This window comes from Canis aureus, chromosome 16 (assembly GCF_053574225.1).
Source record: "Canis aureus isolate CA01 chromosome 16, VMU_Caureus_v.1.0, whole genome shotgun sequence".
NCBI lineage: Eukaryota > Metazoa > Chordata > Mammalia > Carnivora > Canidae > Canis > Canis aureus.
The window spans coordinates 6,694,054-6,763,541 of record NC_135626.1 but is presented as its reverse complement, the minus strand read 5'-3'; the positions used below and the strand labels follow the sequence as shown (position 1 = coordinate 6,763,541).

General features: G+C 53.9%; 5 long non-coding RNA genes across 21 annotated transcripts; 3 read left to right on the top strand and 2 right to left on the bottom strand.

Moving 5' to 3' along the window:
- Positions 1-20,006: 20,006 nt before the first annotated feature.
- Positions 20,007-27,946, top strand: LOC144285654 (uncharacterized). The gene is made up of 4 exons (XR_013353905.1): positions 20,007-20,064; positions 20,407-20,539; positions 21,583-21,778; positions 26,575-27,946. It is a non-coding gene; the product is annotated as an uncharacterized LOC144285654 (long non-coding RNA).
- Positions 20,333-35,644, bottom strand: LOC144285652 (uncharacterized). Of its 9 annotated transcripts, XR_013353901.1 has the most exons (8): positions 35,396-35,644; positions 35,029-35,209; positions 34,589-34,690; positions 33,854-33,990; positions 32,123-32,258; positions 28,812-30,156; positions 27,528-28,213; positions 20,333-20,601 (listed from the first exon to the last, which is right to left on the bottom strand). It is a non-coding gene; the product is annotated as an uncharacterized LOC144285652 (long non-coding RNA). The 9 variants fall into 9 exon arrangements; XR_013353898.1 differs by lacking the exon at positions 32,123-32,258 and having other exon boundaries at positions 35,367-35,627; XR_013353897.1 differs by lacking the exon at positions 32,123-32,258 and having other exon boundaries at positions 35,381-35,626.
- On the top strand, positions 28,508-35,154 carry LOC144285655 (uncharacterized). 3 transcript variants are annotated; one of them, XR_013353907.1, is made up of 4 exons: positions 28,508-29,129; positions 29,575-29,829; positions 33,117-34,130; positions 34,759-35,154. It is a non-coding gene; the product is annotated as an uncharacterized LOC144285655 (long non-coding RNA). The 3 variants fall into 3 exon arrangements; XR_013353906.1 differs by having other exon boundaries at positions 28,511-29,129; positions 34,002-34,130; XR_013353908.1 differs by lacking the exon at positions 33,117-34,130 and having other exon boundaries at positions 28,514-29,129.
- A 5,316-nt stretch (positions 35,645-40,960) lies between the features above and the next one.
- Positions 40,961-49,051, bottom strand: LOC144285651 (uncharacterized). The gene is made up of 2 exons (XR_013353895.1): positions 48,464-49,051; positions 40,961-41,842 (listed from the first exon to the last, which is right to left on the bottom strand). It is a non-coding gene; the product is annotated as an uncharacterized LOC144285651 (long non-coding RNA).
- LOC144285650 (uncharacterized) lies at positions 46,150-51,948 on the top strand. 7 transcript variants are annotated; one of them, XR_013353892.1, is made up of 4 exons: positions 46,150-46,640; positions 47,297-47,445; positions 49,748-49,898; positions 51,377-51,948. It is a non-coding gene; the product is annotated as an uncharacterized LOC144285650 (long non-coding RNA). The 7 variants fall into 7 exon arrangements; XR_013353890.1 differs by lacking the exon at positions 47,297-47,445 and adding an exon at positions 47,082-47,296 and having other exon boundaries at positions 46,151-46,640; XR_013353891.1 differs by lacking the exon at positions 46,150-46,640 and adding an exon at positions 46,847-47,296 and having other exon boundaries at positions 47,424-47,445.
- The last annotated feature ends 17,540 nt before the right edge of the window (positions 51,949-69,488 follow it).

Genomic DNA, 69,488 nt, shown 5'->3' with positions numbered 1-69,488 from the left:
TGGAACCTTGAGGGAAGCAGCTCTAGGAAAGGAGTAATGAGAAGAGGAGGGAGCAGAAGCAAGAGGCAGCTCTTCCCGGCTTGTGGAGACAAAGGCCTGAAGGCCTAGGAGGGGAGAGGAGGGGAGAGGAGGGGGAAGAGGAGGGAGGGGGAGGGAGGGCACAATGTGCCTGGGCTCCAAACCAGGCCAAGACCCTGCCCCTCATCCAGCTGAGGCTCTGACCCAGGGGAGAGGGAGAGCGCTCCAAACTTAAGAGGGAAAAAGTCTGCCAGCTGCCCTTGGGGCTGTCACAACAGATAAAACCTCATCCAGGCTTCACCAGGAGCAGCCCTGCACACTAATGCACAGCAGCGAGCTAAAAATACTGGCTTGAGTGGGGAGGAGGGTGACAGAGGGAGGAGGGGGCAGGAGGATGGAGGAAGGAGGGAGGAAGACAGAGAGGAGGTAGGAAGGTGGGGAGGAGGGAGGAGGATGGGGAGGATGGGGAGGATGGGGAGGAGAAGGGAGGAAGAGAGTGGGGAGGAGGGAGAAGGGGAGAGATGAGAAGGACAGAGAAGGATGGGGAGGAGGAAGGAGGGAAGAGAATGGGAAGGAGGGAAGAGGGAGAAGGATGAGGGTGAGGGAAGAGGATGGGGAGGCGGGAGCAGGATGGGGAAGAGAAAAGGGAGGAAGGAGAAAGGAGGAGAGATAAGGATGGGGATGAGGGAAGGGGAAGGGAGGAGGGAGGAGGTGGGGGAGGAGGAAGGATGGAGAGGATAGGGAGGAGGGAGGAAAGCTGGGCTGCCGGTCTGGGCTGGGGCAGCCCCGGTGTTCCAGAGTGTCCTAATGACCCAGATGTGCGGCTGCAGGAGATGGCTGCTTCGGGAGCTGCAAATCACCACCCCCAGCTGCCCTGCCTGGGACAGGGTGAGGCGGAGAGGAGAGCACTGGGGAGAGGCAGGAGCAGGGAAACCTAGGAGACCAGCTCTGAAGGGCAGGGGTGAGGATGGAAAGGGAGGCGGGAGGAGGGGGGCAGAGAAGGAGGGAAAGAGGAGGGAGGGAAGAAGGGGGATGGAATGTCCCTGGGGCTCTGGGGCACGTACCTGCAAGGGTCCATATGCTCCACATCTCCCGCCTGTCCTTCGCCTTGGATACTGGGGAGCTTGGCGCTGGGTATCTGGGTTGATCAGGTGGGCCTGTCCCCAGGCCTGCCTCCAGTAGCGGCCCCTCTTTGGTCGCCTGAAGAATGGGCCTGGTCTGGCTCCTTGAAGAAGACCTGCTGGTGATGTAAGTGGGGCCCGGAGCCCAGCCCCAGCAAAGCCTTGACATCTGGTGCCCAGAACATTCTAGAGAGGGAGGGACCCGTGTCATCTGCATTGGACAGATTCACTCATCCATTCAACAGCATCCATCGAGCACCTTCTCTGGGCTGGCATGTGCAGGGTGCTGGGGGTACGGGGGAAGTGCCTGCCCCACATGGAAAAGAAGCCCTTAGACCCATAACCACGCAAATAAGGGAGAGAGAATATTAGCAGGGCAATGATGGGAGGGTGGTCACGAAGCCCTCCCAGGAGATAACATGGACCTAGACCTGAGTTTTAGGCCACAACCTAGGTCAGAGGATACAGCCTAGCAAATATCCAGAAAGAGGGGCGCCTGGGTGGCTCAGTTGGTTGAGTGTCTGACTCTTGGTTTCAGCTCAGGTCATGATCTTGGGGTTGTGATCTCGGGGTCATGGGATCGAGCCCTGCATCAGGCTCTGGACTGGGTGTGGAATCTGCTTGAGATTCTCTCTCTCCCTCTCCCTTTACCCCTCCCCCTGCTCCTTGTAAGCTCTCTCTCTCTCTCTTTCTCAAATAAAGAAATAAAATCTTTTTTAAAAATCCAGAAGGAAACCAAGGCTGAGAGGCACAGTGAGGTGGCTAGTCCAAGTGGTCAACAGCAAGGCAGGAATCAAACCCAGGCCTAGCTGAACCCCAGCCAGACAGGTGACCCCATCTCTCCTGCCACTCCTGAGCCAGCGTCGCGAAGGGCCAGGTGGGTTGGGAGGCCAAGGGCCCCAGGGCCCTAGAGTTGTGTGAAGCAAGGCCTACTACCTCTCCTTGGTTCCTGAGCAACCTGGAGGCCTCATCCCTGTGCATGAAGCACAGTCCCAGCATGCCACCATCTATGGAGCTGTCCCCGCGGCGGTGGGCAGATGTCCCTGTGCATAGGGACAGCCACCACAGGACTTGAAGGGTTGGGGTACACTGGGAAACCTTAACTCTCTGCAAAGCAAAGCCTCTGCTTTAATTCACTAATCTTTTTTTTCATTCTGAGCTGCCACCCTCGTGCCAGGAACTGTCCCATGGCCTTGTGCGGGCGGGCGACACGGTGGCCTCGGGGAGTAGGAGGAGATTTGGTCTGAGCCCCAAGTTACTCTCCCTGGCTACAGGAATTCAGGCCTGGCTCCCACCATCCATGTGCCTCAGTCTCCTGTTCTCAAAACTGGGCTGTCATGAGGTGTCAATGAGAGATGCCTGCATGTAAAGCTGGGCACCAGCCCAGAGCACACACAGTTGGGGTTTGGGGGTGCAGCTCAGCTCAGACACCCCCTCCCTAGAAATGACCATCTTGACCACCCTCACCCTGCCGCTTTACTTAGTTCCTCAGCAAACCCTCTGGCTGCTATGTTTGCACTCAGGGAGCCTTGGGCAGTTAGTTGACCTAACGGCCTGGGCCTCAGTTTCCCCATATGCAAACAGAGAGGGACCTTGGTAAGAGAGCTGGAGGTGACTAGCCATCAGTCCCATGCCCTCAGGCCCCGGAGCATCCTCAGTCTCCCCGACATCGCCTTCCCCTTCTCTCCCACTGGACCCGAGCCTCCTCTGGGGGTGCCTGCCTCCCCTGCACCCCTGCATCTGGTGCCAGGCCCGCATTCAGCTCCTGCTGAGCTGGCTGGAGCTTCTCCCTCCCATGCCCCCTCTGGTTTCTCCGAATTCACTCCCTATGCTTGGGACAGAGCACAGGGTCCCAACCCTGCCCTGGGACAGGATAGAAGGGCACCAGGCCTCCTGCCCTCTCCTGCTTGCCCAGCGGCACCACCAGAGCTCTTCCTGTCCCCTCGTCTTTCTCTGTATCTTCCATATCTTCCAGATCCCCTCCTCTGCCACTGTCCTGTGCTCTGCCTCCCTCCCCCCTCAGAACCCCCCTGGGTCCCCAGCATGGGGGTTGGGGATGGTGACAGCGGCCACCTGCTGCTGGGGTCTCCTCACACCAAACGCAGAGCCGGAGTGGGCTCTGAAGAGGAGCAGAAAGAAGGAGGAGGAGACAGAGGGTCTGAGAGAGACCCAAAAATGATCACCGGGGAGACTTGGCAGCTGGACTGAAGTTATATTTAAGTTCCATGTCTCTGGCCTTTCCTTATATTTTTATCCTGCTGTCTTGCTAACCATTTAATGCAGCCCCTGATTCTTAGAGTTTTCCCACCCTCCCGGTCCCCCCCAGGCTGCCATGCTCCCTCCTGCAGCTCCAGCTGTGTGCATGTGCATGCATGTGTGTGCACACGCGTATTGTGTATATGTGTGCACACGAGTGCACGTGTGTGCATGTGTATTGTTGCACTGTGTGCATGTGTTTGTTGTTGCATGTGAGTGCATGTGTATGTGTCTACCTGTGTGTGAGACTGAGGCTGGGGAGTCTTCCTCTGGGGACCAGAGGGAAGGAAGTGTTTTCGCCACAGCTGAGCAGACCGGACAAGCGCCCAGGTCCCTGGCACCCGGGGCCCAGCGGGGCTTCGCCGAGGTGCAGAGGCTGGCGAGGCTGTGGCGGCTGTTCCATCTCTCCCTACTTCCAAACTCGTTGGAATTACACACCGAGCATCCATTTAATTAAGTTTTCTGGTGTGTGGCATAATGAGTCAGCCACAGGATGGTACAGGGTGGGCGGTCCCTTCCCTGCTCTCGCCTGTTAGAATCCTCAGCCCTCGGGCCACAAAATATGGCAAGTTTGTGATATGGGGGCTGGAGGCGGCAGGTGAGCCAGCGGAGCTGTCACCTCACCCCCTGTGCGGCCTTCTGCCTCCGTGTGAGGGCAGTGGGGCAGGTGGCCCTGTTATCAGGGAACCCCCCTTCCCTGGTGCCGGAAGCTGAGTGCGGACGAAGCCCTGGGAGACCTGCTCCTTCACGGGGACCTCACAATGGGGCAGGGTGGGGCCGCAGAGCGAGGGATGGGCTGTGCCCTTGCTGTAGAGTCAGTGGCTTAGCCACAGTGGCCCATCTCCAGGACAGTCACCCAGGGCCTGTTAGCCACAGGGCTGCTCAGCCTCTCGGCCCCAGCGGAATCACAGATGTGCAGGGCGGTGGGGTGCTCCCCTCCCGTCCACCCTGACGCCTTCATCTCTCCCACGTGTGCGGGCTGGACCTCGGGAGGACAGGCCAGAGGCCCGGCGGCTGCTTCTCCAGCCCTGCCGGGACAGGGGGGACAGGTCCCCTGTCCGAGGAGGAGAAAGCTCTGCGCTCCTGGTGGCCCACTGAGCGGGCGGGACGCTGTCAGTGCAGCTCCCCTGCTTAAAAGCACCTCGCATGGCCACCTTGTCTGGGCCCCCACTCCCTCAGGCATGGACCTCAGCTGTGCCCCTCACCCCTGCTCCTAGCTTTGCCCCCCACTTCCAGCATTGCACCCCTCAGGGCCGAGTGAGCCTGAGTGGCTGCCGACGCCCTAGCCCTGTCCTGCGTGCCCTGTGACATAGGTCCCAAGCCTGACTCACCACCACGCTCCCTGTTTTCCCCCTTCTCCCTCTCAACTCAGGCCACCCACAGGCCCTGCTCTGTCCTCCCAAGTGGCCCTGGGCAAGATCGATCACCTTGCTCAGGACACTGAGCCCCTGAGGGCAGCCCGGTGTTTAACCGATCACCGTGTAAGGCTGGGTTCAGGACACAGGATGAAATCATAGAGCAAACATTTATTAAGCTCTTACTGTGTGCCAGGCCCCATCCTGCCCACCAGGCTTTGCTTTACATGCGAGTGTCCAGGTTCCGGCTCCCTCCATCCTCATCCCTCCCCAGGCTCCTGTCCGGGGAGGGATTGGAAAGCCGGTGTCTGTCATCAGCGCACACGGGCTTGGCCACCCTCTAACAGCCTCCCACCATCCTGCCAGCCAGCCTCCTGTTCCCTCTGTGATCCAGCTTGTTGATCTTCCTGACCGTCTCCCATCCAGCTTCCTCTAACCTCCCATCACCTTCATGTCCGTCCTCCCTGCTGCTCCCCTAGCCAACCACCCACCTGTATCCCATCCATCCTCACTACCTCCCAAGCCCCAAGCCTTCCCTCAGGCTTTGTCATGTCCCCAAGCCTGCATCTGGGCTGTCCCCTCAGCCAGGCGTGCCCCCCTGCCCTGGAAGGCCTGGCCATAAGCTCTCCTTGATCTGCTGGGCACCCCCATCCCTGAGCCCCGCCCCTGCAGCTCCAGCTACTCTGCCCCTGATCAGGAACCCGCGGGCATCACTGGGCTGCCATCTCGTTGGGCCCCTCTCTCTGCAGTGGCAGGAGCAGTGCTACCTCAGGGGTACTCATGGGGGGATGCGCCTTGGGGGATGCAACTAATTTTAACAACAGCCTCAGGAAAAGACAAATCTGTCCCTTTTTTCTCCCTTGGGGAGAAGAAATGTATGTGTGTGCACACGTGTGTTTATGCACACATGATGCGGAAGCCTCCAACACCAGAAGGCAGTGACTCAGGCACCACCCAGCCACATTGGCTGACTCATGGCACCCAGGGATCTGCGGGTGCTCAGACACCCCAACTCCTGGCAGTGCTTGGACAGGCCTGCCCTGGTGCCCAGCAGTGTTGTGGTGACCTTTGACCTGCCAGGGAGGCAGCTGGGCAGAGAGGGGTGTGGGAGAGCCGGGCCACTGGCAAGCCAGGTGCCCTCGAGCCAGCTAGTGACCCCCGTGGACCTCAGCCGCCTCCCGCAGTCAACTGAGGAGGAGGCCAGATGAGGTAGGGAGTGTGCTGGGCACATTGCAGGTTCCCCGACCCCCATGTCCCTCCTCTCCAGACGCGGGCTGACTCCCCAGGCCAGGCCAGCTGACGGACAGACAAATGAGGGCATGTGGCACGGACTCTGCACGGACCCACCTTGGAGCTTGGGGTCCTTGCGGGGCTATGAAGCATTTGGAACCTCTCCCCCGCATACCTCCCCCCACCCCGCCCCATCCTTTTCCCTTCCAAAGCAGGATCCGGCCTCTTGAAATTCTGCACACTAATAAAATTGTAACTAATTTACATCCGAGATGGGGAGTGAGTGGCAGCGGTTGTCATGGAGACCATCTCCAGGGCCCTGGCTGCCTCCACCTCCTGGTGCAGCCGAGAGATCAAGAGATCCTCGCTCCAGCTCTGCAGCTGGGGCCAGTCCTCCTGCCCCCCGGGCACCCTGCCCTCCTTCCCCCGCCCTGGGCAGGCCCCTAGGGACCGGGACCAGGGCAGGCACCGTCACACACACACCAGAACTGCACACAGTTCTCCTGAGCTAGGGCCGTGCATCTGGCCCACCCTCGCTTCTTGTCACCCGTGGGCCCCACTGGTTTTTCTCACTTTGGCTGGAGGCCCCCAGAGGGACAGAAGGTCCTTTCCCTCAGCATAGTAAACAATGTGGGAACAGTTTCCAGTGATAGGACAGAGCAGCAGGGCCCTGAGCTACCCACACACCCTTCCTCCTGGGGTCCACTCCAGGAGAGGTCCCACCCTGGATCTCCAGGGGTCCAAAGATGCAGAGTTGCACTGCCTGCCAAAGGGAAGATGGAAAAATAATGAAGCACTAACTACACCATGCACTGGGCTAAGCCCCTCATGCATGGGATCTCATTTAAACTTCAAGGTAACCCAGTGCAGAGGACAGTATTTTAACCCTCATCCTATCAATAATGAAAAGTTCTCAGAGAAGTGGGTGGACAACACACAAGTCCAGGCCCCGGTAAGCATGGGAGCCAGAGGCAAAGCCCCATTTTCTGATGGGGATCCCATCAGAAAAACCATCACTAAAACCATCGTAGTGGGGATCCCTGGGTGGTTCAGTGGTTGAGCATCTGCCTTTGGCTCAGGGTGTGATCCTGGGTCCAGGATCAAGTCCCACATCAGGCTCCCTGCCTGGAGCCTGCTTCTCCCTCTGCTTGTGTCTCTGCCTCTCTCTCTCTGTGTCTCTCATGAATAAATAAAATCTTAAAACAAAACAAAACAAAACATCGTAGTGAAGATCATAAACTGCGTCTAAGGAAGCAATTGAACAAAATCATCATGACAAAGCAGGGTGCATGCAACCGGAGAAGGGGTGAAGGCACAGAGGGGCCCTCAGCAATCATGGACTCTAAGTAGGTTTTGAGGGATGAATAGGAGTCCCCAAGGGGATATGAGGAGGAAGAGCATTCCAGGCAGAGGGAACATGTACGAAGGCATGGAAGCAAGAAGTTGCCTGGTACATTCAGAGACTGTAGGCTGGATTCTGGAGGGGTCCAAGAGGGACTTTGAGGGTCCTGAGGGGCTTTGTTCACCCAGCTAGGCCCCCTGGAGTTTATCCTACAGTTGAGAAAATAAAGCGCTGAGGTCAGAGCAGGTCCACCCGGGGGTGGGGGACCCGGGGCAAGAGTACATATGGAGGCATGACTGGCTGGCTCAGTCGGTTAAGGGTCTGACTTTGGCTCAAGTCATGATCTCAGGGTCCTGGGATGAAGCCCTGTGTTGGGCTCTGTGCTCAGTGGGGAGTCTGCTTCTCCCTCTCTTTCTGCCCCTCCCTCTGCTGTGCTCTCTCTGTCTCTCTATCTCAAATAAATAAATAAAATCTTAAAAAAAAATAAAAGACTACAAGTGGAGGTGCACATACCAAATGTCTAGAATTTGACAGATTTAGTGATCTGGCTAAGAAAAGTGCTAACTGGAAACCTGTCCTGGCTACCCTCCTTGACAACACACCTTAGCGCTGCTCTGGAAGGCCTCGTGTCCTGGGAAATGCAGGTTCCTGGGCCCTACTCCAGACCTAGGAAACCATACTCTTTTTTTTTTTTTAAGATTTTATTTATTTATTCATGAGACACACACACACACACACAGAGAGAGAGAGAGAGAGAGAGAGAGGCAGAGACACAGGCAGAGGGAGAAGCAGGCTCCATGCAGGGAGCCCAACGTGGGATTCGATCCCAGGACTCCAGAACCAAGCCCTGGGCCAAAGGCAGGCACCCAACTGCTGAGCTACCCAGGGATCCCCGGAAACCATACTCTTGAGGAATGGGTCCCAATATGGTGACATTTTAACAGATTCCAGGGTGATAATTATATATAAAAAGCTGGAGGGACACCGGGTGGCTCAGAGGTTGAGCATCTACCTTTGGCTCAGGTCATAATCCTGGCATCCTGGGATCAAATCCTACATGGGGCTCCCTGCATGGAGCCTGCTTCTCCCTCTGCCTGTGTCTCTGCCTCTCTCTCTCTCTCTCTCTGTGACTCTCATGAATAAATAAATTTAAAAATCTTAAAAAAAAAAAAAAAAAGGACTGGAGAAGCCCCAGTTGAAGGTAGTAGGAGTCTCTAGGAGGGGGCGGATTACATGATCAGATTTATGCTCTAGAAAGATAGCCCAGCTGTCGGGCATTAGAGGAGAGGCAAGAGGAGCAGGAACGGGGCTGTGAGACCATCATCCAGGTGAGAGAGGTCAGAGCTAGGGCCAGGGCAGGGACAGTGACAGGTTGCCAGAAGAGGATGTTTGAGATTCAGGGCCCATTGCTCATAAGGTTTAGGGGTGAGCAAAGATCCAGGGTGGCTCCTTTGGGATCATAAAATCTAATCAGGCTGCAGGAGGTCTGGGCAGACTTCATTAGGCGAGAGGCTGCTCCCCTCTGCCTGACCCCAGCCTCTCTGGGGCCCTTCAGTGTCACACTGAGGATCAACTTAAGGCTATGATGGGGGATCAGAATTAAAAGCCACCCCCCTTCCCCAAAGCCTGTGGCCCTGTGGGGAGGCTGGAGTGAGCTGCGCAGCCTCAGCCTCGGGCCACCAGCAGGGCATGGAGCACGTGTTCCAGGAGGTGGTTCAGAGGGGGGATGGAAAGGATGGGAGGCTTACTGCGGGGGGGGGGGGGGGGGGGGGGGGGGACTGGCTTCTCTGCGGAGAACAGCAGAACCTCTCACCTCCCCGTACCCAGTTACGCTGCTCCAGAAAGCATCTTGGGAATAAAAATAATAGCCATGAAAACAACAGTAGCAATTCTGCCCACTGCTCGAGCATTTATGGCATGCCAGGCACTGAGTCCCACAGCAAGGAAGTGGCGGAGGGGGGTCTGTTGGCCCCTGAGCCATGGGCTGCGAGCCAGTCTTCACCATGCCAGGCAGAGGGGGAGTTTAAATTCAGCCCCTGCCCTCAGAGTACTCACAACCTATTTGGGGTGGAGATTGCTTTAGATGCAACCCTGGGTGCATCTAGAAGATTCTAGAAAGTCCATGGATCTCTTGAAGGCTGCCAAACGCCAGCTTTTCAGACCATATGGGACTAGGCTGTATTTATCAGCAGCAGGAAGAGGAAGAGCTTGTAGGAGCTGCTGGGGAAGGCCTGACTTGAGTTGGATGCTGGCACAGTAGTCACATTTGAACAAGTGAGAAGAAGCAGTGATGGTCTCCTGGGCAAAAGTGTGGGGTGGAAATGCACTAGGAACACGGAAAAGGTCAACGGGCTGCCATGACCAGTCACAAGAGGTAGAGACTCCAAGTGCAGAGCCAAAGATGGACACATATCAGCACAGGCTGGGCATGTACCCTCATACGTGTGTTCCATCAGGAGGGTGTGATAATGCGACATGGAGCGTCCATCGTCGTCAGGCCCAGATGACTCCCCACTGTTGGGGATACATTTGGTGAGTTCCCAAGAACAAGAGTTATCCAGGAGGAGGCATCATTATAAGGGGGACTGAGTGGAGGCTCTGGGGAGAATGGAGGCCTCTGAGCTCTCCAGAATCCGAGACAAAAGCTCATATGCCCCACCCTCACCCCACCAAGGTCTCATAAGCAGGTGGCAGAGCAACAGTGTAGAGCCAGCCATTACTTTGGGCCAACTGTCCCCTGCCTGTCTCTAGCAGAGGTGGACAACATGAGTTCAAATGTCACTCCCTCATTTACTGTGTGAATTTTGGCAAGTTTCTTAACCACTCTGAGCTCAATTTCCTTACCCATAGGGTGGGCATAAAAACATCAATTTCTAGGGACACTTGGGTGGCTCAACAGTTGAGCATCTGCCTTTGGCTCAGGGTGTGATCCCGGAGTCTCAGGATTGAGTCCCGCATCAGGCTCTCTGCATGGAGCCTGCTCCTCCTCCCTCTTCCTATGTCTCTGCCTCTCTGTGTGTCTCTCATGAATAAGTAAATAAAATCTTTTTTAAAAAATCAATTTCTAAAAGTCTGTTGATTGGCTCTAGGAATAAATGAGTTGGTGCAAAGAAAGCATTTAGTGGAATACTCAGTGCAGAGTTCACATGTGATGAGGGCTGGTTCCCTCGCTCCCAATCCTCAAACCCCAGACAGGCCAGGTGTGGCCACAGAAGGTTCCCACTTGACTTACCATTCATGCTTGCATATCTCACCACTTACGTGTTATCCAACAGTGGGGTCAGATCATATGACATAGATGCGGTTGCTGGTGGCCTTTCCAATTCGATTTAAATTTATGATCCATTGTGAGTTAATTTTTGTATAAATAGGAGGATGAGTTCATTTTTTATCAAACAAATGTCCAACTGTTCTAACATCATTTGTTGAAAAGAGTATCTTTCCTCCTTTGAATTATATACAATCTTGGCCTCCTCTACTTTGCTAGCCATACTACCTGCTCTTTTGTATCTTTCATGCTTTCATTTAATAAATACTGAGGGACAATTGACATCCATATAAAAGAAGAAGGAGGGGAGGAGGAGGGGAAGGGGAAGGGGGAAGAGAAGAGGAAGAGGAAGGAGAAGGAAAAGAAGATTGATACTTACCTCATACTACATTAAAAAAAATTAACTCACAGAGGATCATAGCTCCAGATATAAGATCTATAACTCTGTAACTTTTAGAAAACAGGGGAGAAAACTTCCAGAACTCCGGATTAGGCAAGGAGTTCTTTATAATAATAAAGCACAATCTGTCAAAGAAAGATGGATAAATTTAACTTCACCAAAAATTGGAAAACTTTTGCTCGGCAAAGGACACTCTTAAAAAACGGAAAGACCAGGGTCTCTGCATGGCTCAGGGGTTTAGCGCCTGCCTCCAGCCCAGGGCATGATCCTGGAGTCCTGGGATCGAGTCCTGCATCGGGGTCCTTGCATGGAGCCTGCTTCTCCCTTTGCCTGTGTCCCTGCCTCTGTGTGTGTGTGAATAAATAAATAAAATCTTTAAAAAAAAAATGGAAAGACCAGCTGTAGGGTGCAAGGAAATATTTGCAAATCACACCTCCGACAAAGGACTTGTATCCGGAATACCTAAAGAAGTATGGAAACTCAATAGTGAAAAAGCAATCCAACTTAAAAATGGGCAAAAGACTTGAACAGGCACTTGGTCAGAGAGGATACACAGGTGACAAGTAAACACACGAAAAGACACTCAATGCCATTTGCCATCAGAGATGTGAAAGTCAAGACCTCAATGAGATACCAGTCCACACTCCCTTGGATGGCTAAATAAAAAATAGCGACAGTACCAAGTGCCGAGGAGCACACAGAGCAACTGCAATGCTGTGGGAGAGAATGCAGATTAGTATAGCCACTCCGGAAAACAGTGTGGCAGATTCTTTAAAAGTTAATCTATCCTTGCCATATGGTGCAGCTGTTGGACTCCTGGGCAAGTAGCCCAGAGAAATAAGTGCTTAGGTCCACGCAAAGTCATGTGTGTTCACAGACACAGAGGCATGCACGTTCACAGCAGCTTTATTTGTGACAGCCCCAAACAAGAAAGCCCCAATGTCCTTGGGTGGGTGAGTGGATAAACAAACTTAGTGTATCTACACCATGGAGCGTTACTCAGTGATACAAAGGAACAGACTATTGATACACACAATGGCCTGGATGGATTTCAAGGCCACAGTGGGCAATGGAAAAGGCCAATCTTAAAAGAGCATCTACTACATGATTCTGTTAAAAGACAAAACTAGAATGATGGAGAACAGACCAGTGGTTGTTAGGGGTTTGGAGCAAGAGGAGGACGTGACTACAAAAGCATGGCACATGGGAGTTTTTTTGGGTGACAGAACTGTTTTGTATCCTGCCTGTGGTGGGTCTTACACAAATTAATGCGTATGATAGAACCCCTAAATTGGACCCCAAAAGGAAGTCAATAAAAATGCAGTTAAAAAAAAAGACTATGAAGATGCCTGGGTGGCTCAGCTGGTTAGGCTTCTGCCTTTGGTTCAGTTTGTGGTCTTAGGGTTTTAGGATCGAGCCCCATGTCAGGCTCCCTGCTCAGCAGGGAGTCTGCTTCTCCCTCTGCCTCTGCCCTTCCCCCCTTCCCTATGGTGTAGTCTCTTTTTCTCAAATAAATAAACAAAATCTTTTTTTTTTTAAAGGCTATGGGGGGCATCTGGGGGGCTCAGTTGGTTAAGCATCTGACTCTTGATCTCAGCTCAGGTCTGGACCTCAGGGTCGTGAGTTCAAGCCACGCATTGGCCTCCATGGTGGATATGGAGCCTACTTAAAAAAAAAAAAAAAAAGAAAAGAAAAAGACTATGGATGTCCTCAAGTTCTCAGAAAGCTTTTTCTGCAACCCACACAGGCCACAGCCCTTCTTTATAGCTCCTTTGAATGCGTTAGAAGAGGCACCATCCTGTGTGGAATGCAGCCCAAGCCAAGCCCTCAGTTTTGCAAGCTGGGGCCTGGCTGAATTGCAGCTCCGCTTGTCCCCTGAGCAGCACCATTGTACAGTGAACAACCTATACAAATGTCCATGTGGGCCCAGCACCTCCATGTTTCTGTCTCAGCTTCTGTTCTCCCCCTAAGGACAGAGCTTTGACAAGCAGCCCCCAGGGAGTGGGAGTAAGGGGTGGGCTGTGCATTAGCCCTGACTAGCCAGGCTGGGGCCTCTTGCTAATGGTTGCGAACGCATTTAGTGCTGAGCCTGCAGGCTGCTGCTTTCGGGCCTGGCGCTTAATGGCTCGCCTGCCAGGGGGAAAGAAGGATGGCCAGTTAGCCAGACACATAGCCGGGTTCAGATGGATGGAGGGGGTGGGGGACTGGCCCCAGCATGGAAACCCCCCTCCCTCAGACATGTGGGTGGGTTGTGAGCAGGTGCAGGAAGAAGGAGCTTGCTGGAGGGGCCAGCATTACCCGAGCCGGGGGTCCCAGCAGGGCCTGTCCCATGGCCTGCCTTCCCTGCTCATCGACAGTGGAGGTATCACTCCTTTGGGCAAGTGGACTCCATGCCTGCTCTGCCCCCAGGGAGCTGGGGATGATTGATTGGGATCCCAACTATTATTTCTGAGCACCTGCTGGGTGCCTGGCAAGGTGCTAAGGGCTCTGGCAAAGTGGCCATAATAACAAAGTCACCATAGCAAGAATATGAGTAACAAGTCATGTTTACTAAGTGCATTGGAGGGCTGGGCCCTGATGCTCCTAATCACCCCATAGGCTGGTTACTGCCTTTATCTTCCAGGGAGTAAGCTCAGGCTCAGGGAGGGGAAGCCAGCTTGCCTGGGGCCACGGAGTCTGCGGCTCTAGCCAGGTGTCTGCAAAGTGGGACTGGACTCCTTGGCCCATTTTTCACCCCATGGGCTATTTCAGCATCTTCCATCCCATGACTGACCTGTTCTGAGCCTCAGGATTCAGTAGAGGTAAGAGGGTACTTTGCTTTCTCAACTCTCCCTGCAGGTGGTTAAGATCAGTTCAGGCCCCACCTCCTCCAGGAAGTCTTCTTTGATCTCCTCCAGGCTGGGTCAGAAGGACTCTGAGAAATAAGATTCCCCACTCTTCCTTGAGAACCAAGAACAAGCTGGTCTCCCCTCCTTTGATGGGGTGCAGTATGAGGATTGCATCTGGGACCTCACCAGCCCTTGCTGCTGACTAACTCAACCAGCTGACACAGCAAGAAGGGCCGAGGAAAAAGAATTGCAGAGAAGCCAACCCACAACCTCGCCATCATGAACCTCTGGATCAAATCATGCCTGAAACCCACAACGACCCCTGCGCTGTTCTATTACATGAGCGCCTAATTCCTATTTTGATCGGATTTTCTATCTGTTGTAACAGATACAGGAAATGCGGATAGGAGCTGGTTGGGGGGGGGGGTGTGGGGGTGGGGGTGGTGCAAATAGTAAGGGAATTTTTATTCTCCACTGTCCATGTTTTATATTGTCTGCTGTTTCACAATAAGCTTGCAGCAAAATCAATGCTAGTATTTCCAGCTTGAGCAAACGAGTGGGCTCTGAGCTTGTGGCTTGAAGAATCGGGTGGGAGACAGTGTCAGTAACAAGGGAGTGAGATGGGGGGGCGGAGAGATGGTGGTTTTGACATGGGGCATGGGAGGCCCCGTGGAGCCCCCATGTTAGGACTTTTAGGGGCTGGTGCACAGGAGGGAGAAACCAGGATGAAGGAAAGTCAAGGTGGGGGCCAGGTGACCGGGCTGAGGAAGGTCACACACACAGCCCATGGCCAAGGCCTTACCCATCAGCGGAGATGATGATGCTTTTCCCCCCAAAATTCCCCCTTTGGGGGCTGTCACAGTGTTCTAGTCCCCCCACTGTTGGAAGTGATGAGTAAGGCCAGCTGTGAGTGGCAGGAGCCATCAAGCTGTACATTTGTTGGAAGTGGCCTTCCAGCCACCTCCTATTAGCGCAGGTGGCAGGGACCGCTCGGATCCAGCTGACAAGTTGATTCCTCAAGCCTGAGTCAAGGCTCTGAGGATGGGTATAAATCACCGCAGCAACATGCTTTCATCTGTGGCTTTCACTGCTCCGAATGACATCTCTCCCCCAATCTGCTTTGTCCTCCAAGAGCCCTGAGATGTAAGCCAGGCGGCCTTCTGCCTCAGTTTCACAGAGAAAGAAGCTTAGGCACAGGGAGGCCAAGCCACTTGTTTACAACCAACACAGGGAGGCAGAATCTGCTGGAATTTGAACCAGTCCTCCTGGCTCCAGACCTAGTCCCCTTTCCATTGCTTCCTGCAGGTTCTCACAGCAGGGGTGGGACAGGGAATTGTTTGGGATGAGGGTTAGCCAGTGAGGCCGTGAAGAGACCTTGGGAGGGACTGAGGAGATCAGAGTGAAGAGGCCCCTTGAAGGAGGGAGGGGAGAGACCCTAGGCAGGAGAACCTTCTGTCCAATCTTCACATGGGCCCCAGGCCCACCACATATGCCCAGTTTCATGCACTACATTCATCATCACCTTGAACCCTCAAATATCCTATTATGAGCCCATTGTACAGGCAAGAAAATGGAGGTTCAGAAAAGGTAAGTAATTTGCCCGAGGTCACTAACTTATTGAGGAATGGCAGCCTCTGGCCCACTGGAGGAGTCCAGAGCCTGTGCAAAGGCCCTGAGCTGGGGCCTAGGAACAGGGTGCACCGTAAGGAGGCCAGAGGGGAAGTGGAAGAGGTCCTTGTCGGCCCCAGCCAAGTCTTACTTTCCCAAGCGAAAGGCTGGGGCCTCCACAGCTTGTGGCTTCCAGCTCAGTGGAGCAAGGGTCCATCCATCCCCGCCTCAGCTTCCTATTTGGGAAGTGAGCTGAGGGGGTGCCCAAGAGAGGCCTCTGGAGTCAGGAGGAGCAGCAGCGGCTTCAGGGGCGAAGTGTTGTTTTTTTAATGACCCAAAAAAGCAAGGAGGTAGGCGGGGCCTGCGGGGCAATGCCTGCTCCCGGGCCTTGTCTCCGGTCTGCTCGGCCCAGGACCCACACCTCCGGGAGCCGGGAGCCGGGAGCCGGGAGCCGGGAGCCGGGAGGCCTGGGGTGCCAGGCGGGGTGTCCTGAGCGAAGGCGCAGGCGGGGCGGGCCGGGGGGCCAGAGCTTCCCGGGGTGGGAGGCCGGGCTGGGCAGCGTCGCGCCCCGCGTCAGGGTTCAGGACCCGAGCGCCCTTCCCGCGGCCCCGGCGCGATGGCTGGGAGCGGGGCGGACACACGCGAACGCCACACGCACACACACGGGCACACACTCACGCGCACGCGCGCTCCCGGGGCCGGCGGAGAAGCCGAAAGGAACCAAGAAGTGAAAGTGAGCAACCTCTAGTGAAAGAAACAGACATGCACAGACAGCCGGGAAGTGCGGCGGGGCGGCGAGCTGGGCACGCCCGGGCGGGCACACGCGGGCGGGCACACGCGGCGCGCTCCCGGCAGCCGGGCGCGTGCTGGGCGGGCCCCGCGGGCTTCCCTGGGCTCCGGGGCGTCCCCGAGGCCCTGCGGGCGACCAGGCTCCCGCTGCCCTGGGTTCCGCCCGCCCCGGCCCCGGGCCTGGGCGGTCACAGTGCGCCCTAAGGGCCCTTCGGGTTAGGGTCCCCGGCCTGTCCTCTCCCCACCCGCCTGCACCACTGTCCCTCCCGGCGGATCCGGGAGCGCCGAGCCCCTGCAGTGGTCGTTGCTCAGGTGGCCTTGGCCGGGGGCGGGCTCCCAGGGAAGGAAGCTCCGAGGGCAGGGCCGGGCCGCCTGCCCAGGGGAAGAGCTCCGGGCGGCGGCCCTGGGGCCTCGGAAGGGCGCCCTCCCCCATCCTTTCGTGCGTAGAACCGGCTTTTCCAGCTCGGCAGCTCCGTCAGGGTTCCGGGCGGTGGGGATTGTTTTCTGCCCCTGGGGCCTGGGTGGGAAGAGTGAAGACGGAGAAGTGGGTTGCCCACGGAGTGTTTTGCCATTCTCTCCCTCACCCCCTCCTCCAGGGGCGCCCCAGGGCCCCTCCCGGCTGAAAGACAGAAACCAGCCCCTTCTTAACCAAAAAAAAAAAAAAAAGCGCAGATACCAGGACTCATCAAGCAGTGCCTTTTGGACAAAGCTCAAGTGGAGGCCGTGAAGCTCATGGCAATGGTTGCTGGAGTTTGATGCCCTTGCTGGGCAGTGAGCAGCACCAGAGGTTCTCAAGACACAGGGAAAGGCGGGGCTTCTTCCCCCTGGTGAGCTGATGGGTGGGAGAGTTGGAAGACCCATTCCCGACCTTGACCTTGTCTCAGCTGGGTGAGGCCCCAGACTCTGACCTGCAGGGTGTCCCCCACCAAGCTAGGATGCCCAGAGAAAATGTCTGGCCCCGGCTCTCTCAGATCTCTTAGCCTAATGGGAGACAGGTAAACAATCAAAACACGGGATGGTGAGAGCTCTTGAGCTCCAGAAGAGGCCTGAGCCAGGGAGGCATCTCAGAGGAGGCGTCATCAGTACTGCTCTGGCAGGGATGCAGGGCGGTCCCAGGAGGCTGCAGACCCCAGACTGCCAAGGTGCCCAAAGCTTGGGCTATCATCCCAACAAAATAAAGGTGAGAATCCCTCAGAGACTTGGGCTGCCTTTCACGCTAAAGATGGAGAAACTGGGGTCCGGAGAGACAGAGCCAGCTGCCCAAGGTGGCCCAGCTAGCCAGAATTTGGGCTGGACCCTTGCACACAGTAAGCACCAAATAAATGGAACTGTGAGGCTTGGAATCCAGGCAGCCAGACCAATGTGCACTGCCCCTCCCTCCCTGCCTTCCTACAGAACTTTCCTGTGTACCTTCCACCTGGTGATTAAGACTCAGAGCCCTGTAAACAAAAGCATTAAGATAATTTTAGCTATTGCTAAGTGGTGTGATAGTGAGTGACGGGGAGTTCTTGAGAGAGCGGAATCAGCAAGGGCCTCTCAGATGCGGGTGCCTCTGAGCTGAAGGACAAGACGGAGCCAGCCATAAGATGGTTTGGGGACAGAATACTGCCAGGCACAGGGAATGGCAAATGCAAAGGCCTGGGGGCAGGAATAGGCCCCGAGTGTAAGAACAGAGTGGGTGTGGCTGCAGCAGAGGGTGGGAGGTACAAGCAGGCCACAGGGAGGAGTTTGGGTTTGATTTCAAATGCATACCTCACACTCAACCAGCATGGAGAGGTCAGAGACAGCTGCAGTGAAAGAATGAACGCCCTGACCACGGCGGGCCAGAGAAACAGCTCCAGGATAAGCACTTGGGCTGAACATCTGCTCTTCACAGCCCTGACTCCTTCTGCTGCAGCGTTTTTTGGGAGCCCCGTGACCAGAAGGGAGGGTTGCAGTCACCCACCAGGGGCAGAGCGCTGCTTTGGCTTGCCTTCCTGGTGACTCAGAACGCTGTGTCCCCTGGGTCCCGCCCCCGTTTGCTGCCCCCAGGGGACAGTCATCACCATATTGCATCAGGGAGCATCACCGTGGCACACTCACCACGTGCCAGCCCTGTATGTGGGTGTGTGAACTCGGTGCCCACTTTACAGATGAGAAGACAGAGAGAGGCAAAGACATCCGGCCAAGATGGCATGCTTGATGTGCTCTGGGGTCGGCTTCATGCTGCACGGTGTGTGGGCTCCAAGTGCAGCTGGCTGGAATGTCAGGACTGAAGCCTCGCTGGAGTCAGAGTCTTTGGGGGGGGGCCTTGTAGGGGCTGGAGGGGTGTGGACGGGGATTGGAGGATCCAGAAAGCAAAAATCTGGAAGGCAGGCTGCAGGTCCAGGAGAGAGTAGACATGAGAGAAAGGTATGTGGACTCCTCCAACCTTGAGCAAGAAGCGGCATGCACAATTGGCACGGGTGAGCACACACATGGACACGTGGTGAGCACACTCGGGCACATGCCAGCACGTAAGGAAGTATGCACACACACAGCACCTTGGTCCATGCACAGGCACGCATGGCACACACTGTGCGCACACGCACACACCGTGCACACATGCATACAACCGTGCATATGTGCTTACGAATGCACCACACCCACGTGAGGTGTGCACATGTAAGCATACCTCGGTACACATCCACATGGGCACGAACACAGCACACGCTCACAGAACCTCACAACAGACCATCTGCACATTTCTCTCCTTAGCAATTATCGTGGTTCATCCATTCATGCGACAAACCATGTTGAGCCACTTTGGGTACCTGGCCAGGGGGTTGGGTGCTGCAGACCCAGCCAAGGGGACCCAGGGTCCCACCCCAGCTGTCCCAGAGCTTGCAGTCTCAGCCAGGAGAAGATAGTCGGTAAGCAGTGAACTCAAATCTTTCAGGACATTTGTCACTGGTGCCCTGGAGAAGTACAGGGAGCTGGGGTCCACACAGGTCCGGGGCACCGGTTCCCTGCGGGAGGGGACTGGGGTTCGGTGACAGGACAAGTCAGAAAGGAGTTTGGCTGGGAAGGAAGAGGCTAGTGTGTGGGTGGGAGAGGCCCGGACAGGCTGGGGATGTGGGCCTGCTGAACCAGATAGGCCAGCCTTGGGTCCAGAGGGCACCCACACTGACTCCCTTCCCACCTGGGAGCTCCCAAGGGTGGGGCTGCGGAATGTCCCTGTCCCTTCAATATGGGGTCAGCAGCTAGGGGAAGGAGGGAGCTAAGGGGAGTGGCCACAAGCAATGCCCTGTCTCTCTCCCCTACCCCTTGCTTCTCCCCCTCTTCCCTAAGCCTCTCACTCCTTCCCTCCCTCTTTGTCACACACACAGCCCTCAGTTTCCCTATCTGGGCAATGGGCGGGTGCCAGCACCTTCCTCACAGAGCTGTGAGGAAAATCAATGGGAGATTGCTTCATAGAGGGGGCTTGGGCCACTGCCCTTCCTCTAGGCAGGGATCAGCCTGTGCCTCGTGTGTGCCAGCAACACCCCCACACCCTACCCTGCACCCTCTTGTGCCCCATGTCATACCACACACACACAGCCCCCCACACCCCCTACACCACCACGCCATGGGCCACCTCCCAACCCCCCCCACACACACACACTTGGCCACCTTGGGCAGCCCGGCCAGTCACACCATCTCCACCCACTGACCTCCCCCTTAGGTCCTGGGCAGTGACAAGTGTGCGGGCCGCCCGCGGACCCCCCCTCCCACCCCCGACCCCGGCTGCAGGGCTCTGCTCATTGATCCAAAGATGCTCTTTCCTTTCCCTCAGGCGCTTCTCTGAAGGATGGAAAAATCGATGCCCACAGAAGAGCGGGTGCAGGGCAGGTACAGACACCACGCTGGGGAGAAGACCAAGGGCAGGGGGGATATTAGGCGCCTCTGGGGGTTCCACCAGCTGGGGCGCTGCTCCCCATCTCCCAGAACAGACTCAGAGTCGGGTGTGGTCAGCGCAGGCACAAGCCCTGTGGTTTTGTTTGGTAGTATTTTGTTCTGATTACAAAAGCTGCCTATATTCAGCGTAGGAAATAAAAATCACCCAATCCCTCCCCAGAGGTAACCTCCCTGTTAACGCACATAGTAAATCCTTCCAGCCTTTTTTCTCTGCACATCGAGCACACTTTTTATTTTTGCAAAACTAGAATGTGCTCAACTGCTTTTCTTCACCAGTGTGCTCCTGTGCCGTGATGGGGCGCAGTTTCACCGTATCTGATGGCTGCGCCAGGGGTCATCTCGTCCGATGGTCGAGGCCCTGCACGGGGCCTGGGGTCAGAATCTTGGTCCATTGGCTCTGTGACCTCAGGTAGGTGGCCTGACCCTCTGACCTCAACTTGGTCCTCCTCTGTGTGGCCGGGCTGCTGATGCCTGCCAAGAGTCACATGAGACAAGAGTCAGAATAGACTCATTCCCTCGGAGCACATCAAGAGTGTTTCATCAACTGTGGGTAAAGTGGTGTTTTTTACATTTACCGTTACACACCCAACCCATCATTGTTTAGCCAATCCTCTGTTATAGAACATTTGGGTTGTTGATGTCCCTTAAAGAAGAGGCCTCGATGAATATCCTTGCCAAGAAATCTTTGACAAATCCGCAATTATTAATTCTGAGTAATTTTAAGGAGGAAAGTTGTACACGTTTTAGGACTGGTGTGTCCTACATGTGCCCAACTGCCCTCCGGAAACCTTCTGGTGACACTCTTGTATGAGTTTCTCAAGGTAACAAATTACCATAACCTTAGTACCTTAAAATAACAGAAGTGTATTGTGTCACAGTTCTGGAGGCCAGAAGTTCAAAGTCAGGTGTCATAGGCAGGGCTACGCTCCCGCTGAGGACTCCAGGGGAGGGTCCTTCCTGCCCCTTCCAGCTAGTGACAGCCGCCTGTGCCCCTTGACCTCTTCACTCCAGCCTCTGCTTCTGGTCTCCTCCTCTGTCTGTTTCTCCCCTGTGTGTCTCTTACAAGGACACTCTCCTGTAATCCAGCATGATCTCCTCATCTCAAGATCTTTACTTTAATTACATTGGCAAGACCCTTTTCCCATAAAAACACAAAAAAACAAAAACAAAAAACATTCCCAGTTCTAGGGATTAGGACATAGTCATATCTTTTGGGGGGCTACCATTCAACCAACTACACACTCCTACAGAGGAACAAGGGTCATGTAGAATTATTTTTCCCCTCACCACACAGGACATTTCTATTTTAAAAAATGTTTGGCCAATTTAATAGGTAAAACAAAAAACAAAACATCTTATTTTCAACTGACTTCTTTTGCTAGCAAGGAAGAGGAATCTGTTTTCAGATGCTTTGGTTGGTCACTTGTATTTCTTATTTTCTTACTGATTCAGGTCCATTGTCCAATTCCCTTTTGGGTATTAGTGATGAAAGAAAACATTTGCCAACTTAAGCAGTCTTTCAGCTAAACTATTTTTCAAGCCTAAAATCAAGACAGTTCAAAGACTGAGAAACTACCACTCACAGAGCTTTGCTGAAAGAACCAATGAAAGATTGCCTAAAGAAGAAGGAAACCAAGCCCTATATCAAGTATGTAATGAGCCATAAGCAAAGATATTAAAATGTAGGTAAAATCTAAGTAAGAATTGGCTATTAAAATCAATAATAATGACAAATGTGGACTCGAAACAAGATCAACCCAAAATATAGGCAATCATACATGGTGATTGGAAGGTATGACTAGAGTTAAATCATGCTGAGACCTTCACTGTCTAGGAAGAGGGTGGGGAGTATTGATTTAGATCATGGTAAGTCAATTATGCATGCTAGAAATTTAAAGATAACCTCTAACAGGCAGAAATGGAACATAAAACTTTCAAACCAACACAGGTAAAAGGGAAATAAAGAAAACACGATGGGTTTAATAGAAAGCAAAAAAGAAGAGGCAGGGAAGAATGCTATTGATTTTTGTGTTTTTGTAGGATTACATGTTATTATTTCATAGTTTTTTCTGCTCCCCTTGAGTTGTTATGCAGACAATTATATGATCCACAAATAAGGATAATTTTGTCTCCTTTGTAGTTGCTGTTCTTTAATTGATGTTTCTTGTCTTATTGCATTGTCTAAAAGCTTCAGGGCTATGTAAAGTTATAGAGGCATTATTAAGCATCCTCGCCTTATTCTGGACATTACTGAGAATGCTCCCAGTACTTTACCACTCAATGTGATGTTGGCTGTTGGTTTGAGACAGATATTCTTTGTCATGGAATCAGTCAGGATAAGTTAGATTTGGCTGCAGTAACAAATCATGTCACAATCTCATGGCTTGAGAAGGGTTTATTTCCTGTTCATATTAAGTCAGCTGTGGATTCAGGCAACTGTCTCTCAGCTACAGCTGTGATTGGCTCAGGATTGTACCTCCACATCATCAAATGTTCACATGCTTGGTGTCTCAAGAGAGAGAATTGGAGAGTCTTGTGCCAGCAATTAAGTTCTTCTACCTGGAAATGACACACATTACCTCAGCACAGGGCCCTGCCTAAACCCACTGAAAAGTGCAATCACAGCCTGGAAGGAGGACTGGAAAGATTGACAAGCATCGTAGATGTCACCATAAACACATTAAGGATGCATCCTTTCTTTCTTGCTTGCTTGCTTTCAGATTTTATTTATTTATTCACGAGAGACACAGAGAGAAGCAGAGACATAGGTCGAGGGAGAAGCAGGCTTCCTGCAGGGGAGCCCGATGTGGGACTCCATCCCAGGACCCAGGGATCATGCCCTGAGCCAAAGGCAGACCCTCAATCACTGAGCCACCCAGGCACCCCAGGAAGCACCTTTCATTGCTGATTTTATCATTGGGACCCCAAAAGTCGACCTGAAAAGTCATTAGGCCCTGGCTGTGTGATGAGTAGCTCAAGATGCTGGTGTAAAGAGGAAGGTGAAGTCCTGCATTCACAGGCTATGATGACTTGTGTCTCCATTCAAGCCTGGCTGCACGTGTTACCCTCCAATTCTGCGAAGTCTCTCAATCCTCATACCCAATCTCCTCTTTTTCCTGAGTTCATTTGAGCAGATTTCTCTTTCTTATGACTTGCACAATGTCACCCGGGATTATTTGCTGCTGTTTTGTTTGGAATTTCTATCCTCTTCCTAAGCAAGACCTGTCGTTTTCCGCCAACTCTTCATTCTAGGGTTATTCCACATTCTTAAGATAACTGGGGAAGCTTTCCATCTTTCCTGTGTCCTGAAACAGAATGTCTGAAATATGTGAAGAGTTGCCATTAGAAGTGTCGGGACCCCACACTTCTCTAGGAAGTAGCTCTTTCTCTACCTTTTCAATTTACTCTGTAGTAATACATTTTTTGGTTCTCCTCTACTTGTTGTTTTGGGTTATACATATTTTCTGATAAAAATATCTGCTTATTCATTTTTTCAAATTTATTATCATAAGGCTTTACTTAATATAATTTGATTTTTAAAATATTTTTGCTCCTATTGTGCATTCATTTCTCTCTGCTTATTATCTTTGGATCTGCCAAAAGTTTACCTAACTTATTAGACTTTCAAAAAGAACAAGTCATGGATTTATCTTTTATTTCTGGTGTTTTTCTCTTCTGTAATTTATGAAACTCTGCTTCTTATTTTTATTGACTTCCACCCTTTCTTATTCAAGAAATTCACAACACTGAGCTATGAATTTTCCTCCTTATAACATTTTAACCACCTTCCCATACATTTAGATATGTGGTATTTGCAGTGTTTCTTCTTTTTTTAAAAAATAGTTTGCCATGTAGGTTCTATTTAGAGTTATTTACAAAAGTGGTTTTTAATTTTCAAATGGTTGGCTTTTTAATTTAAACTTTTGTTAATAATTTCTAGCTTAATTGCATGGTGGTCAAACAATGAGGCTTTTGCTATATCTGCTTGGGGGATTATACTGAGTTTTTCTTTATGGCCTAATATATGATCAATTTTCATAAATGTTTGATGGGCCCTGGCACATAAATGAGCATCTTTTATTTGTAAGGTACAAAGTTCAGTTATTAAATCAACCTTATTAATTCTATTCTTCCAATTCCACACAAGTGTGTTGGGGGGGATAGGATTTAAAGATACCAAAGACAGAAGTGTGTTAAGGCTCGTCTGGAGGTTTTTTGTTTGTCATTCTATGTGTGTCTAAGTTATTGCTCCCTGGGTTGGGTCTAATGCTGTAGAGGACGTAAAAGATCATGACAAGCAGATCTTGATTCTGACTTGTATTCTTCATCAATACAAATGACCTTCTGGCTCATGTCCTGATTTTTGCCTAAGATCCTTTATCTGATATAAATACTACCGTTCGTCTCATTTGACTTGAACTTGCCTCATATAACTTCCCTCTGATCTTCTATTTTTCACCTTTCCATGTCCCTGGGGTTTTAAGCTTCTTTCTGGTAAGCACTGTCTAGTTGGCTTTCCATCTTAGTTTTTGTTTTATCCAATCTGAGAGTCTTTGGTGTTTTACTAGGAAAACCTCACGCATTTATATTCCTAATTCACATGGACCTGCGGGGGGTGGGAGTGGGGGTGGGGCTTGCTCCGGGGAGGGGACGCTGTTCTCACTTTGATCCCTTCACCCCCAGCAGTTCTTCCTTTTGTTTCCTGCAAGTTGTTTGACCATTCTGAATGTTGCTTTGGTCTTCTCCAGACTTTGGTCAGTAGATATTTTGTTTTTTATTGTACTAAGTAGATATTTTGTTTCTCATTGCACTAGAAAGTTACCAGGTACCTTGAAAAGCCTCATTTGTAGCTGCTGGGCCCTCTGAAGGCGCCTGGTGAACCCCTCTTCTGCAGAGCATTCTTGAAGGGCCCCGCCCGCCTCAGATCCATGTTGATGTGACTTAAAGCTTCAGATCCAGATGGTTCGATTATTATTTTTCTAGTCTATGATTTGTCATTTAACAATAATTTTTGACATTTGTATTCAGTCTGGAAACGATATTTACAATAATTCTTCCGACTCGCTGCTTTTTAACTAGTTTCGGTGCTAATGCCCAGACTTTTTAAGCCACGGGGTTATCATTCTTAGACTCCCAGCTGATGGGAGCATATCTTTCCGTAATAAATACTTCAGCATTTCCCCCAAACCTCATAAACATGGCTCCCTTATCACTTAGCATCCAGTATAACACAATCTAAACCGGCCTGGGTTTATTCTTGCCTTCCTGGAGGCATGTAGGATGTTGTCCTTATTTGCATAAGTCACACACTGTTTTCCAGAACATGTCTCCATAGAAGTCTCTATTTATTTTCCCCAGAATGCAGTGAACCTTTCTGATCTGCACAGTCAGATCTTTTTGTTTCATTTTATTTTTATTTTATTTTTTTATTTTTATTTTTTTTGTTTCATTTTAAAGCACAGGTGAGTTTCCATTCATTATATCTCTAAGTCACCTCTTATTCTGGCCTTTTCTTCAAGAACCCCAGCTGTGTGGGGGCTACCTCCTCATCCCCATGAACTTCTCATGCTTTGTTTTCAGCTCTTGTCTGCTGTCACACTTTTTAGAATTGTCTCCAGGTTGGCCTTTCCATCCCTGATTGCATTTTCTGCACTACAGTCTCTGCTTTTTACTGCCTCCAGCGTGGATTTGAATTCTGTTTCTGTGCTTTGTCCCTTCCTGGAGTCCTTCCTTACCCCATCAGCCAATTCCTGGGGTTGCTGTACCAATACAACTGAGGGTGGCTTACAACAACACAAATGAATGTGCTTCTTGCTTTCTCTCTCTGTGACTTCTCTTCTTAGACGAACACTTATCATTGGATTCAGGGCCCATCCAGTTCACCCACGGTGACCTCATCTTGAGATTGTTAATTAAATATGCAAAGACCCTTTCCCAGATAAGGTCATATTCAGAGTTGCCAAGGGTTAGGACTTGGACGTATCTTTCCTGGACCACAAGTTCAGTGCAGTAGGCCATCCCCGTCCCTGCTCATATCCTGCTCTGCCTTTTCAGATTTGTCAGGGCTGCCCTATGGTTCCTGCTCCTGGTCTGGAGAGCCATGTCTTTCTATTAAAGTTGCCACAACGTTCGTTTCCCAACGTTTCCTTCTGGTTGCTTCAGGAAACCTCTTCCCAGTCTTCAGCGTTTCAGAGTGCTGATTCCTTCTCCAGGTTCTGTACATGTTTTGCCCACCATCCTTAATTGTTGATATCCTTCTTCTGGATTGTCCCTCACATACAGTTAACATTAATCCTCACTCCAAGATCACAGGTAGACAGGATAGGATCTGTACATGGCCTTTGCTCCTTACTGCTCTTGTCACCGCCAATTCCCCTCCTCAGTGTTTGGCTTGGGGAACAAATCCAGTGGGCTTTGCTCAATCCATTTCCCCATTCCCTGCAGGTTCCTGCCAACCGCAGCTCTGCCAAGTGAAGGTGGTATATGCTCCTGTCTGGCTATCTGGTTCTTGGACGTTCTGAACGGATGAAACATGCAGAAGTCCCAGCATGCACTGCTCCTGGGGGGTTTCCTGCTATCCCCTGGCCCCCTACATTCATGTTTGCTTCCCAGGATCCGCACACCATGAGGGCAATTTTGCCCTGCCCACCTACTCTGAAAGACCAGGGCACATTACTCCAAGATCATCTCTGGGAGGACAACTCAGACTGGCACAGATTCCAGGGTACTGGGTGGGGGCAAGTGATGGAGGAGGTCTGAGCACCTTCTTACATTTGTACCCGGTTTCTATGTCCTGAAGCTTCTCCCCAGCACTGTCCCCGCCATTATCATCAGTGCGATAGCTCCTCCCAGATTCTGGCACAAAGTTGGCAGTTATTCCCCATGTTGAGTGAGGCTCTGTCTTTCTCTCTGCCTTCATGAGTATTTAATGGAAAAACAAGAACAGCTGTATCAGGGGGTTTCTAGTTAGATGCCATTTTATATGGAAGTCCACAGATTGTGTGTGTGTGTGTGTGTGTGTGTGTGTGTGTGTGTTTTCAAGCCCAGACTCACTCATTCATTTACATTTATTTATTCCAAAAAAAGTGCCTTCCCTGCTTGGCTTCATAGTGGATGTCAGGATAAATCAACCAATAACCCAGAAGAGAGTTTTGCAAAGATGCAGGAGTGGGGGAAAGGCCCCAGGCCCCTATCCTTTCCTCCCTCTGCTTGGCAAAGCTGACCTCCCCAGCAGCCCTTCCAACTCGGAGACCTCATTCCTATGCCCTCAAATCAGCAGGCTGTGAAATCAAACACACTTCTGGAGCACCTAATTTGCTCTAGGCACCAAGTGGCTCTAAGGGAGAGAATCATCGAGAGAGAATCATCGGGTCCCTGCCCTCTGAGCACCTGCTTACATTTGTCCCTGGTTTTTCTGTATCCTGAGGCTCTCTCAGGCACTTCTTGCTTTAGAGCATGGTGTCCACCTCTTCTGATGGTTTGTGATGGTTATTTGATTGATGGCCTCACGAGACTCCTGCCAGACCGGCACCCTACGAGGGCTGGGACAGCATCTGTATCCTTGGGTGGTTAGCACAGCTAGGACAGGGCCAGGGCTGCCTGGAGGAGTGGCCATTGGAGCTAGGCTTTGAAGGGTAGACAGGAATTCGGTGAAGATAAAGTGGGGTGGGGGCAGGAAGGAGGGATGAAATCTCTTGGTCCAAAGCTGGCACTTCCTCTTGACCTTGTTCTTGCTGTGGTTTCTGCTGCTACATGGAGAAGATGCCTCTCTGGATCTTCTGAGAGGCTGAAGAGCCCTGGGGTCTCGGTGGTACTGGGGGAGCTGGGGGGGGGGTGTGGGACTGAGGTTGAGGTCGGTATTTTCCTCCTCTGGGTTCCCTTTCTTTGGCTTGCTTCCTCTTTATCTTTTTAAAGCAGATATAAGTGCTGCCCATCCCACCATGGAAGCCTCAGGGTTGTCATTACGTTTCCAACAGGCACGTTCATGGCTGGGTCTCCTGGACGTGAACCAAAAGCCATTTGGTTCAGAGGGAAGATTTGAGTCAGGCCCAGCTGGGTTTTCCCATCCTTTATTTGCCTGATCCTATTAATAATTAATGGTACAGTAATGAGTATTGCTTTTAATAGAATCTGCTGCCATCACTGCATTCTGTTCCCTGCCAAGGGTTTCCCCCAAAAGGATTCACGCTCACAAGGCTGAGTTTCCTGCCATGGGCACCATTGGGAAGCGGAAGGTCCCTTGCTGTTGTCCTTCCCAGCTCCTCCTCTCTTCTGGGACCCGAGCCCCCTGCCCGCGCCCCCTCCCCCCCCAGTCTGGAAGCCCCTCTTGCTACCATTTCCTATTTCCTCCCTGAAGCCCCACCCATCATCCCCTGGAGGTTCCCACAGTGAAGCGAGACTGCCCCATCCAGCCCAGCCAAGCGGGGCATTGTCACGCCTCATCTGTCACCAGGGCAAACTGGTCCCATTGGGCAGGGACAGGGCAGGCTAGAAGCTGCTGCATGCCCAGCTTGTCATGGGCGTGAGACCCACACCGTGCACGCAGGAGCCCACATTCTGGATGAAAAAGCCCACCTCTACAAAGGCCAGTAGGATGGGCATGGGGGAAAGGTTGGGTCCTGGCTTGGCCTCTGTGACACCAGGGGATAGTGTTATCGACCTTGCCCCACATCTCCACTTACTCATCTGTAGAACAAGGATGTTGATGGTCCTTACACCCCCCTCCCCTAGAATGTTCTGGGTGAGAAAGGGAGTGAATGTGGGGGAAGCTAAGTTCAGGGAAGCTCCTTAATATTCACTCCAGGAAAATATCTGTGATGTGCTCAGGGTTTTAGCTATTCACGATGCTATTCATTGTGGTGTTATTTACGACATCATAAGTTGGAAACCACCTCCTTGTTCAGTAATAGAGGACTGGCTTAGTGAGGGTGAGCGTAGCTCCACAATGGGGCATGGGGCTGCTCGGGGAAAGGGGGGCTTTGGGACTGCTCCCCCAAATGGTACTGTGCTGAGAAGCCCCCTGGGAATGCTGGGGAAATGCATGTTCTAGGGATTGGGGCTGAGATTCTGCACTGCTGACAGCTGCTGGTCTCTGAGGACCCTCAGTACTGGTGGGGCAGAGGCTCTGGGTGGTGTAGATGTCTGGGTCCTGCTGGTGGATGGAAAAACTGGGTTGCAAAACAGAGTGTGTTCTGTGATCCCCATGCTGGGCTCAAAGCAGAGCCCACGCTCCACATTCATTACCGAGTCTGGAGGCTAGGAGCTCAAGTGCTCAAAGTGCTTCTAGATGGGTGATGAATTATAGATAATTTAAAATTTTCTCTTTGGTTTATCTTAATTTCAAAATTATCCACAATTAACATGTATTACTTTTGTAAATGGAGAAAAATGTTATTTTTTTAAAAAAGAACAAATGTTCTCTTCCCTTCCCTACAACACAATCAGGGTAATATTCAGCCTGGAACGACGGGAATCCTGAGAAGACAAGGATTCTGGCCTCACTCCAGAGTCGTCGTGCAGGGCTGTGGCCTAGACCGAGTGGGCCACGGGGCTCGGGTGGCCCCTCCTCAAGTGCCTAGCACATGCCTGACACACCCAGTGTCCCCCTGCCCCCCACAGCTCCCGGGAACAGGACCATCACCATGGGGGCTGGTATAATGAGTGCCACTTTGCAGCCAAGGGAACTAGTGGCTCTTGGAGGTGAGTGACCCACCTTGTCACCCAGCTCCCTGTGGGGAGACATATGGGGAGCAGTGAGTGAGGGGCCAGCTGGAAGGAAACCTAGTCCTCCTTGAAGGCCTTTTTGGGCCACTAGTCAAGGCAGCCTCTCCAGAAAATCCAGACAGACAGGTGAAGAGCTTTGAAAATTAGCTGGAGTTTTTATGTCCCGGGAGTGGCGATGGGGAGCCAGTGAATGTTCTGCGCGAAGACGAAGTGATTCAGGCTGTGAGCAGCTGGTTGCAGTGAGGAGACCCAGCTGCAGGTTCGAGGTGATCACAACAGGCCAGGCTGGGTGACACACAGCAGCTGCGGCAATGTCAATAGTGGACACTCCGTGAACTCCCATCCCATCCAAGGACCTGAAATCACTCCTCACTTAATCTTTATAAGGTCCTAGGATGGCCCTGCTGCCCTTCTCCCTATTTCGCAGATGGGAGAACTGAGGCTCAGCACCATGAGACAGCACAGCTGGGGTGGGCACTGGTTCGGCGTGACTTCAAATTGGATATTTTATTTTATTTTATTTTTATTTTTATTTTTTAATTTTTATTTATTTATGATAGTCACAGAGAGAGAGAGAGAGAGAGGCAGAGACACAGGCAGAGGGAGAAGCAGGCTCCATGCACCGGGAGCCCAATGTGGGATTCGATCCCGGGTCTCCAGGATCGCGCCCTGGGCCAAAGGCAGGCGCCAAACCGCTGCGCCACCCAGGGATCCCCAAATTGGATATTTTAAATACAGTGCTCCACTGCAGAGAGAACAGAGAGCAGGAAAGGAGGATGAGCCCCAGGGGAGGAGTGGGGAGTGGGCAGGAAGGGATGGACTGAGCCATACTTCGCTAGCAGCCTCAGTCCCTGATTGGGACTTGGGGACCTGCAGGGCCAGGTAGGATGGGTGGTCCGAGGCTGGAGCCAGCACCGTAGGTGGGAAGTGAAGGAGGAGCAGACCAGGGTACAGGGGTGCGGGCCGATGTGCGGTGCCCAGGGAGTAAGAGTGGCTGCGGGCTGGGGGAGGTGAGAGAAGGAGAGGAGGCAAGGAGGCTGGGAGCATGCGGTGGGGGATGGCTTCCAGGATGGACTGTGAAGTATGGGGACTCACCATCTGTGAGCAGCACCAAGAGGCTGGTATAGAAGACCCACCTGGGCACTCCTCTCTCTCCATGATGCCCTGGTGTCCCATACCCCAGCTATTCCTGCAGCTCCTGCCCCCAGGCCCCACCCCTCGGGCTCCGGCTGGAATCCCTGATGGGGGAGCAGGCACCCACTTGCACTGTGCTGGAGCTGCCTTCAGCTGAGGCCAGGGCAGCATCTCATACAATCCTTCCCCCCAGCCACTCAAGGCAGCAAAATCTCTGGGGTCATACAGAGGGAGAAACTGAGGGCTGGTATCCCAGGCCCAAGCTGGAGGGTGAAGGGGTCCATCCGAGAGGCTCAGAGACTGTCCCTAGGGTGGTTTTGTAGGTCCGGGCCAGGGAGGGAGGGCTGAAGAGGGGCTGCACTTGGTGACTTCTGCTCCCCAGGAGCCAGCCCTCCCCCTTCTGCCTCTGCCAGGCCTCCTGGAGCAGCGGTGGCAGCTGGGCCTGGCCCAGGACCAGGGGAGGAAGGGGAAACAGCCAGTGGAGTGGGGGAGGGGGATGAACCAAACCTTGGAGCTCACTGGCAGGGCTCCCCTGCTCCCTGGGGATGCACTGTGCGCAGCCCACCAGGTGCCAGTCATGCAGGCACTGCACCCAGCAGAGCGGCCCAAACTGTAGCCCCACCCACTGGGCCCACTCTGCCAGCAGCCAGGACCAGGGTACATGTAGGCTTTTGTGGTCGAGACCTTTGGACTGGATCTCCATCTCTTAATTCCATGCCTCTTACCCAGCCACTCCTCACTGAACCTCATGCAGTGGGTACCATTGTCATCCCCATTTTATAGACGCTGAGGCCCAGAGAGAATGACATGAGCTAGAGCCTGAAACTTGCTGGGTACAGGGTCTGCCTCCCACCCCCCCCACCCCCACTGTAAAGACTGGCTCCTTGAGAAGTGTCCTCATGCACTACTGGTGAGAGGAGCCTTCATCACCCCACACTAGTGAACTGGAAACAGAGGCTCAGCCTGGGTGGAGACTGCGGCAAGGTCGCACAGTCAGGCAGCGAGGACCCTTCAGCTGCCCCCAACTAGGCCCCCAGAGATGGGAGTGCCAGGAGGCCCAAGGGAGGAAGCCCCTTCCTCAGGGTCAGGAAGGCAGAAGAGAAGGGGGAGGGCGGTGATCCGAGGTTGTGGTCACCTGAGCTGGTGCGACCAGGCCCAGCCTGCTAAGGAAGATAACCCTGGCTGGCAGGTGTCCCTGGAGGGTGGCAGCAGCCACAGACAGACCCAGCTTCATCTCATCATATCTGTGCCTGGTACTCTGGAGGCCAGATCTGGAAGTTCAGGTGCAGAGATCCGGTGCTCACCAGGAGCCTCAGGCCCCTGAGCCTCCTAGGTCGAGTATCTCCCACCCAAGATGTGACTCCCTTGGCCATCAAACCAAAATTAGCTGAGAACTTCTACAAGCTCCTTCCCTATATTAGAGCCAGGCAACCACATCAGCATGTGAGGGCTCTGAGAAGTCCTGCAGGACAGAATCCTTTTCGATTTTGCTTAATCCAGCCTTTCCTAAAGCATATTTAGCTACAGACTCTACTTTTTCTATGAAGTATATATTAGCATCTAGGGCAGATTGAACAGGGCCACAGAGTCTTTGCACTGCCATCATGGGGTGGGGGGTAGGGGAGGGGACTCCCTTCTCTCTGGCTGGGCCACGTGGCCAGTAGGGCCTGGAGGAAGTGATGCAGGAGCAGTTCCTTAACTGGTCTGGCAGCTTCACTCTGGCAGCTTCACCTCTGGCTTCTCGGAACCTTGAGCTTTGATATAAGGAATCAGCCTTGGCTGCTGGAAAGGGCAGAGGAAACCCCAAGATGAGGCTGCCTTGGGCACCCGGCCCAGTGGAGCCTTCAGATGACCCCATCTGACTGCAGCCACAGGACAGACCCCAAGTCAGGACCTCCCAGCTGAGCCCTGTCAACCCCAGCATTACACGAGAGACTAACTATTGTGACACAAGCCACTGCGTTGGAGGCGGATTGTCACACAGCAGCAGCAAACTGGAACAGTGTCCTGCAGGACCCCCCGGGGGGACAGGAGGTGCCCACCCCATCCTCACTGCCCACCACCCCACGCTAGCCCTTCAGGCCCAACAGCATTGTGGCACTCCCCTGCTTCACCCTCCCCCCATACAGGGCATGCCCTCCACCTGGAGTGTCCTCAACCACCTTTTCCACTCAGGAAGATCCTTCTAGACTCAGCTTCTAAGAGGCCTCCACTACGAGGACTTTTCTAATAGCCCCCAAGGTGGCTGCATTGTCCAAGCCTGGGATCTGCCTGGGCTCACACTTGCCAGCTGGATGAACTTGGATGGATACCTGCCTCTATGGGCCCCAGCTTCTCACATGCGAAATGGGGACAGTATTGTTAACAAGTGCATGAGGCTGTTGCACAGACAAACAGGAACGGGGTAGAGCAGACAGTGCATGCTGAATAAACTGGCTGTCATTATTATCTGCCCCATGCCTCCAGCAGAGTGGGTCCCCCTTTGCCCTGCAGCTCACTGCCTGCTGCACCCAAGCACAGCCTTGTGAAGTTACTGCTGCCCAAGAGAGGTTTGGTGGAGGATGAAAGACTCAGAATCCTCGACTAATTCTACTTGGAAGGATCCTCAGAAAATAGGGAACACAGCCCCCTTATTTTGACCAAAGGCCAGAGAGCTAGAGGGCCTTGCCCGAGGTCACACAACTCACTGTGGAACTAGATCCCAGGCTTCAGCTCCCTACCCTGTGCCTTGTCTGCAACCCCAGAAGGCCCAGAGGAAACCCCAAACCAACATTAGAGAAAAGGCGGTGGGATGTATTTGAATGGCTCAGGCTGCAAGTGACCAGCATGGAGGGTCAGCACCACTGGCAGGTGCTGCTGAGCTCACCCATTGTACAGATGGGAGACCTGAGGTTGGTGAGGTGCATGGGGCCTGGGCCCCAGAGACTGCTCAAAGCCCAGCCGTTCCTCCTGGTAGCTAGAGAATCTTGGGTGGTTTACATCTCCCAGCCCCACTGTCTTCATCTGCAAAATAGGAGTGAGAACACTTCCACCAGGGACAAGCTCAAGCATGGAGAACCCTGGACCACAATGTGCACGTAGACCCACTCCCCTCCTTCAACACCTGACAACCACTCACCAGCATACTTCCACCCGTCCTTTTGGTCAGTTCCTAGGTGGGCCCGGGTTCTAAATACACTTGGGGGGTCCTGTGGGGTTCTGAGGCTGTGGGGTTCTGGAAAAATTCTTCCTGCAGAATAGCTGGTGTGGGTAGGCCAGACCTTGGACTAGGGGTTTGCAGGCCTCAGATGCACAATCTGGTCCATGTGGGAATGTTGGGGGAGACAGGATGAATTTCTGTGTTTGTTGCACAGAATGGTGTGTGTGTGTGGGGGAGTGCACTTGCCCAGGATGGGGGGCTGGGTACGGGGAGGGGTGGCCCTGCAGCTGTACTCAGCACCGTGAGAGCTCTGCAGGCCAGGCCTGTCCTTGCCACTGGAGCAACCCCAGGACCCTGATTTGGAAGGATTAGAGCTGCCAGCTTCAAACAGAGCTGCAGCCCCAGCCATGGGGCTTAAAGGGGCCGCTGCAATGATAAAGAACCACCTTCGTGGTGACTTACCTGACCTTCCTGGGAGAATGTTCCACCAGCCCTTTCACCATCTTCCAGTACAACCACCAGCCAGCTTCAGGAGGGAGGCACTGGGCAAGGAGGAGCTGATGCCTGTAAGAGGGCTGTGCTCCAACAAACCAACCAGAGTTCGCATATTAAATAACACACTTGGTTTTAAGTTGCAGGGAGTGGGAGTGTGTGTCAAGAGACCCTTCCAGCTGGTGACCCTGAGGACGCTGCCTGAGGATTCCTCCATTATTAACGAACATGCTTCCCTCTCCCCAGCTCTCTGGAGCTTACATGTCAGGCTCAGAAATAGCTTAAGGGGAGGGCCTGGCATCCAACTTTAGGTCTAGGCAACTGTGCCATCCAGCTGGCTTCTCTGGGACTCAGTTTCCCCACACCTGGAGGAGAGGAGACACAAAGGGAGCAGGTGATACAACACAAACCCAGGACTGTTTCTGGGGGTCAGGTGCTGTCAAGGGCGGGGTCATCTCTAGTCCAGGTTCCGGCTCACAGAAAGCATGCCCGAGCAAGGAAATTCTGTTGAGCTTGTTAAATGGCCAGTGACCCTCCCAGGTCCGTCGGTGACCTCCAGGGGCTTCCAGTCTCAGGGCCTCCATTTTCCATCTGTGAATTAAAGGGGCGGAGGGCGAGTGATGCAGGCAGGGGCTGCCGTAACCCCAGGGCGCACCCGGGAGACCCCAGCCTGGGAGGTGTGCAGGGACCTACTCCCTTAGGGACACAGGGTTGGGGGGGGGGAGGAGAACTCCATCTCATTCCACACCCCCAGCTCCTAACTCCTGCTCTGTGGACCTGACTGCTCCACCAATTGATTAATCGATTGGTTAGCGGATTGACCGAGTCCCCGCCGCGGAACCGCCTCCAGGCGGGCCTCCCAGGAAGCCCCCTTCTGCCCCCGTAGCCCCGCCACCAGTCTCCGAAACCCCCTCTCAGGTGCGCTTAGCAGCGGGCAGGGGGCGTGTCCGGGGCGTGTCCGGGGGCGTGGCTCCCTCTGTGCCCCGCCCCCGGGGTCGGCGCGTTAATCCGCCGCGGCTCAGCCAATCAGCCGCCGGTTGCCGGGGCAACGACCTCTCCCATCGGAGCCTTCAAAGTGTTCCCCCTCCCTCCGCGAGGGCTCCACGCGAGCCCGCGGCCTTCGACCCCGGGAGGGGCGGGCGGGGGCTGGGCTCCCTCGGCGGGAGAGACCCCCCACGGGCGGAGACCCGGAGAGAGACACAGAGACTGGCAGGGCTGGAGACGCGCGCAAGCCGGGGGAGACTTGGGTCGCGGACCCAGGTGGAGAAAATAGAGACGCGGCCGCGAAGGCGCGCCCCCGCCCCCACCCCAGTCTCCGAGGCCGAGAGGGCGAGCCCGGGAGAGACAGTCCCAGCCAGGGACAGAGACAGCTGGAGAGATCGTGGGAGAGACCGAGACAGCGCAGGCAGGGGGGAGGTGGAGGCCGCCCCCCGCAAAGCAGAGACCAGGGCCAGCAAGGGGGAGAGCGTCGGGAGGGGGCGAACTTGTGAAAATAAATATTTATAAATTGAGAGTTTCTAAATTCTTTTTGCATTTCTGTAGTAAATTATTCATCTGTGTATCTCCCTCCCTCCTCCTATCTGCTTGGGGAGCTGCCAAGGGGGGTGTTCCTTCCTATGCTCTCCCTCCGCCGCCCCCTCCCTCCCTGCTCGTTCTCCTCCCCCTCCCCGTCCTCTCCTTCCTGCCCCTTTCTGCCCTCCTACTCCCTCTTCGTCCCACTCCTCGTCCTATATCCCCTCTCCCCACCTCCGTCTCCTCCCCCCTCCTCCCCTCTCCGTGTCCTGCCCCTTCTGCGCTCTCCTCCTCCTCGGTCCCTCTCCTCCCCCCTCTTCTCCCCCCTGCTTCCCGTCTCCCCCCTCCCTTTCCTGCTCCGGCTGGAGCTGGGCCCCGGAGGCTGGCGAGGAGGGGCCGCCGCCCGGAGGTGACTGGCTGCCACGCTCTGGCGTTTCGTCCCTGCCTTAAATAAGAATAATCGTCTAAGTCAGCGGGGCTGGGATTAAAAAAACACTCGTCACTGGCAGTCTGGCACCCCCAACCGGGATCTCGGAAATCTTCCTCCAGAGGACTGGGGACACTGGAGTTGGGGTGGGGGGATGTGGGAGCTGGGCTGAGAGGGTCCGCAGTCCCAGGAGGGCCCCAGGCTGGAGCCAGAGGCCACACGCTGCCCCCAGAACCTCGAGAACCTCGGCTGGCCGGCCTCGCTTTACTCCTCTGTAATATGGGCCTGGGGACTGACTTCCTATTCTCAAGAGCCAAAACCACTCTCAAGTCTGTTGGGGAGTCTGAAAGCTTTCAAGGCCCTTCTGAGAATCTCCACAGCTTATGAGGCACACAGGATGAGTAAAGGTATAAGGCCAGTTCCTAAAAATCAGGCAAAAGGGCAGGGGAGGGAGGGAGGGTCAGGGCCCAAGTCCTAGTGTGCTGCACCCAGCTCCTGGTCTGTGAACTGGGCCAGTGATGCCCCCTCCCCTCAACCAAGGAGGAGAGGAGCCTGGGCTCCACAGGGGTACTAACTGCTGCATGCTGTGCATAGGTCGGTGTCTGGGCAGCTCTTTTCCCCCCGCTCCACATCTCCCATCCCCACTACCCCTGCCTCCACCCCAGGCAGCCTCCAGGTTGCCCAGAATAAAGTGCAGCAGAGAGAGGAGGCAGGAACTTCTCCCGGGTCAGGGAGTGGTCAGCACCAAAGAGCTCCCCTGCCCCTGTGACCAGCCCAGAAGCCTCAGGCAAGCCTTTGCCAAGGATCTGCATCCTTTCTCCCCTGAGATGCTGTAGGTAGAAGGCAGCCTCCCCTCAACTGGCCTTCCCTTCTGGGCACATAGGCCTGGGCATTGGGGCCTGAGTTCTGCCCCTGCTATCTGACCTCAGCCCAGCCCAGTCCTCTGGGGTGAGGGTTCCAGATTCCTTTCAGCCCTCATTTGGGTCTGGCTTTGGCAGAGCAGAGGGGTGTCCTCACCCAGCTGCCTGTGCTTCCCACAGGAACATTCTGTCACCATGTTGGTGCTGCCTGGAGGGAAGGGGTGCCCAGCCTGCCCCAGCCCAGTGACCTCAGGCCCTCTAGGATCCTCTGAAACACCCATCTCTCATCCGAAGACTTCCCTGCCTTCTGTGGTCTTTTTGCAGAAGCACAGTGAGAAACGCTTCGGGGGAAAAAGACCCTCTGCTGGGTACCTGTCTGCCACTCTACTTCTGTGGCCAGTCACACCTCTGTTGGCCTAAAGCAGCGATTTTCAAGCCATTCAAGCCATTGGCCTAAAGCAGCGATTTTCAAGCTCTAGGGTGTTACTGGGAATGGGGGTGATGAGGGCCTCCCTGATTCATTTAGGAGTGATCACCTGGGTGAGATTTATTTTGAGAAGGAATAAAGAACAAGATTGAGACTGGAAAGTGGGTATAAAAAACCAGTTTGAAACCCACTGTTTTAAAATAATTAGGAGCCAGGAACTCCTAATTAAATTAAAATAATTGGGACAGGGAGTTGGGGCTTCCTGAAGTCCCCCCACTTGTGTAACTCAGTGCTCCCCCATCCACCACCCCAGGAAAAAGCAGACAAAACCCGAACTACAGCTTCAATGTCGGGAGGCCTGTCTGAGGATTTGCAGGGCCCAGAAAGTTGTCAAAGTCCTTGTGTTCAGACCCGACTATGGGCCCACCTAAGTGGATGAGAAACTGGAGCTCAAAGTTGCGCAGCCAGTACGGGTTCCTCTGTCTGACTCCAAGACCCGTGCTCCTGATGCTGACCACCCTCCCCTAAAGAGGTAGCAGAGTCACCCCTGCGTGCCATTGGCTCTTGCCCTTGTCCTGCTCATGGTCATTGTCAAGCTGTGCCCTAGGGTTTCTTTGGTCCCCAGGAAGGACTCACAGGTGCTAATGAGGCAACCATGGCCCTGGGCAGAGTACCCCTGAGTAGGCACTGCTGTGTCCCCCACATACCCAGCCCTCAGCCCAGGGGCGCCTGCCATCTCCACTGGGGATGACAGCCACATCTGCCACTCCCGGATAGACATTGTTCCCCAAATTCCAGAGCCCTCGTGCCTCTAAGAGGCCCCAATGCATGGCTGGCTACTTAGGTCCCCATGCACCTCTTTTCCTTAATCTCTCTCCCTGTCACATCTGCATTGTACTGGGTTCTAGGAACACCACCACTGTGCTGCCCAAGTCATGGCTCCTCCCAGAGAAATAAGGCCAGGCCCTGATCCTGAGCTGTGGACCCTTCTTCCCTAGAGTGAAGGTCCTCCCAAGAGGGAGGCGTGGCCGAAACAGCCTGGGGGTGACCTCCCTCTACCTTGCCAGAGAGACCCTGACATGGCAGGCCACCCAGGAGGAGCCAAAGAACTGGACCCTGCCAGTCCCTGAGGAAGTGAAGATGAATTTCAGAAACTTCCCGAAAGAGAGCTCTTGGGAGACATGAGTGTCTTTGAGAGGAGCCGATAAAGAAAGGATCCGGGAGGTCTCCAGCTTGGAGGTGAGATCTTGGATCCAAGAGAACTCAGCCCAGACTGGAACCTCGGCTCAAATGCTACTTTCTGGGCAGCTGCAGGCAAGTGCTCAACCTCTCTAGAACTCAGTGTTCACTATCTGTAAAATGGGCACAGCAGAACACTAGTGTTAGAACTGGGATCGGAGAGTCAAGATGGGAAGGGCATCCCCTCTTCCTGCTCCCTTTCCTCTGTGGCCCATCTGGAAACTGGCCCCACAACCCCACCCCAGGACAGAGAACTCACCCTGTCCCTGGAACTCACCAGGCTCCGTTAGCAACTATTCTTAAAAGCTCTTCCTGACCCTGGAAGCAGCACCTGCTGCCAGAGAGCTGTCAGATTGTTCAATGCACCTGCCCTTTGACCTAGCGATTCTATTTTTAGAATTTATACCACAGAAACACTCACACGGGTGACAAGGGAAAATGCACAGGAAATCCATTGCATCACTGTTGATAATAGCAGAACTTCAGAAACCATCTAGACACCCATCCCGGGAGCCTGATTATATAAATGTGAAGGCGCTGCCTGATGGAAGAGCAAGAGGCCATGACAAATACTCACCTGATTCCTCAAGGAGTGAAAAATAACAATAAGCCTTCATTTGTATTTCAAAAGGGTCACCTGCACACACACCCTGCTTGCAAGCTCACAGAATCCACAGGGAAAGGGTGGCTCTGACCCAGGAAGGGGTGGGGGGGTCGGATGGGAGGAGGAATCATCCCAGCTTTAAACCCTTTGCTCTTTGACTCTGTTTACTGTGAGTGTGCTCTCCACTGGCCTTCATCCCTCGAGGATGCTGAGTAGCAACTTCTGATACTCACCCACAGCCAGTTCTCTCTTTCTTGGGACCTCCCACCCTTGCGTCGGGTAAGGCCACGAGACCCATGCTGATCAGTAAATTGAGGGAGGAAGTGATAGGATGTGGTTTTCCCTGCCTCAGTGACCGGTAGATGGAGGTACCACAAAACAGAGGCAGCCTTGATCCCTGGGCGCTTTCGCCTGGAGGGCAATTGCCCTGGAGAACGACTTGGACTCGGAGCAGAACTTGCTGTGTGCAAAACAAACTGCTGTTGTGTTGAGACACTTTGTTGTGGCGCTCGTTTGTTACTGCAGCATAACCTAGCCTGGCTAACCCTTACAGATTGGGAAAGCCATGTTCTGGTTCAAGGGATGCCAACAGACCTTAGGCGAGTCCCTTGACTCCTCCAGGCCTCAGTTTTTCCCTGTGCAGAGTGGGGCAAGGGGTTGTTATCTCCACTGATCGGGGCCTGTGCTGCTCACACTCCCAAACTACAAAGGCCTGAGAAGTATACGCCTACACTGAGGGCTGCTGGATGCTGAGCGCTCAAGGAACACCGGCCACTGAGTGGACCATCTCGGGGACCATCTCGGGGACATCATGCCATACCATGGGATCCTCTGGGGCCCCAGGAAGGAGGCAACGTCATGATCCCCAAGGCCCCATGAGGAAAAAGGAAGCTCAGAGAAGTGAAGTCACTTGCCCAGGCACACCAACATCTGTGACTCTTAACTGCTCTAATGATAACTCCTATCTGGTATTTTAATTTATTTCTTATAAATGCAACTGAAAAGAAAGTCCACCAGTGGCAACTTGAAAGAACTTAGAATAAGGATTTTTTTTTTAAGATTCTATTTATTTGAGAGAGAGAGAGAGCACACCAGTGGGAGGGGCAGGGGGAGAGGAAGGGAGAGAATCTTGAGCAGACTCCATGCTAAGTTCAGAGCCAAATGCGGGGCTGGATCCCATGACTCTGAGATCATGACCTGAGCCAAAACCAGATGCTTAACCAACTGAGCCACCCAAGCTGCCCCTGGAAATTTTAAAAAATTTATCATCGTAACCACTTAAAAAAATATTTTATTTATTTATTCATTAGATACACACACACACACAGAGACAGAGACATAGGCAGAGGGAGAAGCAGGCTCCCTGTGGGGAGCCCGATGTGGGACTCGATCCCCGGTCCCCGAGATCACGACCTGAGCCAAAGACAGATGCTCAACCACTGAGCCACCCAGGTGCCCCCATCTTTTAAGCGTGCAGTTCAGTAGCAGTAAGTACGCTCCCAAGCTTGTGCAGCCGTCACCCCATCAATCTCCAGAACTCTCGTTATCTTGCTCAAATCTTCCCTATGAAACACTTGCTCCCCATCCCCCCCAGCCCTGGCCCCCACCATTCTATTTCTGACCCTGTGACCTTGCCCCTTCTAGGGACCTAATACAGGTGGAATCATGCTGTATTTGTCCTGTGTCTGGCTTATTTCACTTAGCGCAACGTCCCCAAGGTCCATCCACACTGAAGCACGTGCCAGAACTGCCTTCCTTTTTAAGGCTGAATGGTATTCCATCGCAGGTCCAGACCACATTCTGTTGATCCACAGGCCTGTGGACAGACACTTCCGTCGTTCCTACCTTTTGGCTATGGTGAATGATGCCGCGGCGAACACGGGTGTACATATATCTGCTTGAGCCCCCTGCTTTCAGTTCTTTTGGGTATATGCCCAGAAGTGGAATTGCTGGATCATATGGTAATTCTATTTTTAATTTTTTTGAAGAAACGCCATACTGTTTTCCACCGTGGCCGCCCCATTTCCCATTCCCACCATTGGGGCACGAGGTTCAATTTCTCCACATCCTCACCAACACTGGTGATCTTCTGTGAAGTATTAACTCATGTGCTTTTCATTTTCATTTCTCTGATGATCACTCGGGGAATAAGAATCTTTAAAATGCAAAAAAAAAAAAAAAAAAGAGTTTTTAAAATGCCGCTGGTGAGTCTATAATGGTGTAATCATCAGGTCCTGCTTCCATGGGAGGGAGCCAGGGTCTGGGGTGCTGCCCCCTTCCTGGGGATGCTTCACCCACATCTCCAAGTCCTTAGCTCCCCACCAGGTGAGCGAGGCTCTGCGTGACCTGCACCCCCGTGAACGGCCTAGAGTGGAGGCCCTGCCCTCCTTGGGTCCTGACTTCTCCAGAACCACTGTCTCTAATGTTGCAATCTCTACCCCCCCTCCTTGTCCAACCTCCACCCTGCCCCTGCCCCACTAGGCCTGACAGGAACTGAGCTGGGCCTTTCCAGTGCTGGCTGACTCTGTTACCTAGAGTGTCTGCCCTGGCCTGGGACACGGAGCAGAGCAGAGTCAACACCACACGGCGAGGCATGGGGCAGGGAGGGGGCGGGGCGGGTGTCATCGGCAGGTCTCTGGGTCTCTCATTTCCAGATGGGGGCACCTATAGGTGTGGGGAAAGAGCAGGGCCTCTGGAGCCAGATGGACTCAGGCTGAGTTCCATCTCTACCATTCCCCGGCTGTGTGACCTTGGATAAATCACTTCCCTCTTCCCCTCCTGCCCTCATTTTTTCACCTGGAGAATGGCTGAGATGGTGCTTGGCACATTCAAGCACTCCCTCAAGACTTTCTAGAATTACCAGCATCAGCCTCATTATCACAATATCCACACGACTAGTCAGCTCACGTCTGTGTCAGACAGTCCATGGCTCCCTACTGCTGGCAGAAGAAAGTCTACCACGCTCATAGACTGGTGGATGCTGCCTGACTGGCCCCTGCCAACATCTCCAACATCCTCTTCCTGTCACTCAACACATTCAAGTCACCAGGACCACCCTCCTTTCACTCAGACACCCAGCACTCCTTTCTACCACAGGCCCTTTGCATATGCTCTTCTTCCTGCCTGAAATATGCTTTCCCCACCCCACTCTACTCCCATCCCTCCAACAATTAATGCTAAAAGGCCCTGTCTCACCTCAGATATTACTTCTTCAGAGAAGTCTTCCTGGACACTCCCACACCCATCCACTTGGGAACCTTGCCCCTCCCCCCATAGCACTTCCCATATGCACTCACAGTACTGAATTGTGCGATTACTTGAGGAATGTCAGCCACCCCACATGAGCTCCACAAGGCCAGGATCATGCCTGTTTTGCTCCTCGCTATAGTGCAAGCGCTGAGGACAGGTTGATCCAGGTACCCCCAAAATATCCATCAAATTGAATTATCAACTTCCAGAATCTCCCTGATTTTGGAAACTCGGATTTGTTTCAACAAAGACAATCCATTACCCACATAGCTAAATGAGCTTTAACTTTCATACCTTTGATGAGACAAATCTGAGAAAACCCTCAGCTAGATCCTGTGTCCTAATTTCTCTGCTCAGAAAAATATGGTCACTGAACTCAGAGCAGCTGTTCACAATTCCTGCTGTGCCTCCTCACCATCCAGCCTCCTGTCCCCCTTGCTCAGAACGCACAGGAGGCTCCAGGTTGCTCCACGCGGGTCACCCCTTGCTTGGGGATAAACGCCAACTATGAGTAATGGGGGGTTTGCAGAGGGAGATGCAGATGCATTTTTGGCCCCATCAGCAAGATCAGCAAGAGCCATGGTGGCCCCTTGCCTGGGGTTAGGGCCTGACTCAGCTGATGCCCACATGGTAGCCCCCCAACCAGCTGGGGAGTAAGGATGTGGACCCTAAGGGGGCCACGGGGCAGGAGGCTTCGTGTTGCCAAAATCCATGTGTTTACCAACTGGTCCATCCTCACGCTCATCTATTTCAATAGCTGTGGTGCAGCTACTATCCTGTGCTGGGCGCTTTGTGGGAGGACCTCAGTGCAGACCCGGTCCTGCCCTCCTCTAGCAGGAGAAGGACCTCAAGGACCTTGAAAAGTGATTACACAAACACAGGAATTATTTCTAAGGGCGTCCAGGGCTCCACCCCTTTCTCCAAGCTTGCTACCCCTGCTTCTCTGGGCTTAGGGCCTATGGGTGGTGGGGATCCTTTACAGGATGCTCCGGGAGGCCCCTGGGGGAGGCGGTATCCAGATGGGGAGAGTGTGGATATCCCTCCGAAATGTCCTCAATGGGGGCACTTGTGTGGCTCCGTGGTTGAGCGTCTGCCTTTGGCTCAGGGGGTGGTGATTCTGGGGCCCTGAGGTTGAGTTCCACATCGGTCTCCCACAGGGAGACTGCTTCTCCCTCTCCTAAGTCTCTGCCTCTCTCTGTGCGTCTATCATGAATAAATAAAATCTTTAATAAATAAAATAAAATAAAATAAAATAAAATAAAATAAAATAAAACAAAACAAAACATCCTCAATAAAAAACTTTCTTGACTCTGAGATGCGAACTAGTTATGGGTAACACCCACTGTGGGCACTAAGGGCTGATAGAGGTTGGAGCCAACTTGGGGAAGTGACACTCCACCCTGAGGAGGCCCGGAAGAAGGGTGGACTGTCCCAAGACACAGGTGAATTGAAGGACGACTTGGGATCTGGGGTCACTGCCCGGTTGGGCTCCATGGTGTGGCCTGGGGGTGTGGATTGTCCTGTGTGAATGGGACTGTCCCATTCACACGCACATGCACACTCCCACATGCGTATGCACATGCACATACCCGTAGAGGGCTTCTCTGGAGAGCCTGCACCCCATTTCTTGCCCAGAATTGCCAGGCTTACCCATCAGGCAGCAGACTCCACTCATCCCCCAGTGGTCAACGTCCTCAGCTAAGCTGGGGTGCCCCAGCCTTTCTGGACCCTCTGCCTTCTGGCTTCTTACAGCTGCCTGGCTGCCATTCTGCAGCTGGGGCCACGGAGGCTTCTTCTGGAAAGGGGAGCCAATTGGGGTGGGGATGGAGAGGCAAGAAGCTGCATTTCCTGAGAAGGGAGGCCTGAACCGCAGGGAGATGGAGACCCTCAGGGAAATTCGCACCCCAGCTGCTTACAGCCCGAAGACAAGAATTCTCAGCTGCTGTCACATGGACACACACACACATGCACACTGACACACATGGGCACGGACGCATACAGTCCTACCCTCCCACTAGCACACGCTGCCCTGCAGATACACACTGACACACTCATAATGACATGCCAACACAATGCTCCAGTGCTCACACACACACACACACACACACAAATGTAAAACTCTGTCTGCCGTCTGCTTCAGAACAGCCCTCTCCTGAGGCTACAGCCTCCTCTGCTCACCGTTCCCATGATCCTCTAGGCTGCCCCCCCAGCTGCCACATCGCCCCAAATCCTGAGAAATCAGGAAAGATTCTTTTAAAACTCACACCTCGGATTTTAGGCTTAAACAATATTTTGAAAACTTGGGGCTCAGCTCTCAGGCTCAATCAGAGGTGATCTTGTGTTCCCAGGCAGGTGGGGGCTGGTTGGAGGCTGGAGCCCCGGTTGAGCACCCCGGGCTACAGAGTGGGGGAGGGGCAGCGCCCATGGGTGGGGGAGCCCCACCAAACTCTGCTGGGCGAGAGACGGCTGAGGGCTGTGGGGTCAAGGACACGGGTCTGGGAGTCCCAATCTCCCCTTCTCACCGCATTCATGCTGCAATCCTTCCCAAGGGGCGTCTCTCTGGAGAGACTCAGTTTCCCTATCTGCACAGTGGGTGCGACCTACCCCATGGGGCCAGTGTGAGGCTTAAATGACATCACACCTGTGAAGTGATAAGCCCTGGAAGCCCCAGAAAAGAAAGTGAGGGTGGGATGGGCAAACCTCGTGCCAGTGACACCCCCTCCTTTCTCCCGCCTCCGGTGGAAACCAGCCTGAAAATAACCAGCTTTTTCCTTTTCACTGCGGCTGAAGCAGCGCTTCCCGTAGGACTGTGCTTATCAGAAGCAAAGCCGCTCTCTCTGCCAGAAGGTGACTGTGGGGGCTCCGGCTCCCCCTCCAGCCTCCAGCCCGACTCCCACGGAGGAAACGCTGAATTTCCTCCCGCGTTCAGGCCTCTACCCACCGGCCCCCAGCCCCCCAAACAATTTTGCATATATTTAAATCTCCTCTGCTGTTGCCAGTCTGAGCCGCAACCCCCCCACCAGCCCCCGAAAAAGAGAGAGAGGAATTACAAAGCCCATCATTTGTCTCCGTCCCCGCACCCCATCTATCAGGGCCCGAGCCCGTCGCCTGCGAGGAGGCGCGCGCCCGGACGGCCGCTTTAATGGGGCGCCGCGTGTGACTGTGCGGCCGCGGCGGGCGCAGCCGGCCGGCATTTGCATACATATTAAACGGAGCAGTAAAAAATGCAGACATGCAAACCATTTGGACGGGCTCCTCGGCGCAGAGCCTGCCAGGAAATCAATCTTCTGGTTTCTTAAAGGAAACCTGCTCGGGAGGAGGTGGTGAAGCGGCGCAGCCTGCAGGCCCTGGGAGGGGGCGGCCGTCATCTGTCCATCTGTCCGCCGCAGCCCAGCCGGCCGTGGGGGTCCTTGCCGGCCGCGGCCTCGGTGGCCCTCGGACAGGGAGCAGGGAGGGACGCCGAGCCACCGTCCGTCCACCCTGGGTGTGGGCCCTGGGGCCTGGCTGGGCTGGCCGTGTGCCCTAGAGCAAGAGGCTTGGCCCCTCTGAGCTCCCCTCGCCCGGTGGCAGTGATCCTTTCTCTGGCTGCGCTCCCCACCCCCAGGGGATGGTGAAGATTCTTCCCTCACTTTGTGACTCTGGGACTTAAAGGATTCAGCGGAGGTGGCCCAGCCCCTCTCTGCAGAGCCAGGATCCCAAGCCAGGTGTGAAGGAGACTGGCCAAGAGCAGAGGCTCTGGAGGCAGGTGGCCTGAATTCAAAGTCAGGCTCCACTCTTTCCAAGCTGTTTGACCCTGGGCAAGTGTGCTAACCTCTCTGTTTCCTGGGGGGGGGGGGGGGGGGATGAGGCTCAATCCACCTCCCTCTTAGGTGTGTTGTTGGATTAAAGTAGGTCAGCCATTGCCTGGCATGAAGTAAGGAAATCCATAAATGATGGTAGAGCAGAGTGGAGGAGGGTTCTTGGTGTTACTGGTATGGTTTTTCCAGGTTAAAATCCCTCTCTGTGTCTGCATGGCCTGGTGAGTCATTCCTCCCTCCAGTCTTCTTACCTATAAACACGGTGTTTGAGTCTCATACGAATGTCTCACTAACATGGATCACCTACTCCACCCTGGGTCCCAGTACCTCCACTGCTGTTTCCACCAGATGCAGCCAAGGAAGCCCCTCAGAGGGCTGCTGAGCCCATCATCCTCTGGCAGCTTAGCAAAGCCCAGGGCCTGAGTGCTGGGGGATACCCTGTGCAAGCCCCGAATGGATTGAACATCTGTGGGACCAAGAAAGGCAAATGGCCCAGAACCTTAGCACAAACAGGCTGCTGCTGCCTGTGCCACCTGCCCTCTCAACTTCATTCCACTTTACAGGTAAGGAAACTGAGGCTCAGCAAGAGGTGCCAAGGCCGGGCTGTGGTGGTCTGACTGACTATAGGCTGCCTCCCCAGACGTCACTGGTAAATGCTGTCGGTGGACTGAGCTCATTCTGGGGTCCTAGGGATGCTGCGCCTGCCAAAAAGGTGTGTGCTGGTGAAGAAAGAAATCTGTCTTGTGCCTGGGCGGTACCCCTAACGGTCCTTCCTTGACGAAGTGGGAGTGAAGAAGGAAAGGTTTGCCTTCCCTTGGTTCTCACGCCTGGAGGTGAGGAATGGAGGTGACCAGCATCCCCAGGACAGGCTAAGCAGTGGGCAATGCTAGGGAGCTGATGGGGGTGGGGGAGTGTGCCCAGGCTAGGGAAAGCCACCTTCCTGTCTGAGCCCTGAGGACTGGAGTGAAGAGCCAGGCCAGGGCTTGGGTTGCAGGGGGGGGTGGGGGGGGCACGGGTGTTTGCCTCCAGTGGAGAGCGCTTCCCATCTAAGCCCCTGGTGACCTCCACGCATGTGGAGCTGTAGCCTGGTGCCATGGGAACAGAAAAGACTGAATCCAGGGTGTGGTCCAGTTCAGGGGTGCCTCCCTGTGTGACCCTGGGCAAAGGCCCTGCTCTCTCTGGGCCAAGGTGGCTGAGCCATCTGTATTCCTTCTCTGTCTCCCCTGGGAAACCCCTCCCTCTTGCCCCCCGCCCCCCCCCCCGCCCGCCCCCAGGCTCCAAAGCTCTCTGGGCCTCCATCTCTCCATCCCTCCACCTCCCTCCGCCTGCTCTCAAGTACAACCCCCCCCACCACCACCACCTACTGCCGGGCAGGCGGGTAAAGGCGGGAGGGGCAGGAGTTACAGGAACCGGCTGGGCCCAGGCGATTGCTCAACTGGGGAGCCTGGCCCTGCCGGCCTCCACAGGCCTCCACTTCCACCAGCCCGCCCTCCCTCCCAGCTCTGCATTGCAAACATTCCTCGCCAACCTCGGTCGCTGCAGCCCCGGAAGAGGGAACTGCCGCAGACACAGCATGAGGCCGCCAGAAACGCTTAACCCCTTCTGTCCTTCCAGGGAGAGGCTGGGGGGGGGGCAGGTGGGTGGATCTGGGTGGCTGCTGGGGTGTCCAGGCTCTGAGTGACCTGGTCAGGTGAATGGCCGGCCACCCTGGCTTGCCCCGGGTTACTAACCTTAATCAACAGGCTCTCTCCGGCCCTGGATTCACTCAGCAGCCATTTCCAGAGCTCTCCTTGGGTGCCAGACCTGGGGGATCAGACATGGAGGTCCTCATGGTCTAGTGTGTGCGGGGTGGGGGGTGGTGGTGGAGAGAGGTTGTCAGATAAAGAGGAGTTTTTTTAGATCATCACAATGATGAGTGCTACAAAAGAGAAGTACAGGGTGAGCCTGCGTGTGAACTAAAGTGGCTCAACTAGGCAGGGAGGGCTTCCTGGAGGAAGTGACATTTCATGAACCATGAGAAGAAGAGAGGGAGGGTTCTAGGCAGAGAATGCAGCAAGCAGGAAGCTCTAGAGAGAAGGAGGGAGAGGTCAGTGTGTTCCAGTCCCTATGTCTGAAGGAGAGCGGGCAGGGGGTGGAGAGCCCTCAGATGGGAGGCTTTGGCCTGTGCCAGGCTCCAGAAGGCCTTGGGGCCACTCCCAGGTGTAGACTGTCTTCTGTGGGTGGTGAGGAGCCACAGGTGGGTTCTACGTGGGGAATGACAGTCAAATCCAACTCTAGGCACCGTGATTCCTGTGAAAAACGGAACCTTAACAGAAAGGGGGAGCTAGCATGTTTTCAAGTACAGACCAAATACACTCTAAGGCCAGAACACCTGAACCACGCCAAAGTGCCACCAACAGGAGACATTTCAAATGGCAGCCTGGCAGCCGGGCCTGGCACTGGCTTCTCTTGGGGCCTGGGTGGCCACTCCGAGGCTTGCTGTCCCCAGCCCAGCTAGAGGCAGCAGGCTCGGGTTGGTTCCTCCTACCAGGATGGTACATGGGCCCTTCCACACTCCTGACAACCACTCTGCAGACAGCTGGAGCTCAATAAATGCAGCAGCTAGAGAGCTGAAGTTAACAGGCTGAGGGATCATCCAGGTCCTCAGCCTCCTCACTTCACAGGTGAAGGAACAGACCTAGAGGCAGGAGTGGCAGAGCTGGGCTGGCCGTTGTGGGTATGCCCCGGCACAGGGGCGGAGGGGCATGCATGGCCACAGCACGCGTCCAGGGAGGAGACCAGCCTGCCTGTGACCTTGGCATCCACAGAAGCGACCCTCCAACCCAGAAAACCAAGAACCATTTGGAAATGGGCAGTAACTAAACCTGGCTCATGGAGGAGTCTACTCCTCTGTTCCCTTAGAGCTCGAGGGAATGAGCCAGAAGACAAAGTAAGCTGGTAGGAAACTTCTAGGCCGTATTGATTTCACTGTGGACATGTTTTCTTTTCTTCTTCTTCTTCTTTTTTTAATGAAGTATTACAGCATCGACATACCAAGAAGATAAAAATGGAGCTGCTCTGATTGGAGAGGAAGGGGGTATCCTTGGACTTACCCCATGCACACCCACACAGGCTGTGTCTTCCTGACGAGCCCCAGTCTCTTCAGAATGGACTGAGGATCAGCAGGTGAGTCCCTCCCCGGATTTTAGGGATGGGGAAACTGAGGCCCAGAGAGGCAACTCTTGCCCAGAGTCACACAGCCTCAAGGAACGGAGCCAGTGTGCCCCCAGGTCAGCCTGTCCCAAAGACCTGCCATTACTCGCTACCACTCAAACTCCCTCCATCAGCCCAGGCCTAGGCTGAGAGATCAGGAACCAGTGCCCACATTCCATTTTCTGAGAGTCCAGGACTGGTCTGTTTGTTGGGATAGCACAGTTAGCCAGAGCTCCCCAAGTGCTGCTCAGCAGGTTGAGACTTCTGGAAGGAGAACACACCCAGGATGCTCCCTCTATTAAAATCATGCCCCAACAGGACAGGAAGGGGCTGGGCACACTCCATGCCTACACTTGCCTCAAACAGAAGGAGTGGCTGAGTTCCAGCCCTCTGGGGTCACCCCTGCAGGAGGCCCAAACAACAGCTAATGTCTGTGTTGTGGCTCCGGGTCCACTCTTGGTCACAGAGCAAGGCTCCTTCCAGGCAGTGATGGTTCTATAAGGGTTTTTGTTTTGTTTTTTTAAGATGTTATTTATTTATTTGACAGAGAGAAAGCATAAGCAGGGGGAGCTGCAGAGAGAGAGAGGGAGAAGCAGGCTCCCCACTGAGCAGGGAGCCCGACTTGGAGATCCATCCCAGGACCCCAGGATCATGACCTGAGCCAAAGGCAGTTCTTTGAACCCTGCCACCAGCTTTGTCACAGTAAAGCATCCCAGAGCCCTTTTGCTGGGCCAGGGATCGTCTCTCTGAATCAACACAACCTGAGGGACTCGCCAGCATCACCCCATTTTGTAGATGGGAAACTGAGGACTATGAGGTCACTTGCCTGGGGTTGCACGGCTCATAGCAGAAGGGCAGGCCTAGGAAATCAATATTTTATTTTTTATTTTTTAAAATTTTATTTATTTATCCATGAGAGACACACAGGGAGAGAGAGGCAGAGACACAGGCAGATGGAGAAGCAGGCTCCATGCAGGGAGCCCGATATGAGACTCGATCCCAGAACTCCAGGATCACACCCTGGGCCGAAGGCAGGCGCTCAACCACTGAGCCACCCGGGGATCCCGGAAATCAATATTTTAAACTCATCTATTTATTATCAGTTTATCTTTGGCATTTCTCCAAAGCTTACTCTCTAATCTTCCCCACACACGGGTTCACCTGGGTCACTGATTTTGTCTCTGAACTTCCAGAAGGCAGAGATGCTTGGGTTGTCATAGCCCTCATCCCGAAATAATCTCATTTTGTGCACTTTTCAGAAAGGAGTGGCCTAACGTGGAGGTACTCGTGGAACGTCAGGGACAAGGATTGCACAGTGCCCTGATGCCCGAGAGGCGCCCGGCACATGGGGGTGGGGTGGGGTGGGGAGGTGGGGGCAGGGAGAGCTCTTGGCAAACGGGGCAGGATGAATACGGTTGCTGTGGTTGGCTGTGTTCTTTCTCCTCCCTTAGATCACAGGGCAGCAGGTTCACTTGTCAGAGTTGCTAACTGGCACCAGATGTTAAGACCCAACTGCATGAATGAGACCCGCTTCCTGGCCTTCTTGTGCTGAAGTGATGGCGACTGGCCAGTCAGCCTTCGAGATGGTCTCCAGATGGCTCCTTCCTCCTGTTCACATCTCTGTAGGCCCCTCCCACGGTGAATAGGGCTCCCTGTGTGACCAACAGGATGCTGTAGGAATGACCCAAGGTTAGGTCATAAAAGGCACCATGGCTTCAGTCTTGCTCCCTGGAGTCACTCCCCTGGGGGAAGCCAGCCTCCATGTTGTAAGGACACTCAAGCAATCCTACAGAGAAGACCCTGTGGTGAGGAACCGAGGTCTCTGCCTTGCCAGCCTTGCAAGTGCACCATCTAAGGAGCCCATGGTCCAGCCCCAGTCAAGCTGTCAGATGACGCAGCCCCCACAACACCTTAGCGGCAATCCCAAAAGAGACCACAAGCTGGAACCATCCAGCTAACCCACTTCTCAATTCCTTACCCACAGAAACTTGGAGAATAAATGCCAATGATTTTAAGCCACTAAGTTTGGGGTGATTTGTTACACAGCTATAGGTAACTAACACGGGAACAGAGAGACTTTTTATTATGAGGGTCTTTCACTAACTTGGTTCCTGAACTGTGCTCTGTGGAGTACTGATTCCAGAAGAGGCTATGGAAAAGCACAGTCTGTCTTGTGTGGGCAGACCGTGACTTGAGTCTCTCATGCCAGATTCCCAGTGCTCCTTGGCATGCCATCCAAGCACACCCCTCTGGGCAAGGACACCTAACTTTCTCCTAACCCTGCATTTCTCAGGAGTCTTTGCAGAGCTCTGACACCAGAGCTTCAGAGCACTCTTTGGGAAACACAGCCCAACTGTCATGGCAGCAAGCTCCTTGAGCACATTGAATTATTGTGCCCGGTACAAAAACAAAAACACCTCCAGCCTGATATTCAGAGGAGTGTGGCCTCCGGTATTCTTTTTGTTTTGTTTTGTTTTGTTTTAAGATTTTATTTTTTTATTCATGAGAGACACAGAGAGAGAGAGACAGAGACAGAGATATATGGCAGAAGGAGAAGCAGGCTCCCTGTGGGGAGCCCGATGCGGGACTCTATCCCAGGACCCTGGGATCATGACCTGAGCCAGAGGCAGATGTTCAGCCACTGAGCCACCAGGAGTCCCGGCCTCTGGCATTAGAGAGCCACAGTGGCTGGCCTGCCAGGGCAGACAGCCTGTCTGGGCTCCTTTTCCAGGGAAGGGGCTGATTTGCCCTGTATCCTGCCAGTCCCACCAGTCTCACACTCGGCGGTATTGGTCAGGGTCCCAGACCAGTGTCTGGCTGTGGACCTCAGACCATTAAGGGACCCCTGAGGACTCAGATTTTGGTTTCTACCTCTGCAGCTCCAGCTTTCCTGAGCTCTGTAGCCCCAGCACGTGGGCCATGCTGCGCCCGTGAACTCCCCACCCCTCTCGTTGGCGAGGGCCGAATCCTCAGTGCCAATGCCTCTGAGTTGAATATTTCTCAGTGGGCGTGCTACCATGGTCTTAAAACACGAACCACTGGAAAATAGCATTTGATATAGAAAAATTCATTTTACAGGCAACTTTTCTAAGAGCGAATCCACCCCCTTCAGCGAGAGAAGCTGTGCTGAGAAAACCCGCATTCTTTCAGGCCCCTGGGGCTGCGTGGGGGTGGGAACAGAGAGCTTTCTACATGCTAGGAGGCAGAGGGCTTTTCTTTTGTTGAAAACATAATTTTACCCTCATGTCACTTCATTTTTCCCCCGGCATGGACATTCAGGGGCTCTCAGGCCTTTCTGGAGCCTTCCAGTGGCCTGCCTTCCTCCTGGGGCCGGAGTGTGATCCCAGCAGTTGCCTCACCCCAGAGCCCCTGCTCAGGCCTGCTGCACCCAAATACACATTTGGACAAGATCCCCAGGTGATCTGGGCCACACTGAAGTTGGGGAGTGCTCAGATGCCCCCCAAACTATCATCCCCAGGTGCCCCCAGCCTGCCCACCTCCGGGCTGCCATGCCTGGCCTCCTCACTCCCCTTCCGGGCTCTCTACCCCATCACAGATGGCTTCTCATAGGGGCGTCAGGTGCCTTCTATACCTCTGCACCCCCTTTCATCACAGACATCCAGTGACATGGTCAGGACAAGAGGGGTGGGAAGTCAAGAGACCCAAACAAGAGGTAATGCCAGCAGTAAAGACACCCGGGCCTTACAGAGTGCTCACAACCCAGCAGGGACATGGTGAGAGCCAGAAACTCAGAGAGGGGAGGCCATCTACCCAAGGTCACACAGCCAAAGAAAGGCAGAAGCCTATGTCTCATCAGCCACTGAGCTCTCCAGAACCCCTTGCTCACGTGTGAGGACTCCCTGGATGGGGGAAGTGGGAGTGGCTGTGGAGTTGTGGAAGACTTACACCTCCATCCCAGCTGGCTCACCCCACGGTTCCCAAGCTGGGTTCCCTGGGACAGTGGGGGGGTGCCTCAAAAGCCGTCTAAGGGGACTCCATGCTGTTTACAGCCTCCTGCAATTTCCCGTGGTTATTGTATCTTTACTGATGGCCAGGCCACCTCGAGCTACACACACTGTCATGTTGCTCGGCTTCGGGTGAGATTCTATCAACCCACCGAGCTCATTCAGACTCTCTGGGGATGATGGGATTTGAACAGGCATCCTGGTTGCCCATGATTAACCTAAAATGTGAAAGCTTATATTACTTAACAAATGCAGGTTTCTTGTTGGACAAACATGGGCCTTGGGGCAAGTACCAGCAGGAAGGGCTTTTCTGGTGGGAGCGTAGAGAGGAATGGTCTAGAACTCTCAGTTACTGAAGGGAGGGCATTTGTCTCCATTTTTTTTTTTTTTTTTTTTCAGCAGCGGCACCTGCTTTCCCAGATCTTCTTTAAAATGAAGCAAGTGCTTCCCCGTCCCCTCCCAGCCTTGCGGGTGCTGAGGTGCTGGGGTGCAGAGACAGCCCCGCCGGCGGCAGCAGCAGCGCTGGGCCTCCACAGGCTGCCCTGGGAAGCAAGGGATGGGCGGGGCCGACCGTGCACACAGCCCAGCTCCTCGCTGGATGCCCTTCAGGCCACATTCTCAACGAAAGCTGTCCTCGAGGATGACGTGCGGGCTCTTGTTTGCAGGTTTTCAGAGGAGCATGGTGGAAATCAGCCACAGTGGAACTTGAATTTCTTGCAGAAACCTGCAAGATGTGGCTTGGGCCTCTCCGTGCAGCACCTTCCTTCCCGTCATGGGCATGTCTGAGGGCGCAGGTGGGTCTGGGCTGGTGCTTCTCCTGCTCCTTCTAGGCAGACCCTGGCCTCCACCCCTCTACCCCTCCCACCACCACCCCAAACCCACAGGAGGTTTGCAGCCTTGGAGGTACTGGCCAGGAGCCCTCAGAGGTTGCAGACCAGGCCTCTGAGGTCTGATGGATGCAGAGGACTTGAAATCAACTGACAGGCTCACCTTGCAGCCCGTTTGCAAGACATGCTTCCCCCATCTCAAGATGTTTCATTGGTGGTGGGTCCCCACCAGAAGGACCCGGGGCCACTGAAATATGTCCTTCCAGCTGGGACCTTGGGCACAGGACTGGAGTGGGGGAGGGGCATGGTGATTTCTTAAAAACAATTCTCACATATCTGAGTAACGGGACCTGGAGACCTAAGTTCAAGAGCAGGGACTAGAACACCACAGTGAAGGGCCAAGCACACTAGGCTTCAAGTCCAACTCAAGAGGAGTCCGGTTTGAGATATGAAAAATGCACCATCCATCTCAGCCACAGCAAACGGCTTAGAACTCTGACGTCAATGCACTAATAAGGGCACTTTTCATAGCAAGGTCCTGCGGGAGGGAGTCTCTCGGTGGTTCTTTACTTACATGACGGGTCAGTTTCACAGCCTTGGGTGGCTGCTGGTCCACCAGGTGTTTTCATTGGCCTGTCCTAGGAGATGTGGCTCCTCCAGGGCAGGGACCACCTCTGGTTCATCTTTGTGCCCTAAAAGCCCACCTGGTGCCCTATAGTCAGCACTCAAAGTCCCAGTGGTGTGTCTCGGCCACCAAGCTGAGCTCCCTTTGGCAGCAGGGCTCCATTCTGTTCGCTGAGAACAAAGTGTCCACCTCCGAAGCCTGGCCTCTCAGTTTCTCCCAGTGGGATCTTAAGCCAGTCACTTCCCCTCTCTGCGCCTACTTCTCTTCACTCAGGAAAAGGTGATCCCAGTCACTCAAGTCTTGTGGGATTGCATTAGGGCGGCCCGAGCAGGTAAAGAGTTTCACTCACACCTAGTGTGTAGGACATACCCTGGGGAAGGATATCACCGTCCAGTCTTCCAAGGGTCCCGTGTGTTGCTGGGCACACAGCAGGTGCTCAGATGTGTTCAGGCAGATTTCTTTAAACCCACATTTCTTAAAGTATAGGGATAAAAATCTTATGTTATTTGTGGAAATTGGGGGGGGGGGCACAGAGGGTGAGGGAAGGAGAGACTCCTAAGCAGGCTCCATGCCCAGTAAGGAGCCTGACACAGGGCTCAATCCTACAACCCCAAGATCATGACCTGAGCCGAAATTAAGAGTCAGACGCTTACCCGATTGAGCCACACAGGAGCCCTAAAAATGTATTCTTTTAAAAAAGAGAGCTTGACCTCTTTCTCCCCATCTACAGCCAGGTATTAAGATAGATACAGGCAAAAAAAAAAAAGATAGATACATGCACGTCCCCATTTTATGGATGAGGAAGCCAAGGCTCAGAGAGGTCAGATAGGCTCCCAAGGTCACTCAGAGGTAGAGTCAAACTCTTAAATATTAGCATCTTGGGTTCCTAACCCTGGCCTGTCTGAGATGCTTGCTTAAACCCCCCAGAACCAGGAGCCCCATCACAGAGAAAAGCAACAGTGACCACCGGCACATATGAATTAACCTGGCCAGTAATCCTATAGTAAGGTCACATCCCCTTCAAAGATTTCTCTGAGTGGAAACTAATACAACAAAGAAGGGAAATTTGAATCAGGTCACACACACACAAACAGCACCTCTGGAAGAGTGCAAATTCCCTGAGACTGAGCTAACTCTGGCCAACTTTCATCTCATTCCCTTGTAAGCGTGGAAGAGGTGGGGAAGGGGCAGGTTCAGTTTAGAAGACTCCCGGGTTTCAGTAAGACCTGAGAAGAGTTGGTGGAGGGTGAGGGTGAGGGTGAGGGTGGGGGTGGGGGTGGGGGCGGGGGTGGGAGGACCGGAGCTCTGTAGCTTTCCTGAAGGGAGTCTCAGACAGGGTCTCTCAAGCAGCTATGTGAGGTGGGATGAGAATCTGGGCTCTCAAGCCTCAGAAACAGGGGTCCCTCCTGGCAAGCTGTGGGACCTCCCTGACCTTCGGTCTCTTCACTGAAATGAGTCCAGCAAAGCTTTGCTGTCCCACTGCATCTTGTGGAGCTGGATGCTGAGGTCCCGGTAATACATGGGACCCCCCCCCCCCTTTCCTGATGGGAGAAATGGTGAATGTAGAGACCAACAGATTCAGAGATCAGTATGGAAATAACCCAGGGCTGAGAATAATGTTTATCTGCGGCTGGTGGTGAGGGCTCAGAGTGTGCATTGGAGGTGAGGCTTAACCCCATGTCTGCCGATCATGCGCCGAGTGCTCAGTCGGCAAAAGCTCCTCTGGTCTCTGGGGGTGTTGTTATTATTATCACTGTAAACTGAATAAAACTGGGCAGCCCAGGGGACCAGGATCATCACCATGGGGCCGTTCAAAAGAAACACCCCTCTGACATCCCCAAAGCCCTGGAAAGCAGTTTAAATCCTCCCGATCTCTCACAGAGACACCAAAGGGGAATTCCTAGGCACACCACCCACAAGAGCATCAAGACTCTCTGCCAATGTGTCTGCCTGGGAGCTCTGACAGCAGTTGCTCTAGCAACATCATCCCATTTGGCCGCACCTCTTTCCCTCTCATTCTTAGAGAGGCAGGGGCTGCTGGGCCTGGCCAGGATGCCGGCTCTGCCCTCACTGGCCGCATGCCTCAACTGCTTCAATAACCTCAGTTTTCTCATCTGCAAAATGTAAACAGTAGTCCTGCCTGCAAGGAGTCGTCGTGGGGGCTCCGTGAGATAATGGCTTGGAGCATTTCACATGGGCAGACACAGCCAGGCTGGGAAGTATGAGTGCAAACCGGGAGGATTTCCTTCTTCTGCCTTCTACCCGCCCTTTGCATCCCACCCCAGTTAGGAGCTCTGGACAGGTTTTCTGTTAGTTAGTCTGGGCTTGCCAAATCCTAGCACCCAGGCAGCTCCACGTCCTGCCCCACGGAGCACAGGAAAAGGACCAGTGCTGGACAGCAAACTCTGGAACTTTTTAAGGAGGGGGTAGCAAGGGGCAGGGCCATGCTATGAAGACAGGATTCTCCCTCCACTCTTTCCTGTACAGAGGCAGTGTCCCCCAGGTGTCACCACAAAATGTCAGTGTGCACAGGGCAGGGCCAGGTGTTCCCCTGGGGTCTGCTGATATGTAGGGGAGATGGCTCCACACCTCTGACCGAGGCCACTGACTGCCCTAAGCCTGGCAGCGTGGCCCAAGGTGGACCCACATCAGGGACCTGCATGTTTCCATTTCTGAGGGGCCTTGGGCCAGGCCCTCACAGGGTTTACCCGCCATCAGGGCCTGAGCAGAAGGTGAGAGCCCCAGGCGTGGCACAAGAGGACCCGCTGGGGTGTCAGGGAGAGCTTCCCAGAGGAAAGGCACAAAAGGGAAGGGCCGGGGAAGAAGGAAGGGAGTTGCAGGCAGAGGCCTGGGAGGGAGAAAGTGGTAGGTTCCAGCAACAGAAAGAAGATCTCTCCTACCATCACCTCCACCATCCCACCTGCAGGGGACATGCCCCCTTCGGAGGTCAGAGGACCAGAGCTCTGTAACTCTCAATCACAGATGGGGAGACCAGTTCTAAGAGAGACAGGGAACCAACCCCGGCTGGGACTAGAGCCTGAGCCTCCTGACTCCCCACGCAGGTGAGAATCAAGATGCTAGCCTGGGCCCCACGCACCCCTGAATCTGCTTTGCCGTCATTGGGCCTGCTATCTTCACCCCCATTCTACTGATGGAGAAACCGAGGCCGAAGGACACCAGTCCCGCGGAGTTCGTCTATCTCCTGGGATCTAGGACAAGCCCAAGGTGCCCAGATGCCCTCCCCAGGTGGGGCAGGACACAGCCAGGAGCAGGTGACCCCCGGAGTGAGGACGGAGGGAGCCCCGATGGGTTGCAGAAGCCAGCATCAAGCCAGGAAAGGCCGAGGAATGTGGGTGGGGATGGGGTGGGCCTCTGCAGGGGGCCAGTCTGGTAAGGGCCCGGGACTCTTGGCAGCCCCCTCGCTCAGTCCCGAGTGAGACCCCGGCTTCCCGAAAGACACCACCCCCAGCTGGGCGGGGAGAAGGACCGCGGCCTCCAGGCCGCCCAATCAGATGCACTTCCAGTCTGATGGAGGAGGCAGCCCCGGCGGAGGGCTCCCGGGACCTCCCCCGGACTCGGCGCGCCCCCAGTCCACCCACCCCCACCCCCACCCCCACCCCCAGCCTCATTAGCACCGACGCCCGTCGTCCTCCCCTCGGCTTCCGGTGGCTCCAGAATATAAAGGTTAAATCCTAACCTCATCTGAGCAGTTTCTCCCGGCTTTGCCTACCCAGCGCCAGTTGCTGGTAATTATATGCATCTCCGAGCAGCCAATCAGCTGTCAGACTGACAGATACTGATCTTTTCGTTTTATTTTTAGCTCTGTGCTTCCCCCTCTAGTTGCAAAAAAAAATTCTGTTTGTTCTGTGTGCTGCTGCCTGGCTCTTAGCTTTGCAGCCGGCTCTCATCTCCGCCAGCCGGGCGGGAGCAGAAAGCCGCAGGGGCTGGAGCCTCCTGCCCTTCCAAGAAATGGGGGAACCAAACAGACCGGCTGCCCCCCAGCTGTGGACCCCGGGCTGCGATGGGAAGGGAGAGGCCAGGCGCTGCGCGCAGAGGCGCCCTCGGAGGCCTCGGGAGCGGCAGAGGCGCTGCACTTGGCCTGTGGCCTTGCATGGGAGGAAGGCGAGTCCGTACCTGCAGGCGGGGGCCTAGCACAGAGGCAGAGACAAAGCTAGGCAGAGAAGAGGAAAAAGAGGAAGGGAAAAGACAAGCCCCCCGCGCCCCCAACTGAACAGAAGGGGGCAGGAATGGCTGCCAGCCCGTGAGCACTGGAATGGGAGTCAGGAGGGGGCTTTCCAGCCAGGCCTGCAGGGCTCAGGCAGGGGGTGGAGAGTATGCTCTCCCAGGCCTGGGTGCCTCATCTGCCACTTGAAGGGCAAGTGAAGAAGTGCTCTGCAGAGTCTATTTGTGGGTCATTCTAGAAGGTTCTGTGGATCTCCCTGGAGGCACCAGGAAGCTGGCAGGTGTAGGCCAGCCAGCAGGAGGCCCCTGTTCACATGGGGTCTCTGGAAGGAGAGAAGGAATCTGAGGGCCAGGCAAGCTCTTAGGTCCCAGAGTCTCCCAGAGGGTCAAGGGCCTTGATCCAGGAGAGGGGCCAGTGCTGCAGAGGGACTGTGATGTTTCTTCCTTGTCCTACACTTTGCAGAGCACTTCCCATGCCCCAGGGGTCTCCTTTACTTCCCCATATCTGGCCTCTGGCTGCAGGGATGCAGGGGTCAGGGGGCCTGGCCAGGATCACCTCTGCTCTGATTGGCCTGTGGGGAGGGGAGGCCGAGTTGCCTAATGGTTTGGGCTTTGGGGCACAATCACAAGTTTAAGCCCCAGGGCTCCAGTGTACCAGCTCCCTGAGTCCGAGTGAATACCTCCAAGCTCTCCAGGTCCCAGCATCCCCATCGGGAAAGGGGGCCCCCAGTGCCACCCCCCCACACACACTTTATAGGACTGCTCTGGGGAGTGAAGTCACACCGTGCTGGTACTCACAGCCCTAGCACCAGGTCCGGTGCCCTTATGAATGGGGATTATTAGCATCTCTGTTATGCGAATGGGGAAACTGAGGTTCATGTGACTCATAATTGGCAGAACTGGGACTAGAATCCCCCCCCCCCTTTTGGCTTCCCTTCCTCTGACACCACAGATGGCGCGCTGAGAAAAAAGAGAAAGGAGAGCGGGAGAAGGGAATTAGGAGCCCGGGAGAGATGGAGGGGAGGCAGCAGCACCGTGATCAATTACTTGGGCTATAAATTTCTGCTGTTTTGCAAAGTGAGCACACAACCTCGGAGAAGCATCGCTCGCTGGGTCTGCTCACAAGAAACCGAACAGCCAAGCCCACAGCAGATGCATTTGAAGGTGGGAGCCAGAGAGGGAGAGGAGATGAGCTCCAGGGTGGAGTCCACCTGGTTGGTGGCGTGGCCAGAGGACAAGGACCCAAGGAGAGGAGCAAAGGAGGAGAGGGGCACCAGGGTACCAGAGCACTGAGCTAGCATGGGAGCTGCCTGGGGTGGGGGGTGGGGGTCCTCTTGGGAGGGGGGTCACCTTCTTCAGCTCTTCCCAGCAGCTTCCTCTCCCCTTGCTGGGCAGCCCTGGCTACCACAACACACCTGCCTGGCCAGCCTCCTAACGCTGCTTTCACTGCTCGTCCTGGACTGCTGAATTTCAACTTCCCCATCTGTACAATGGGGGCAGTGTGGCATTTGTCCTGCCCCTGAGAGTGAGGAGTAAGGGCAGCCTAGAATGTCGGCGGCTTAGCCTGGGACCTGGCACGCACACAGCAAGTGGAGTTAATGCTGCTGTTATTATTGGAACGATAACCAAGGGCTTAGGTTGTTGGGAGGCCCATCGAGGTATTGGAAAGGTGGGGCGGGTCATCCCTCTGAGGAATGGGGTGGAAAGGGTTGCCCACAGTGGGGATGTGGTAGACCTTGATCTGTCTCTCAGTCTCCCAGCAGGTGGGAGCTAAGGGTGGGGGCTGGGATGCACTTCATGCTTGGGAAATGGGCCCAGGTTCCCAGCCTCCACCTCCCTGGATCCTCACTTGTGGTCCATTTAAGAAATGAGCCCTAACTGGAGTCCAGCCAACCCCTCTGGAATCCAGGTGCTCCAGGAAAATGGGATTCCGGGAACAGCGGCTCAGGCTCTCCACGCTGTGGAATTGCAAAGAGCACAGCATTTCAGAAGCACCCCCTGCATGCTGTCTTCTGCTGCGGGCATGAGGAAATTCAGCAGTGAAGCATTGGGGACTTGCCTATAACGAGTAATTTGTTAAGGACAAAAGCAGATAGAGTTCAGCGGACTCTGAACCCTGGTCTTTGGACCCCAGACCAATGGCCAAAGTAATGGGAGGCCACAGGTGGGACAAGACCACAGACTACAGACATGATGAAATGAGCCAGCGTAGGGTGGAGGGCCCGAGGGCAAGGGGTGAAGCCCATAGGGGTGGGACCCTGGGTTTAGGGGGGCACCAGGCACAGGACCAGGTACATACTCTCCAACCCCGGGGATTCTATGCTGAAAGTAGTGGAGAAGCTTGCTAATTTCAAGGAAACTTAATGGATGCCTTTAAAATGAAGAGAAGATCCTCTGGATGAGGATGATAAAAATGTTGTATCAGTCAGGATGGGCTAACAGCTGTAACAAACAGCCCCCAAATAATAAAAATGTTTTCTTCCTTACATACATGGGCTGTGAGCTAGTGGAGGTTCTGCTTACTCAGAGGCCCAGGCTCTTTCATCTCGTGTCTCATCACTTTCTAGGGCCTTAGCTTCCTCTGCCATAATCTCAAGGGCAGGGAAGGAGAGAGTGGTGGGGATGGCATGGGAGGAATTTTATGGACCAGGGTGGTGGGGCACATCACTTCAGCTGATGAGCGATTGGCCAGAGCTTAGTCATGTGACCACAACTACCTGCAAAGGAGGCTGGGAAATGTAGTCCGGCTGCATGCCCAAGAGGAAAAGAATGAACCGCGGTTTGGTGAAAACATAGCAGTCTCTACCAAATGCTATCCTGTTTAGGTGGATGAACGGGTGCTCACAAAGCACCTAGTTGTAGGTCCCAGCCACTTACCTGTATGCTAAAGCTGTTTTTTTGTCCTATAAATTTATTTGTCCTATAAATCCAGAGGTTGCTCTTCTGAGGGTCAGGATAGGCATTTGAAGGCTGTTCCTCCGGAAACGGTACATTAAAGTGTGTGTGTGTGTGTGTGTGTGTGTGTGTCAGAAAGACAGAGACAGAAATGGACACAGAGGGAAAAAGAGAGAGAGAGAGATTGAGAGAGAAGAGCCATGGATGGAGAGATTTTTTTCTGATCTAGGGGAGCATCCAGAGCTTTCACTAGGTGCTCAAAAATGTGAGGCATAGTGGTTTAAAGAGAGACAGACCACTCTGGTATTAAAGCAGCAGCTTAGCTGTGCAAAGCTGACTTTGTTTGGGACTTAGCCGGGCCTTGGTACCAGGTATGTTGATCCTTCTGGCCCCACTCCACACCACAGGAGGTAGAACAAAGATTCTCCAGCCAGCATCTCTCCTCGCTGAGGCATGCCCCGGAGACCCCCGGGTCATGCTGGAGAAGGCCCCAGCTGATCCATGACGGTGGACATGGTGGTCCCAGACAGCATAGTGGTGAGAGCAGCCATGGGGTCATGGGATGTCAGCACCGGAGGTCAGCTTGGATAGGCAGGTGGAGGGGCTGAGGCTCAGGGAGGGGCCATTGGGCTCAGGGTCACACAGTGCTCTGGTGCAGAGCCATTCCACTGCAGTCAGGTTTCTGTGATTGTAAGCAACAGAAATGGGCTGTTTATTTTGAGCAGAGAAAGGCTCCATTGCCAGACCCAGGAGAAGGTCAGAACAGAAAGAGACACAGGAGAGGCAAGCAGGACCCAGGGAGGACACACAGTACTGGGCATCTTGGGGAGACTCAGTGACCACCCTCAGAGACTGGCCATCAGGATGAGGAAGGAGCCCCCTGTCCTCAGGGAAGGAAGGCTAATGACCTCACCAGGGCTACAGGCCCGCTCCTTGGCAAGACCAGACAGGCGCATCTGGGACAAGAGCCCACTCCCCAGGCCATGCACATGAGGGGAATTCCCCATCAGGTGACTGGGGGGCTTTTGCCAGAAAGAGGGGCGTGGGTGCTGGGCTGGCCAGAACAACAGATGTCCGCTCCAGCCTCCTGAGCCAGGATTGTGCAATCGAAACAAAACAACCACGGGGCTGGTTTCCTGCAGTCCAGAGCCTTGACCTAAGCAGAGAATCCAGCCCAGAGCAGGGCTGCGAGGCCAGCAAAACAGAAGCACCCAGAAGACTGGTGTTCCGGACTCTGCTCGCTCCCCAGGAGGAGGCTGGTTGCTCCATACCAGGCTGGGCTCACATGGGGTTTAGTGAAGGGAAATGTCACAAGCATGGGACGTGAGGCTGGAGGAGGACCCGGGGCCCAGGGTGAGGGTCCAGGTGAGAATTCACTGCAGGAGAGCCAGGAAAGCTGCCAACCTCACTCCACCCTGGCAGAAGGAGCTAGAAACTATAGACAGAAGAGGGACGGTGTGATGTCAGCATCAACACAGTGAGGCTCCAGTTCCAATCAAACACCCATCTCTGTGTGGCTGGGAAGGTCCCATGTAGATGTGATTACAGCCCATAATTGATTGCCGTGAAGTCAGGAAGGTTGTTCCAGATTTTCTGAGTGGGCCAGACTCCATCACTTGAAAGACCTAAGTGCCAAGCTGAGGCTTTGCTGTTGGGGAAGGAATTCTGCTGGTGCCCCCAGCGCCCCCTGCACCCTTGCTATTTGGGTCCCCCCACGTGTCCGGCCACCCCCATGGCTACATAGCCAGTGAGTGCCTTGCAATCAGTCTCTTCACACAGATCTGCTGGTTCTATTTCTCCAGCTGAAGCCAAGGCAGAGGGCAAGGACAGGGTGTGGGGGTGGGAGGGGAGGTTCCCAGGCCAATCTCTAGATGGAACGGAGGGTACCTACACCCCTGCAGACAAGCACAGTGGGGTCATGTCTCTAAAGTAGCTGGGGAGCAAGGACAATGCTCCCTGTAGGGGCCACACAGCCCCTGGGAGTCAGTGTTCAGGAAGGTGGCTCAGAGTTCTGGTGCTGCCCTGTCGCCCCGTCCCCCTGTCCCCTGTCCCCTTGTGTAGCGGACATATCACTGAGCTCTGGGCTATAGAACCTGATTTCTCGGACTTTCCAAGCCTGGAGGGCAGGGAGGAAGCACTGGCCCCAGGACAAATGAGGAACAGGGCCCAGATCACTTGTCTGGCGGCTCAGGTGGTCCCCTGGGTTAATGCTCTGTTTGGCGTATCCTCCCTCAGACAAGGCAGGGGGTGCAGGGACAGGTACAGAAGGGGAGACGCCCCTGACTTGAACCACAGGCCTGCTCCGACAAGCAGCCGAGCCTGCAGGCATTCGAGGCACACCCAAGGGTGGGCAGGACATTCATTTGTTGATGAAACATGAGTATCGAGCCCACCACTCCAGCCTCTGCTCCAAGCCCCCGTGCTTGTTCCTTTTATCCTCAGGAAGTCCCTGAGAGGTGGAGGAGCCGATATCTCCATCACACCCATTTTACAGGGGAGGAAACTGAGACACGGGGAGGTTAACTTCTTACCCGAGTTCCCACAGCAAGTCCAGCCCCACTCTCCTTTGTCTACAGACCTCCAAACAAGCCTCCTCCAGGAGGCCTTCCCACCCCTGGCACCTTCTAAAAACACCCCATCAAGAGGACTCTGTCTGACTTCCATTAGAGCACGTGCCACAGCTCTGCACCCCTTCTTTTGCATCACGGCGTTTGTTTGATCTTTGGGGCTCCAGCCCCCCATTATCAAAGCAATAAACACGCGAATGGAAAGCTTAGGAAGCATGGAGGCCTCACACCGTGGTGTAATTGATCTGTCCCTCACCCGCAGGTCCCCTCCAGACATACATGGGGAGCCTGTGTCATATTCCTGCTGCTCCTGGGGGATAGGGGCCCTGCCCACAGCAAGGGCTGGGAGTGTCTCTGCCTCCCACCAGGGCTTTGCAAATCTGGGGTTGGTTTGGTTTTTTTTGTTTTGTTTTTTTTTTATTTATTCATGATAGACATAGAGAGAGAGAGAGAGAGGGGCAGAGACACAGGCGGAGGGGGAGAAGCAGGCTCCATGCAGGGAGCCCGACGCGGGACTCGATCCCAGGACTCCAGGATCACGCCCCCTGCCAAAGGCAGACGCTAAACCTCTGAGCCACCCAGGGATCCCTGGGGTTGGTTTGTTAAACCGGTGCTTGGTGACATCTATCATGGTTGTCATCTGGGGCGCCTGCTGTGTGCCGCGCCAGGCTGAGTGGCTGCCACCCTCCATCCTCCCAGCCTCTGCCATGCTGTGGTCAGCACCCCTAGTTTTCTGATGCAGAAACTGAGGCTCAGATAGGCTGGACCATTTGTCCAGGGTCTGGGTCTGTGGAGCTTTGCAGCAGCCCCTGCCTCCCACCGAGAGGCATTTCCAGGGCCCTGTTAGTCACCTATCAACAGGCTTAGCGCAGATGTTCTGCCCAAGACCTCACAAAGCTAAGGCAGAAACAAGAGGCTGCCTTGAGCGATGTCCACTCACCACATAAAACAGTGAGTGCCCTGCCAGCCTAATGCACGGGGCTGAGGCAGAGAAGCATTTTTACCGTCATTGTCGTCGTCGTCGTCGTGATCCCAGAGATTCTGGTAAACCTGGTTTGCTTAAAGCAAGGGAAGCAGGGATTAACTGAATCTGGGCGGTTTCCATGGAGCCCAGATGGTGCAAAAAGACATTTAGCCTTTCCTGGGGTGTGGGGACCACGGGCTGGAGAGGGAGTCACTCAGTCCCCTGAGAAGACACCTGGAAGATCACCCCACTGCTGGCCACCAACATCAACAGGAAGATGACTGGGTCCATGGACAATCTGAGCAAGTGACACGGGGGCCAGTGGACACGGTCCACATTTTCTGACACCTCCCTCTGCCCTGGAGAACGTGTTTTTTTTCCCCAGGACTCTGGCCCCTGTCCTCCCCAGGCTTGGCTGCAGCAGCTTTACCCAGCACCTTGTTCCTCAAGTCCTGTCCAGGACCAGAAGACACCAAGGAGACAGAATGTCATTGTCAAGCGAGGAATCCCGATTCAGTTAATTCATCCGTTCATCCATCGATTCATTCATTCCATGTATTCACCAGAAAACTCTTAATCATTAGGTCCGTTCTCATTAGCACCTTGGTTGGGAGCAGTCATCTCTCTTTCCCCAGATCCCCCCAGTCATCACCGACCTTCCCTACCCCCCATTCACTGGCACTGGGCTGATAGGATGAAATGAGTCACATGCCTACACAACATGCTCTCTGGGCACCAGATTCGATTAGACCACTTCTTCTGTAATAGTAAGAGGAGCTGGCACAGAGCTCCTTACCATGGTCTCAGGACGTCATATATTATTCCATTTACAACGGCTCTAAGACGTAGGTGCTATTATTATAAGACACTCTATTCATTATTACAAGATACTGTATCCATTCATTAATTCTTCCAACAAATTCTTATTGAGCTTGGACTCTGACCCTCACCCGTTGCCCCAGAGGGTCCTGGGGAAACCCAAGATGAATAAGGCCGGCCTTGCTCTCAAGGAGCTGGAAGGCAGGGCAGCCAGCTTCCAAGATGGCCCCTCCAGATGTTCATGCCTTTGTTTCATGACCAATAAAGTAGAACGGAGCTGACTGTCTGTGACAATATGTAATTTCTAAGGCTAAGTCACCGAGGGTACTGTGGCTTCCACCTTGCTCCCTGGGATTGCTCACTTAGCAGGAAGGCAGACGCCATGCTGGGAGGCCACTGAAGCAGCTGTGTGCAAGGCCAAGAGCTTGCCAGGCCTGCAATTTCCTCGTTGGATGGGCCTTTCCAGGCTCATAGAGCCTTCCGAGACCACTGTCCCTGCTGACACCTGACTGCAATCTTCAAAGAGAGTGTGAGCCAAAACCACCCAGTTTAGCTGCTTCCAAATTTCTGACCCACAAAAAACAGTGAGATAATAAATGTTTGTTGTTGTTTTCAGCTACTGTGTGTTTGGGGGTTTTTATGTAGCAACAGATGAATACAGTGGTGTGTGTGTGTGTGTGAGAGAGAGAGAGAGAGAGAGAGAGAGAGAGACTTGTAAGCAAATGAATCAAGTGCTAACAGAATGCAGAGGGCTGGCCAGGGAAGGAAGGATGCCTGCTAGCTGGAGGAGGTATTCCCGGTGGTATACTTGGAAGTCCAGCAGAGGAGACAGACAGTAAGATCGTGATTCACAAACTGTTCATTCATTCAAAAAACACAACTGTGCGCTTGTGCTACGCTGAAGAGTACCAATGCCAGGGCTACAGTGGGGAAAAAAGCAGACCTAATGCCAGCTGTGATAAAGTTCCTGTTCTGGTCGGGGACACATATCAGGTGAGGTCATAAATAAACAGAGAATCCCGAAGGAGATGGGGGCCATAAGAGAAAAGACAGGGCAGGCTTCACTTGGAGCAACATGAACTGAGATCCAAAGGATATATAGTAGCTGGCTGTGATGCTGGGAGCTGCAGGGAGACCGCATGTGACCAGGTCCCCAGGGGGTGACGAGCCCGGTGAGTCAGAAGGAAAAAACCCAAGATCAGTGTTGTGGGAACAGAGTGAGCAAAAGGAGAGGGATGTGAGGCAGGGCTGGAAAAGCTAGGCACAGGCTTTGTGCCTCGGGCTAAGGCTTGCAGTCCTTGAGCTAAGCGGGATGGAGAGGTATTGATGGTTGTGGTAGAGGAACAGATGTGCATTTGAACACTTACGTTGCTACCTGTAACAGAACACCTGACTCTGAGTGGTTTGAGTCATAAAGTTTATTCAAGAATTACTGGGATAAAGGGCACCTGGGTGGCTCAGTCTGTTAAGCATCGGACTCTTGATTTTGGCTCAGGTCATGATCTCATGGCTCTTGGGCCTGAGCCCCACGTCAGGCTCTGCACTCAGCAGGGAGTCTGCTTGAGGATTCTCTCCCTGCCCTGCCTTCTCAAATAAATAAATCATTTTTAAAAAAAAATACTGGTATAAGAAGTAGTTCGTACCGGGTCAGTCCAGTAGCTTAAAAGTCAAGATTACTATATTTATTTTAGAGAAGGGGAACGGCAGAGGTAGAGGGAAAGAGAGAGAATCTTAAGCAGGCTCCATGCTCAGTGCAGAGTCTGACATGGGGCTCGATCTGACAACCCTGAGATCATGACCTGAGCTGAAATCAAGAGTTGATGCTTAGCAGACTGAGCCACCCAGGTGCCCCAAAAGTCAAGTTTAAAATTTTTTTAAAAAGACACACACACAGAGAGAGAGAGAGAGAGAGAGAGAGAGGCAGAGACACAGGCAGAGGGAGAAGCAGGCTCCATGCAGGGAGCCCATGCGGGATTCGATCCAGGTGGTGCTAAACCTCTGAGCCACCAGGGCTGCCCAAGATTACAAATTTTAACTTAATCACATATTCAAAATCCCTTTGCCACTTAAAGTGACATATTAACTGGTGCCTTCTGCCCTTTCAAACTCTATTGCCCTTGAAGTTTTTATTTTCTTTTTCTTTTTTTTTTAAGATTTTATTTATTTACTCATGAGAGACACACACAGAGAGAGAGAGAGAGGCAGAGACACAGGCTGAGGGTGAACCAGGCTCCACGCAGGGAGCCTGATGTGGGACTTGATCTCGGGTCTCCAGGGTCATGCCCTGGGCCGAAGGCAGCGCTAAACCGCTGCGCCACCCAGGCTGCCCCTTGAGGGTTTTTTTAACCTCACAGTTGTCACCTCAGTATTGCAAGGAAGCTGCCACGATTCCAGGTGGCGCATCCTCACCCACCAGCATCCAGAACAGCTCTCTATGAGTGAGGTGGGGGGAGGGAAGCTTCCCCAAAGGGCCCAGCAGACTTCCCTCTCTACCCCATTGACCAGAACTGGGTGGCATGCTCCCCTGTCCCCATCTCTATAAATGGGAAGCAGGGATGCCATGAGTGGTTTGGACTGACCTCGACTGACCCCCTGGGGCTGGCCTCAGTGTTGTCAAACGAGACTGGGATTCTGAGCAAGCAGAAGTGATATGATTATGTGCTGGTGGCAAGTGTTTTGAAAAAGAAGTACCAGCCCTCTTCCTACATCCTGCATGTTT